Source organism: Macrosteles quadrilineatus, unplaced genomic scaffold (genome assembly GCF_028750875.1).
Source record: "Macrosteles quadrilineatus isolate MER2022 unplaced genomic scaffold, UCM_ALF_1.0 Scaffold_8__2_contigs__length_117827958, whole genome shotgun sequence".
Classification (NCBI taxonomy): Eukaryota; Metazoa; Arthropoda; class Insecta; order Hemiptera; family Cicadellidae; genus Macrosteles; species Macrosteles quadrilineatus.
The window spans coordinates 99,278,542-99,350,630 of record NW_026542601.1 but is presented as its reverse complement, the minus strand read 5'-3'; the positions used below and the strand labels follow the sequence as shown (position 1 = coordinate 99,350,630).

Sequence of the window (72,089 nt, the reverse complement as noted above, 5' to 3'; positions counted from 1 at the left end):
CATTCCCTACCTTGGCTACAAAAGGAGGTGAAACAGTACAATGTGACGTAGTTCCGCAGCCTATACACCACAGTTGCCATACCATTATCTTGACTGATTGTGTTCATTCCCTACCTTGGCTACACTACAGTGAAACAGGATCAATGTGACTTAGTTCCACAGCCTATACACCACAGTTGCCATACCATTATCTTGACTGATTGTGTTCATTCCCTACCTTGGCTACAAAAGGAGATGAAACAGTACAATGTGACTTAGTTCCACAGCCTATACACCACAGTTGCCACACCATTATCTTGACTGATTGTGTTCATTCCCTACCTTGGCTACAAAAGGAGGTGAAACAGTACAATGTGACGTAGTGCCGCAGCCTATACACCACAGTTGCCACACCATTATCTTGACTGATTGTGTTCATTCTCTACCTTGGCTACACTACAGTGAAACAGGATCAATGTGACTTAGTTCCACAGCCTATACACCACAGTTGCCATACCATTATCTTGACTGATTGTGTTCATTCCCTACCTTGGCTACAAAAGGAGGTGAAACAGTACAATGAGACGTAGTGCCGCAGCCTATACACCACAGTTGCCACACCATTATCTTGACTGATTGTGTTCATTCTCTACCTTGGCTACACTACAGTGAAACAGGATCAATGTGACTTAGTTCCACAGCCTATACACCACAGTTGCCATACCATTATCTTGACTGATTGTGTTCATTCCCTACCTTGGCTACAAAAGGAGGTGAAACAGTACAATGTGACGTAGTGCCGCACCCTATACACCACAGTTGCCACACCATTATCTTGACTGATTGTGTTCATTTACTACCTTGGCTACAATACAGTGAAACAAGATCAATGTGTCGTAGTTCCGCAGCCTATACACCACATTTGCCACTCCATTATCTCGACTGATTGTGTTCATTTACTACCTTGGCTACAATACAGTGAAACAAGATCAATGTGACGTAGTTCCGCAGCCTATACACCACAGTTGCCATACCATTATCTTGACTGATTGTGTTCATTCTCTACCTTGGCTACACTACAGTGAAACAGGAGCAATGTGACGTAGTTCCGCAGCCTATACACCACAGTTGCCATACCATTATCTTGACTGATTGTGTTCATTAACTACGTTGGCTGCAATACAGTGAAACAAGATCAATGTGACGCAGTTCCGCAGCCTATACACCACAGTTGCCATACCATTATCTTGACTGATTGTGTTCATTTACTACCTTGGCTACAAACAGTGAAACAAGATCAATGTGACGTAGTTCCGCAGCCTATACACCACAGTTGCCATACCATTATCTTAACTGATTGTGTTCATTCCCTACCTTGGCTACACTACAGTGAAACAAGATCAGTGTGACGTAGTGCCGCAGCCTATACACCACAGTTGCCACACCATTATCTTGACTGATTGTGTTCATTCTCTACCTTGGCTACATTATAGTGAAACAGGATCAATGTGACTTAGTTCCACAGCCTATACACCACAGTTGCCATACCATTATCTTGACTGATTGTGTTCATTCCCTACCTTGGCTACAAAAGGAGGTGAAACAGTACAATGTGACGTAGTGCCGCACCCTATACACCACAGTTGCCACACCATTATCTTGACTGATTATGTTCATTCACTACCTTGGCTACAATAGAGTGAATCAGGATCAATGTGACGTAGTGCCGCAGCCTATACACCACAGTTGCCACACCATTATCTTGACTGATTGTGTTCATTCTCTACCTTGGCTACACTACAGTGAAACAAGATCAATGTGACGTAGTGCCGCAGCCTATATACCACAGTTGCCATACCATTATCTTGACTGATTGTGTTCATTCTCTACCTTGGCTACACTACAGTGAATCAGGATCAATGTGACGTAGTGCCGCAGCCTATACACCACAGTTGCCACACCATTATCTTGACTGATTATGTTCATTCCCTACCTTGGCTACAAAAGGAGGTGAAACAGTACAATGTGACGTAGTGCCGCAGCCTATACACCACAGTTGCCTCACCATTATCTTGACTGATTGTGTTCATTCTCTACCTTGGCTACACTACAGTGAAACAGGATCGATGTGACTTAGTTCCACAGCCTATACACCACAGTTGCCATACCATTATCTTGACTGATTGTGTTCATTCCCTACCTTGGCTACAAAAGGAGGTGAAACAGTACAATGTGACGTAGTGCCGCAGCCTATACACCACAGTTGCCACACCATTATCTTGACTGATTGTGTTCATTCTCTACCTTGGCTACACTACAGTGAAACAGGATCAATGTGACTTAGTTCCACAGCCTATACACCACAGTTGCCATACCATTATCTTGACTGATTGTGTTCATTCCCTACCTTGGCTACAAAAGGAGGTGAAACAGTACAATGTGACTTAGTTCCACAGCCTATACACCACAGTTGCCACACCATTATCTTGACTGATTGTGTTCATTCCCTACCTTGGCTACAAAAGGAGGTGAAACAGTACAATGTGACGTAGTGCCGCAGCCTATACACCACAGTTGCCACACCATTATCTTGACTGATTGTGTTCATTCTCTACCTTGGCTACACTACAGTGAAACAGGATCAATGTGACTTAGTTCCACAGCCTATACACCACAGTTGCCATACCATTATCTTGACTGATTGTGTTCATTCCCTACCTTGGCTACAAAAGGAGGTGAAACAGTACAATGAGACGTAGTGCCGCAGCCTATACACCACAGTTGCCACACCATTATCTTGACTGATTGTGTTCATTCTCTACCTTGGCTACACTACAGTGAAACAGGATCAATGTGACTTAGTTCCACAGCCTATACACCACAGTTGCCACACCATTATCTTGACTGATTGTGTTCATTCTCTACCTTGGCTACACTACAGTGAAACAGGATCAATGTGACTTAGTTCCACAGCCTATACACCACAGTTGCCATACCATTATCTTGACTGATTGTGTTCATTCCCTACCTTGGCTACAAAAGGAGGTGAAACAGTACAATGAGACGTAGTGCCGCAGCCTATACACCACAGTTGCCACACCATTATCTTGACTGATTGTGTTCATTCTCTACCTTGGCTACACTACAGTGAAACAGGATCAATGTGACTTAGTTCCACAGCCTATACACCACAGTTGCCATACCATTATCTTGACTGATTGTGTTCATTCCCTACCTTGGCTACAAAAGGAGGTGAAACAGTACAATGTGACGTAGTGCCGCAGCCTATACACCACAGTTGCCACACCATTATCTTGACTAATTGTGTTCATTCCCTACCTTGGCTACAATAGAGTGAATCAGGATCAATGTGACTTAATTTAAACATTACAGTTTCAATTTTTACATAATTTCGTAAACTATATTTCAACACTGGAATAAGTGATAAACAAAATTATTGTAAAATAATAGCATTGGAGAGATCTTTTCAGACAGGTGCAAAAGTTAAAAGTAAGATGTATACCCCCTCTGTATCTCGGGGATGCTCTCGAGTGCATTATGTCAAAAGTACGATACAATTTCTTTTATAAAGGTACATTACTTAGTTACAAAGTCGTATTAGACAAGTTAAGCTAATTATTAACTTAAAAACACAAAATAAACCTTTTTTTGCTTATTCCATAACGAATTGTACCACGAACATAACCTAAACAAACAAAATATAGTTAAATCCAAGGCTAAACTAAATTTACTTAGGTACAATTTATTTATTATTTTATTCTAACTTACTCCTAATTGACTCCATGTTTAGTATAAAAAAAATCAGATACAACACAAATTTGTTATTTATTTACCACTTAAAAATGTTTACATTTAAAATTTACTTTTTGAGATATGTATTTTAATGCCAATTTAGGTCAATATATTGTATTAGTCATATTATATATCGTAGAATAAAATTTCCATTAAAATAAGTAAATAGCTTCAATATTAAAAGGGAGTTCGTTTATCACAAGTTTAATGACTCACTCAATTAGGTTATGCAGGTAGAATGCATAACCTGTTTATTCATAAACAGATGGTGGCCAACAATTACTTTACAATCAGTTAATTACCTTAAACATTTTGACAGTTGAAACTTAACTATAATCCTAATATTTATTTTAATTTGTCGTCTTATACAATTTGCAAATTATGTTTAGTCCACTGCTTAGTCTGGAATGTATAATAGTAGAAAAATCGAATGATAAAATTAATGGCTTTGATTAATTCAATTTATATTTCAAACCAAAGTGTAATATCTGTAAAAAACACTGCGACAACTATTATTGAACCTTGGATATTTACCGTAAAAACTAAGCAATTGTCTACTCTTGCAACATACATTTCTAAGACCAGTACACCGCTGTGTGCAAGAAGTGGCCAATATCTGCTGATCTTGTTTAGATAAGACCAAGACTCTAATAACAATAATGTTTACGTTATGAGCTAAACCTGTTATGGTTTTATCCAAGACATAAACGTTAATTCAAGATTATATTACTTTTAAACCTCGACAACAAAAAGCTATTCATACATGAACACAATTGTCACTAAAAAAGTTTATAGTTTATGAGTTCTTCTTTGACCAATTGTGCATGTAACTAATTTGCATATTTTAATAATTTCAGATAACCCTTTAAGTAATTTTCTAACTCATTCATATTGTCCTTATATTACCAATGCGAATCTGATCATAGATCACTATTGTTGAAACTAAACCATACATTGTGTTTTTTAAGCATACAAAAGGGCTTTCCACAAAAATCTTTTTGAAAATAATACACCCATATAGAAGAATAGATTTAACAGGTTCCTACTAAATAAAAAATAACCAATCGGTAATTGATATTCATACTCTTGTGTATGAAAACTCATATCTAAACACATTTAAAACCACCATAAGGTCATTTGTACTTAGCCAGTCCATGTTACTCTTAGTTTAATGATACAAGTAATAACTCTGTTGTTTCTGATAATGTATTTATATATTCCATCGTTGTAGGTCGTTGTATACTTACTTACATATAAAACAAAAATTAACAAAATTAAAAAGTGTAGGACTAACAGCTAATGTAGGCCTACTAACTATGCATAAAACAGGGTGGAAATTATTGAATTTAAAATCTCACCCAAAGATCTACCAAATCTGTGCAATGGAAGAAGGCAGAATCCTAATTTCCTTGGAGGGATGACGTCATCCAGTACAGTCGTACAGCTATGTCGTCTTCCCCTCGTCCGTGCGATGAAGCTTAAAGAAACGTAGATCTGTCATTTCCTGAGTGTGACGTCATCATTACAATGTTACCTGCAGTTCTTCTGCTCCGGACATTGTGTCCAAATTTAGCTTGTCTGAAAAAAATACAACTTGGTTTAAGAAATTACTCATAATATATAAGGAAGCGTTATTTAATAACAACAGTGTTCTCTCTTCATGTTGTGGCAGCGTTTTCTGCAAATTCCTATATTTTGATGGAAAACATTTTGGAAGATAGAATGATAATTAAGTCAAAACTTGAAGTTGTGAGAACAAAGTGGCAGACGCCTCAGCCACGGGCTTGTTTTGTTTAAAACCCAAGAGATTGTTGTTACTGCAATTTTCTTCATTATTTTGTTAAAAACTTCTTTGTAGATGAACATTTTGTATGAGTCATATAAGATTGTTGGCTATGTATTTTTGACGAAAAAGAATACATAGTGGACACATGTTTGGAAGGTGTTGACTTCACTAGAAAATATTTAGGCTTTTACTGTTTATATATAAACGATTTGACAAATATATACAGTGTTAGCAAAACGGGAGTGCCAATGGAGACCAGGTCAAGTCCCTTCAAACGCACGCACCCCCACAGGTCTCCATCGGCACTCCCGTTTTGTTCCTGACAAAACCTCACAATTTGGTGACAGTACCATTTCAATTTTTAAATTAACAGTCTGATATTAGTTAAGTTTCAACTCATAATTACTTTGCAATAATAGTACAGCAGTTAATTGTACTACATGTTATGGCAGGATTAATCCATACACCTACTACTCTGTAACTATTGTTGTACGTCTTATCAGCCAGTTGCTCTCGACAATGGCCGCTGATTACACGTATCTTGTTGCCGTGATTACAATCTTCAATAGTAATTAATACACAGTTATTACAATGCGGATATATACAAGTACAATATTATGGAACAAATTATTATACAAACTATTTTCGCACTTTTTACGTAATATGTATTTTAAATAAGCGTAACTTTAATAATATATTCTTTAGTTTTGGTCTTAAGTCTGGATATAGTTTTTACATCCAAGGTTTTCATAAACAATCTTCAATCAGTTTTATTTTACATACACACTTAATAAAATGTGTAGTCCATTTGAATAAAAATCGTTTGCCAAAGTCTATATGTGTTTTACCAAATTTGTAATTAAACATTACACATTAAAAGTACTGTTAATCGTTGTAATTTTTAGTCTAAATGTAATATTACATTTTGCTACAAGTAGGCTACACGTAAAGACAGGCAGAGTATTAAAACCACTATAAGCTTAGACAACATCTTTGATGGAAGGCATCAATGTTAAGAATGTATTTTAATATAAAAATAGTTTTTATCCATGAAGTTAATAAAGTGAAATACTATATAAACCGGGAGAACTTCCCGTTAACGTGCTTATAGTGAAAAGCTGAACAAATCTCATATAATGTTCATTTAAGGTCCGTTTCAGAAGTTTGAAAACAAAATAAATTGTTTAACAAATACACCATACCAATCTATACAGTAAGCACTCAATTGTTTCTAAGTACTAATTTTATTTGTAACGGTTCAGTAATATTCTTTCCTTCTAGATAAGCACCGTAAGTATTTTTTCTTTACTTGTAATTCACTAGACTTCTCAGTTTTATCTTTTATTTAGTATAAATATTGCGATAATTTCTAAAAAAAAATGGCAAATTAGGTTTTCCCTAAAACAAAAGTGTATGCCATAACATGTAAATATTATTACGAAACACGTTAGGTAACGTCTTCCACTGTAATACGATATTCAAATCGCATAAGAAGTAAACCAATTTATTTTCAAGATTACGTTACACTTTGTATTTCTTCTCACCGTCTTATAGTAATAAATTACATTTCGTAAAAAGTCAGTCGAAAAAATACTTTGGTGACGCCTGGCTTGTGTTTAAAACTTGAATAATATTGAGACTACTTAAAACAAAAATTGACATCCAATAAACATTAAATTGACATTATAGGCGGATATTATTTTTTAATCAACTAAACGAAAGCGATTAATCTAGGGTAGTTTTTTTACAAAAAGATTTTCATTACTCTAGTAAAAAAAATGCTTCTTTTGCTCTTTCAAAGATATAATAAATACGATTAAATCCGTCTGCCTTATTACAGTCCATTAAATTGTGATGAAACATCTGAAACTTAGATGTAATAGTACTCTTGTAGGAAATTATACTGCTTTACCACTCGTTACATTAATTGTAGAAAGCTTTCACGTCATTTTAATCATCATTTATCTTAACAATGCCACTTTATACTAATTATTGTGTCTACTACTATTTCTTAAGATACTCTGAATGGTTTATGAAAACTAGAAACCATAAAATTTTTCGTGCCTAATAACAGTGACTTTGTTGTAGTATATAATAATAGTGACATTAATATGCAATGTTGTTAAACACTAAACCACATAGTTGATTAGTTGTTTTTGTGGTTAGTTACTAAGCCATCGTAACCACTAAGCCATTTCGTTGTTAAGTGAAAATCATCTTATAATATTTTTATTTATATTCTAAGAACTGTATTATATTATTCTTTCCTTGTCTTGGGCACACACTGCGGAAAGCAAGAACTTTGAGGAAAACTCTGTTTTTTCTGATGAATGGTTTGAAAAAGTACATAATGTGTCATGACGAAATAGTAGTTTACGCAACTATAGCGTTAACACTATTTACGCGAGTTGCGTACACTACTTTACCAACGACAGTGTATTCAATACTAAAAATCACTACTCATAACTTCTAAGAGAGGTTATGTTTTCGTTTATAACCTCTCATTGCCACTGACAGTGATGCAACAATCATTGTATCAAACACTAATTGCACCAGTCAACAATTAAATTGGCTGAACAGCTGATTAGTTGAATTTCAAATCATTACAACTTTACTTCTCCTCTCTCAATCCTTGAACCTCGTTGGTCCGTTACCCGTGTTGTTTTGAGTAAAACTATGCTGTTATGAAAGTAAACAATGCTGTTTTCTAAGAACAGAACTGAAACGGGAAACGGCTACTAAAAAAACGTGTTTCATTTTTTTTAAGTTACCAACCGCTTTACTAGCAATTCATTTATTCAACAGTTTTAATTTGTATGTCAGCTGTAAAGTTATTAATACTTCTTAATTTGTTATCTACACTTCTCTGTTGGTTTAACTGTTAAAACAAACCTCTTCTTTTTTACTCGAAGTTTTATTTCCATTGATTGTTTTTATTTGCAAGCCAGTTAATAATGAAATATAAGGAATAGTAATAAAATTTCCATATTACGGGTTTTTTCATATGTTACTGGACCCATGCTGCTCCACAGCGTTGAAATAAATATCATATTTATTTAATTGATTATTTAATTATTTATCAAATCGATAAATAATTAAAGTAAGATATTTTATTGAGTAATAGAGTATCTTGAACTGAACTGATTCAAACGTCCATTAGCTCAAATCAAAAGTTTATAGTTTGCTAATTATTTTGAGTAAAAAAAAAGAAATACTGGAGATAATGATTTTAATCATAAAAAAACTTTATAGAAATAATTTTTACGTTGGTTGTACACCTTGCGTTGGCTTGAAACACACCCGATTTGAATAACTAATAGCTAAAATAAAAGCCGATATTTCACTGAAGGTTCTTAGACCAAAATATATAGGATTTCATAATTATAACTGGTGAAATACGTTTTAAATAGAAGTAAGAATTTGAGGTACTTTCCTGGTATCTGGTACCTGCGAAAAAAACGTTTAGGTTAGGTTTGGTTAGGTTAGGTTAGGTTAGGTTCGTTTACTTACAATACTCATGTTATTGATAAACTAACCTAACCTAACCTAACCAAAGTACAACTTCGTCGATCCAGAGTCCGGAGCACATACTCAGACCGTCAAACGCATGTAGGGGTCATTTAGAGTCTTATTTGGCAGAGTTTATGTGGCGCAAGATGGTCGGTGATTGCGATGTTTTCGAAGCACTGTTAGAAGTAATTCGTTACTTCTGGCCACCCGAAACTCAGATGTAATCATTGTTTGTTGTTTTTGTTTCATTAATAAACGCAGGTAAGAAAGATAACATCAGAAAGATAAACGCAGATAACAGAAAAGATTTTTTTCGCAGGTACCAGATAACAGGAAAGTAACGAATTTGAAAATAAAATCAAATTTATGTTTTTGGTCAAGTAATACAGTAGATAAATATATGCCGATGCTTAATGTAAATCTGTTCGCGCATACTTTCAATTTGAAAAACCTCAATCATGAAAATCGGTCGGGTAGAAGAGCCAAACGGACTGGGAATAGAAAATCCAAATTTAACTCCCATAAGAAATACATGAGGAGCAAATTTCGTTAACGTATAAGCTGAGTGGGACTGTTGATTAATATATGCCAATGCTTTATGTAAAATCTGTGCGTGCATACCTTCAATTTGAAACCTTAATCATGAAAATCGGTCGGGTAGAAGAGCCAAATGAACTCTAAGAAAACCCAAATTTTTAATACATAAGATTGTAAATAAACGCAATACTTAGAGTTTTAGGTTTCAATATACATAGGCTAAAGAAGTAACTCTAGCGTCTAACACTGGAAGATCCAAAAGAACCGAGTCCAATATAATTACATTTCACACTAGCTCTGGTGTTAATGAGTTGAAACAAACTTCTGCATTTACCAGGTGAACCAACATAACATTGGATAAACTAACAGAAACATGACTCGTGAAATTGGACTGTTCTGCGGTGAACGGCTCCGTAAATGAGATCCCTGGCATTGGCAGATTTGGCTTTAGGTTCATGGTATGATTAATTTTGTTTCCACTTACCTTACATTACAGCCTTTTAAAATGCTATGGGTTTCCCTCAACTAATTACAAAGAGTTCAGGATTAGGTTTATTGAGTCAAAATAATACGTAAATCAATTAAAATCCATGCATCATGTGCGGTAGGTCATCTTTTGTTAGAACAGGCCTGTGTCTTAAATGTTTCATTGTTTTATGTATTTATTCGTAATTGTGTTCGTGTTTCGTACTGTGTTTATCTTCCAACGATATTAACTACTGATCAACTCTACATATGTACCTAAAGCTGACGATGGTGTTTTAACACCGACACATGTCCTGAATTGACATAGTTTATTGAGCTGTGACGAGACTACGTTAGTAATATTGTCTTACATTACAAAAATCAAGTTTACATATTTTTCCGAAAATGCCTCTTTAGCAAAATATCAAAAATTTTGTTTTTTTGTGTTGTAAATTTATATATCTAGAACAATTAAAGATGTCTTTATGAAACTTAGTTTACAATTTTATCTTGTCATAATGTGTTAAGTAAAAAATAACAAGCGCAAAATATTTTTTGGTTTTAAAATGGCGGTGGTTTTAGATTTTAAACATAAATGACTAAAACGGCTGATTTTATGATTATATACAGAGAAAGATATTATATAGCATATGAAATTCCGTAACAAATGACTTCAATTCCAAAACGATCGAATAGCTGAGATATTACAATTTTTTGCAAAGAATGAATAGTGAAAATAAATATCGTTATTTCTCAGCTATTTATTATTCAATATTTTTGAAATTGTTGTCGTGAAATAGGAAATTGCAAATGCTAAATAAAAGTATACTTAGCAACTTTTCATAAAATAAGCACTTTATGATCAGTAGTTGGTCACTGCAGCAACCATTTTATCAGTACAGTTTACCTTCGTACTGTACCAGCTCACCCCTTGCTTTGTTGGATACGCACGGGCAGTATATGTAGGCGGGCAAGCAGGTTAAAAGCCAGTCATGAGGCTAAAAAGGAACACTTTTTTTCTCTGTTCTTTTTTCATATTTTGGTAAACATTAAGCGAACCAGTGTTTAACGCAATAAATAAATAAGTGATTTCCATTAAGGAGTTATTATATGAGCCACAGTAAGGAACTAAAACTTTACAAGCAACAATATTTTTGTTACATATGTTGATTTTATAGATATAGATATATCAGTTGATAATTATGGCGTTAATTTCTTGACAATAGATCCAATAAAGTGAAATATTTATACATTCTAAATGATTTTGATCTACTAAGCAAACGCATTGATAAATTATATTAGAAAAATTATATTTTAAGAAGAAAGATCCCTTATTAGATATTTCTACTCAATGTGTCTTTTGTTTCTAATATTGACAATAAGTGTCTTTGGTTTAAAACTTTCCCCACGATGAAGGACAATATTACAACGTAAGTCTATTGTATTAGCAGTAGTTGTTCTGTAATGGCTCATAGATAACATAGAAGATTCGATATAACGACCGAAGTTGCTTTTCTCTAAGTAACAACTGTAGTAAGTTAGGATTTTCCCAACACAGATACTTACACAAAAAGTTGCTCTTTTTTTCTCTCAAGGGTAAAGTACTTATAAATACTTTTGTAATTACATTAACTTTGATATTTTTTACTATGTTATTATTTTTTTGTTTGATACTGTTATGTACGTTGAGTTTAAAATTGGTTTTCCATTGTAAATGTGTTCACAGAAGTTTTAAACAACGTAGATTTCAGAAAATATGTATTTCGTATGTACTAAATTACTTTTAAAAAAGTTTTATTTTCTAGGGAATAAGAAAATATCTTGTAATGGACCAGTATTGCAAACTCCTATCCGCTACCAAAAAAAATCTTAATCCATTTGTGGAGCGTTGGTTCTCACAAATAGTTAAGTAGTTTAGTAAGCAGAAAAAGTAAGCATTGATAAACTCTATTTTTAATTAACTTATTTGATATTTGAATAATACCACCCTTTAAATTTATTTTCTTGCTTATTCATAATAATATACTGTATTATAATATTTAGTCTATGGGCTGCGAAAATAATACGTTTCTTTTGCTTGATTTTTTGAAAATAATAGCATTTGACAGTTTTATATTGTTATTAATTTATTACAAAGGAACCTATATTATCGACTGTTCTAATTGTAATAGAAGTCATAAGTTAAAAACTAGTTTTGATAAGAAAAGGTCTCAAGATAAATCACTGTGTCGATACACCAACAAACATTGCAGAATGGCATTATGATTTTGTAATTAATATTAAGTAGTTTTCAACTGGTATTTACTCGTTGTTGTTAAAAATATTCATGAACAAGTATTAAAAAAGTTATTACTCAGAGTTTAACCTTGACGTAAGCTCAAACCATAGTTCAATCTGACTGTTTTAAAACACTCGCTATATGCTGATATATTTATCAATATATCCGGTAATCCAGCTCCTTGGAGGTCACTAATTGTGGATATTTATAGTCGTGCACTGTGGATGCGATACTCCCTGGTGTGGATTAAGGTCCGAACTAGTCAGGATTACGACTATCCGCATGCAGTACTATCCTGATAATTAGACCAATTCGTGAATACCAAGGCAAAAATTTGGTTCGGATTCCACTATAAACTGTAGGTCCCTTAGTTGCCACAGCTGTATGGGCTATTAATTAACAACTGTGTCTAAGGAATATGTCGGCCTTAGTCACTAAGTAGACTGCAAGATCGCGCCACTCATCCTACACTCATCTCTATTCGTACTTGAAAACGTGTTAACAAAGAGTTATTGGTTTTACAACTGGGCGAGTTTCTTGCCTATTTCACCATTTAAATAGGGAATATTTTAACTGAAGAAAAGGCAATTTCGGTTATACAATTGGCTTGGAACTATCCACTCCACACTACTGTAAATAGGAAATTCCATTTACATGCCACATTTGTAGTAATTTACAATATAAAAGTGAGCTGCATTTTCCTTCTAATCTAAAACAGTATACTTAAGTTATAATTATACTAAAAAACGCACTTAAAATCCAGCTTATTGCAAACTAATGCTCTATTTGATGAGAATATAACCTTATTAGTGACACCCTTTGCTTGTATATTGTTTAATCTTTAAGAGAAAGATATTGAAATTAGTAAGTAAATAATGTATATTTGGTATACATTAATGTAAATAATGATTCGAAAGATTGACCACCATAGGGCAACGGTAAGTAGACAACGTTTAATGGTCGATTCTATGTGTATGTACTAGTTGTTGTGAACAATGCATAAGTAGTTTGTTAACAGTTAAAATATACAATCCTGTAAAATGTGTTTGTTTAAACAATAAATCATCGGAAAGAGCAACAGTACCCAATGATGTTGAAACACATCTAGTGAAGCGATATTCACGGTAAACTGCATTATTGAAATTTAAGCCTCAACTCGTCCAAGTTTCTATTTATTTAGCTTAACGAACTATCTGAACTGTTAAAGAATAATTTATTTATTAGACGTGTAATGTATTTAACATAGCTTATTTAAATAAAATTTCCTTTTAACTAATCGACAAGAGTTTAAATGATTCTGAATATATTTGTAATAGTTCCTACGCTCCTATAATCATCAACATGTTTAATGATTTGATCAAATTGTAATATTTTATTTTAATAAACATAGCAATAATATTTTTCAATTTAGATTATCCTAATGTGAAATTAAAAGAGTTTTGTATTGGTACTTTTGTTGGAATTTTTTAGGTTAAAAATGCTAAACACATTAAATAATTTAATAAGAATTTAAATTAATAAGTTGATTACTATTTAGAAAATTTTTCTCAAAATCGATAGCAAATTGACTTATATATTATTATACTTGGATTTCATACTGAAAAATTCATTTAATAAAAAAGACATAGTAGAGCTGCAGTGCAAAACACTAAGAGGAGAAAAACAATAATGATTATCTATCGTTATCTTATTAATAGTGTAATCAAATCTCTTCGAAACTTCAAGTTATAAGTGTTAACATATGTATGTAATCTCCACTGTGTTGTATAAATGGCTAGTGCTATAGTAAGTATCGCATTCATATATTATATATTTCAAATTTATGGTTATATATTTGATTTTCAATCATCATATTGTTAAAAATGTTTCCCCTGATTTATTGTTGCACATGTCTTCCTTAGTAATGCTATGTATGCAATGCAACCAAGAGTTCATACGTTATTTCAAACACAACAGTCAATTAACTTATTAAATTTATTAACGTAAATAGTGTCTGCTTTTAATTTTATCTGATATCGTAGGATGCATTTTGTTCGAAAGAATTAATAAGGGTGGTTGCAAAGAAGGACAAAGCCACAGCCCTATTTTATGGAACAGAAAAACAGAAAATAAACTAATCACACGTTTGGATTGCTCACCTGGTATTTATACTTCTATTATCCCCGTCAATGGCAACACTGATATTTAACTAAATTTAGGTAACTACTTCTACACTCATTTTTCATAAAGTTTTAATACGTATAGTTGTACAAATAGTTCCATACAAAGTATATTCAAGCAAATTACAAATAATACTTTATAATATACTTAGAACTGTGTGTTTTACCTTTCAAAATTATTCGTTTTTACTCATCTTTTTACTTAAAGTGGTTTAGATAAATGTATTTAAGTAATACAATTCGTTGCTTTATGTTGCAACCGTTTTCAACTCCGTGGAGTAATCTTTAAGCGTGCAAGAATATGAGTTGTCACTTCATTTGAAGGTCGTCATAGTTTTTAAAAACGAATAAACACTTCACTGACGTTTATCATTTTAAAAAGACACACAAAATTACTGAAAAGGTGAGCGACACGTACAGGCTGTGAAGTATAGACTACAATCTTTCTATCAGCTTTTCATGCAGTTGCAATAAATGTTGTTGTTACAGAAATTTATTTGAAAAACAACGCAGCCTCTTTATAAATGACAATAGATGTACATAAAATCAAACAAAATGTAATCTATCTATATATTAATAGGCAAGCATGTTTCTTCAAAACCTTTTTTCTCAGCTCATGTGCATCGTAGGGAAAATCTACGCATACCGTTAGAAAGCTATTTTCCTGTAGGTGTGCAGAATCCCTTTATAAATTTAAATAGGCTCAAAGATAAGCGCAAAAAATGAGTTTAAAAATTTGAAAAAAATTACATGGATCTTATGCGTTGCCATGCTAGTGACGAAATAACAATGAAATATAAACAGAAAATCAAAACAAATGGAAGAAACTCCAATCACATGTTTTATTTACAGTATGGGGTGAAACATTAACATAAGTGAGTACATTACGTATTTTTGGTCGACTTTCGACCACTGGACATTACTCGTATTCATAAATTTAAACAACTAACAGACGTGTTCTCCAACGATCTGATCTGCGTCCACTCGGGGCCTCAAGAAACATATACCTACTTCATGACAAAAGTAGAAAATAAATCTCAAAAACTTATCATTAGCTGAACACAGTATAAGCATTGCCAAAGTTGTATAACAGGGATGTAAGCTATATTGGATGGTCTGAATAAGAGGTAATAATGGTTTATCTCTGAGTAGTCCATACATCAAAGAGGTGTCATAACGGATATTAGATTGTCATAAAGTAGATTGTATAGTGTATGTGGTACTGATACGGTGAATATTAAATGAACTCACGTTTAACAGGCCAACTCATGAATCAGAGGTAATTTACTAAAGAAGACATTTTATTTATACGGTTTTTATATGCAAACAAGTTCAGAAGTCAATTGACAACATTTCAATTTCAGTAGTTTAATTAGTCAAATTTACATGTTAACTATAGTGGGATTATTTTGCTATCTTTTTTTGTAGAGGATTGTGATCATGCAAAAATGAGCAAATTCAGAATTTTATGATAGCAAATATATCACTCTTGTATTTTAATACATTGCGGCTAACTTCAACTAATCCAGGTACTTACTCTTATTAATTAGTTACTACATTTTTAAGTTCAAGATATAATTAAGTTATCGTGAAGCTCAAATTTAATATCGGTGTAGTAATAATTATTTTATCTTACTAATATTATAAATCTGAAAGTTTGTGAGTTTGTGTGTATGTTTGTGTGTGTGTTTGTGTGTGTGTTTGTGTGTGTGTTGCTCAATCACGCATAAACTACTGGACGGATTGGGCTGAAATTTGGCATAATGATAGCCCACATTCCCGATTAACATTAAAGCATATTCTTATCTCAAAAACCCTTTCGGGCTCCGCCCCAGTGGCTCTGTAGTTCCCCATGTTAATCTTATGATTTTTCATATTTAAAAGGAATTAATGAATCTTAACAGCTGTTTCAATTAAACAAGTTGGTTCTGTTCTATGATTATTCAATATAGCATAAAAGTTAAAAGGATTACCAACAGGGTGCAGCACTATTAATTTTTTTTAAATATATGACAACAGCTAATTTCCAACCAAAAGGTGAGTGAGCGTAGCGAACGAACTTCAACCTGGAGGCGAGTTAGCGTAGCGAACGAGCTAACCTGAAGGCAAGTGAGCGCAGCAAACGAGCTGCAACCTAAAGGTGAGTGAGCGTAGCGAACGAACTTCAACCAGGACGTGAATGAGCCATGCGAATACTTATGAAGTTAAACGGGGCGAAGCCCGCGGGTACAGCTAGTATGTACATAAATGTACACCAATATTTGTATTTACATTATAATGCATCTCCGTCAACCTATAATCAAATTTCTGTTGACCAAATAATGATGCATTTCATATCGTTCATTTATATTAAAAATATTTGCAGTTTTTTCAAACAATATTGCCATTCCTGAGATAAGCTACGTTTAGTATTCCGCACCGACTTCTGCTCAGGTGTTGTGAATTTCTCTTGCAAACAAGATGACTATAACAGACAGTTTAACCAGGTGGGAATAAGAATAACATTATTGCTTACTTTACATTTATTTTAAGACTGTGTTGTATAAGATGGTGGATGAAAGGCACTCATGGTACCTTTCAAAATTATTTTGAAATGGAACACTTAAGATACTTTAAATAATAAAATCTAGTACTTTCTTTATACACGTTGTGCTGATACACATATTGCACTTGTCACTAAGTCTTAGAGACAACAATGTTTGTGGAACATGGACTAATATAAGAGGTTTTAATATGTTGTACCCCACTCAATTGCAGAACTATTTAATTTGCAAATTTTTCAGTGTTAAATTTTCTATGTATTTTTCTATGATATCAATTTCATATTTAACATAGAAAGACAAACTTCGTGTGCAAGTTCTTCTGTGATTTACCTCCCCCTTATGACATAATCTTATTGCAAGCCACAGATTGAATTTTTAGTTGCAGATACTCGTATTTTGCAATGTTGTATTTACTACTAAATATTATAATTGATTAATTATATTGAATAAAAAATACTTTATGGTTAGGGGTTTCATTGTAGGACTTGATACTTATCAGTTTAACTAGATGATGACTTTATAAATCTAAAGTAACCATAAAACTCTGATCTCTAACTCAGCGTCATAAGGTCGCAACACTGAACAAACATTCAACTGTAATTGATGGTTGCACGTAATATGTGTGTTGCACATAATAATGTAATATTGTGAATAATAATTTTGAGTAATAATTATTACACTAATAAACATATTTTTAAAATATATCGTGTGTTTAGATTTTTTCCTGTTTGGATGGAATTTAAGTTTCACACAGGTTTGAATAGATAATAGTTATTTTTTTTTATGAAATCTAAAACATTTTTGCAAAACCATTTAAATGTAATTTTGTTTACCTTAACACAGTATTTTTTGTCAAATATAGGCTATATAAGTAAAATACAACCGAAGCTGTAGTGGAACCAAATTTAAATTCAACTCTTGGCAAAGAATCCCAGCTATTCTCTGATTAAAAGAACAGAAGATTAACTAGAAGCGTTTAGAGCAAGTCTGGTATTTATATTGCCACTTCTTCCATCACTTGGTGTTGTTAACAACAAAACGTTGAATGTTTTCCTGGTAAAAGTTCAAGGATATCTTTCTAATACATAATAATATTAGAGTTATTATAACGATAACATGTATTACAATCCATAATAACTGAAAGAGGTTGATAATTAAAAAAATACCTTTGTTTATGCACACAAAATCCGTCTCATCGAACTTGAGAGCACGTTTAACTGTCCAGTAGTTTTGTTAAAACTTAAACTACAATAATTTTTAATTTCTTTATTCACAATGCAAGTTTTAGCTTAAAACTATAGTTATTTATGCAACTAGTGAGCAATTGCACTTTGCATTCGAGTTGCAAATTTTTTTTTCCTACAGTTACCATAAAACAAATAAATTGGTAAAGAAACGTAACACATTTTTACACAGAAGTGAACTAATATGACATTAATGATACAACAGCACAACAGCTGACCAGCTGATTTATAGCCAGCGCTGCCAACGTATTTCGCGCGCATACGCCCTTGTCTGCATTTTACGCGCTCACTATTTCGTGTCTTCACGTTGCAAATCTGGAGTGAGACAAAGTAATTAGAGTGAGAGAATCAGTGAGAGAACATGTACATTGTTAGGTAACTGTGGGAAAAATATATTTCCTGCAGAATTCATATTGTAACTGTTAATCAATGACACGGGTTTAACAGATTAATTTATACCGTAACATGACATGTGACCAATGAAATACCATGAGATTTACCAGGAGACACGTATAAATAACCTGCCAGATGTTTTGTAAATTAAGAAAAAAAACTAAATAGTTTTAAACATGCAATCAAGATTAGATCAGACGGAATTTTGTGCATAAATAATCTTTTTTTAAATTCCAACCTCTTACAGTTATTATTGTTGCGGGCTTAGCAGGTTCTTTACAAATAAAACTTGGCGATTTTATAATAACTATTTATTTACACTAATTATTCTATATTTACAGATATTACAATTACCTAACACCTAACTAACCCTATCTAACCTAGCTAAAGCCTATTCTAATTTACAATGATTCTACTTACAGCTAACCTTTTACAGGATTTATCACTACTTCTGTTACAGCACTGTCACTACACTGTCACTAGTGTCACTACACTGTGTATCTACACTGTTACTGCCACTAGCACTAGCACTGGTCACTAACACCGACGGGCGCTTGCCGCGACGATTCTCGGAAGGCTCAACTCAACTCAACTGCCGTGTGCCGGAAGACGGTCCCTTATATAAATTTACCGTGGAACATTCTGGAGACCCCTGGTAGCCTAGACAAAGGCGTTACGCCGTAGAAGTGTAGAAGGTTCTAGGGCCCCTATTGAGGTAGTACGTTGACATGGGTCTATTGTCTATCAGTGGTGCGCTAGGAGAAACCCGTGTAAACAAACAACCCTTTTGAGACGGCGCCTGGCTATTGTTGCGCGGGGCTCCTGACTTGTAACACTACCCCCTCCTTAAGACTGTTCTGTCCCAGAACAGATTTCCCCTGAAGCTTGCGATCTTCTGGTCCACCGGGGGTTCCCCATGGGTTGTATACGCAGACCACAATGTCGATGCCAGTGTCCTCGAAAAGTTCCTGCACCATATTTCTTACAATCTTCCATTCCAATCCGTCATAACCACATCCCAGCCTTGGAATAGCCAGCTTTTTGATTCCAATCCGAAGGAGCTTGTCTCGCAGGTCTTGCAGGCTTTTCTTCAAAGATTCGTAGGACGGCTTCTTGCTAGATGTTTCCTTCGTAACGAGGTAGAACAAATGCTGTCCATTACGCTTCAGGTGAAGGGTTGTGCCAATGGCGGGGCTCTGACGCTCAAGATCTTCGATCCCTCCAAACTTTTTCCTGAAGACTGTGGCTATACCTCGCGACGCTCTCAGGTCTTCTGCTACGCAGTGTGCCAAGGCATATTCCACTGGCAAGGTGAAGAGGTCCTTGTATAACAACCTCAGTCCCTCATTTCCATGTCTCTCAGGCACGACGTCTCTTGGCTCGGTTGAGAGGTTCCGAACTTGTTGGCCGTGATCTCCTTTGTAGGGTGCAAGCCTGTTAAAATGAACTATTTTTGGTTTGCCATTTGGTTGTTTCTTAATCCTGTAGATGACGTCATTTAAACGGGAAATAACTTCATAGGGTCCTTCCCATGAGTTCTGGAGTTTAGGTGAATAACCACGACGCCTTCGGGGATTATGTAGCCACACGAGATCACCAGGTGTGAACCCTCCTTTCTCGGCCTTCACGTCGTACCTCTCCTTCATCCTGTCACTTGCTCCAGATATGTTGCGACGAACTTTCTCATGTATCTCGTCCATCCTCTTCCGCAGATCCGATACGTAGTCCTCGCCAACCACACATTCATCCGGCTTCAATCCATACTGCAGATCGCATGGAAGACGTAGCTCTCGCCCGAAAACTACGTTGGCTGGAGTTTGGCCGGTGGTTTCGTTGACAGAACTCCTATAAGCAAGTAGGAACAGGTGCAGGTATTGGTCCCAGTCCCGCTGATGTTCAGAGACAACCTTTGACAGATATCTTCCCATCGTCCTGTTCATGCGTTCTACCATGCCATCTGACTGTGGATGAAGAGGTGTTGTTCGAGTCTTCCGGATACCAAGAACTTCACACATTCTAGAGAATACCACTGACTCAAAATTTCTTCCTTGGTCAGAATGAAGTTCGAGCGGGACGCCAAATCGGCTAACCAGTTCTTTGATTAATATATCTGCAACTGTTACCGCTTCCTGGTTAGGCAATGCATAGGCCTCTACCCATTTGCTGAAGTAGTCCATTGCAACCAAAATAAATCTATTTCCAGCATCAGACATGGGGAACGGTCCTGCAACGTCAATGGCAATGCGCTCGAACGGGGCACCTACGTTGTATTTCCTCATTGGGGCTTTTCGTTTGTTGACAGGGCCATTTGATGCTGCGCAGGTCACACATCTTCTGCACCAGTCTATGACGTCATCTTTCTGATTAGCCCAGTAGAAGCGCTCCCTTACTTTCACCAGTGTACGATGTACCCCTAGATGGCCTCCAGAAATTCCATCGTGCACTTCCCTTAGCACTTCAGGAACCCTCTTCCTTGGAATTATTATTTGGAGTTTTCGGTGCCCCCCTTCCTCCGATTCGACGACTCGCTTCAAAACTCCTTCTTCCATTAAAATCGAGTTCCACTGCGCCCAGTAGGTCTTGACGTTCTTAGACAATGGAGCAATATCCTGCCACGACGGTCTTCCTTTATTGTCCATCTTCCACTGCATGACGTGTCTTAGGTCTGGGTCTTCCTTCTGGTCCTCTGACAGTTTCTTACTGTCCCATTCGTCGTCAACAGCGGTCACGCGATGAACTGATGCACTTTTGTCTTCCTTGCGTGTGCAGTGCATGCAGGTGTCTCCACATGGTCTTCTTGAAAGTGCATCCGCATTCCTGTGGCTCGGTCCCGCACGATGGACTGATTCGAAGTCATACTCCTGTAACCTTTCCAACCATCTAGCAACCTGCCCTTCTGGAGACTTGAATCTTAGAAGCCATATCAGTGCGGCATGGTCCGTTCTCAAGAGGAACCTTCTTCCATACAAATACTTGTGAAAGTGTTCTATGGACTTCACCACTGCCAGAAGCTCCCTCCTGGTGACACAGTAATTTCGCTCCGGTGCTGACAGTACCTTACTGAAGTATCCGATCACATGTTCTTCTCCATCCTGAAGTTGAGAAAGGACTCCTCCAATGGCGGTATTGCTGGCATCCGTGTCTAGTACGAATTTTCCGTCTGGTCGTGGATAGCTCAATATGGGTGCGCTGCATAATTTGGCCTTCAGCTCTTCAAAAGATTTCTCACAGTCGTTGTCCCAAACAAAGGTTCTCTTGTCTTCGGTCAATTTAGTTAGTGGTTTGGCAATATTAGCAAAACCTTTTACAAATCTTCTGTAGTAAGCGCACAGCCCAAGGAAGCTCCTAACTTGGTGTTTATCCTGAGGTATTGGCCAATCAGTGATAGCTCTGATCTTCTCCGGATCCACAGATACTCCTTTGTCTGATACAACATGGCCGAGGTAATTAACCTGTTTGCGGAACAAGTTGCACTTCTTGGGGTTCAACTTGAGATTAGCCATCCGCAGTCGCATAAAGACATTCTCCAGGTTCTTCAGGTGGTCTTCGAAGGATTTGCCTAGGACGATAATGTCATCCAAGTATACCAGGCATGTTTCCCATGACAATCCCCTGAGGACGTTCTCCATGAGCCTTTCAAAAGTAGCAGGGGCATTGCAAAGTCCAAAAGGAAGCACAGTGAATTGCCAAAGTCCTGTCCCAATAGAGAACGCTGTCTTCTCCTTGTCCTCAGGAGCGAGCCCGACCTGCCAGTAGCCACTTCTGAGGTCTAAGGTTGAGAATATCTGACATCCTCCCAGAGTGTCGAGTGTGTCATCAATCCTAGGTAGAGGGTAGCTGTCTTTCTTGGTGACATTGTTGAGAAGGCGGTAGTCTAAGCAAAATCTTGTTGAGCCGTCTTTCTTTTTCACTAGTACCACAGGTGACACCCAAGGGCTGCTAGAAGGCTCGATGACACCATCCGCTTCCATCTCCTTTATGATTCTCTCGGCTTCGTCACGTTTTGCCAGTGGGAGTCGTCTAGGGGCCTGACGTATGGGTTTTGCATCTCCGGTGTTTATCTTGTGTTGTACTATATTCGTCCTTCCTCTAGGGCCACTTCTGTACTCAAAGACATCTTGCCATCTAGTAATAAAGTCCTTTATTTTTGCACTTTGTTGATGCGTCAGCTCCTGACAGGTGCTCTCCACGAAATCTTCTAGCTCCTTCGGTAATCCATTTGGAGATGGCGGGCATGATTTTAGTTGACGTACCACCGAATTAACAGCCACGCACGTTCCGATCGTTACTCCTCTTTTTATCGTAACAGGAAAACCATTCAAGTTCATCAGTTGCACCGGATTTTCATGTCCTAAGTTAAATAAGGATCTGGCGACAAAGACACCACGTCCAAGCTGGGATTCACTGTCACTTCCTGGCTCCAGAAGAACACTTTGCCCACTAGTCCAATCTCCTTCGACAATAGTTCGGGCGATGACTTGGCTGCGTGCTGGTAGCGTTGTGTCTTCCAGAAGAAGGACGCGTGCAGAGATATCTTTTCCGTGTCGTAGTATGACATCTTCATCTCCGAGAGTCACTAGTCCTCTTGACATGTCCAACTTCAGTCCGTACTTCACCATTATATCGGTTCCCAAAATCACGCCCTCGTCTATGTCGGCAACAAGTGCGCAGTGTTGAAACACGCAGCCACCGATGTGGAAGGTAGCAACCGTCTGCCCATAGACCTGAGCCAGCTGACCTGTAGCTGTACGTAGAGACCACGATGTTGGTGAAATATCTTCCGTCGACACAGTGTTTGGATTCAGGATGGTCATAGTCGCCCCGGTGTCCAGAAGACAGCTTTGGAGACGCCCGTTCACCTTTCCGTCGACGTAGAAACTGCTCGACTGACTTCCCAGTGAAGCAACTTTACCACTTTTCCTCGGGGCTTTCCAATCGCGGGCTGACGGTTGCCCCTTTCCATCAACCCTCCTTAGTTTTCCTGCTTCGGTTCTGATGTGGTCGAAGGACATTTACTCCGGGGATGTCCCATCTGTCCGCAGCTCCAACAGCGTATCTGCCGGCGACGAGTTTTTAGTGCCTCCAGCACTCTCTTTACTAGCTCCTCGATGTCCAGTGGAGTTGTAGGTTCTGCGTCTGCCACGCGGACTCGAGCCTGGCCCCTCACCGACTGTCGCACAGCCTCGAACTCCAGTGCCTGTGTCAGTGCGTCACTCAGGGTCTTTGGTCTGGCGAGCTTCACTGCCTGTTGAGTCTCAGGTTCACGTAGACCGTCTAGGAATTTATCCACCGCCAAACTCTCGTAGACATCATCCGTGACCGATGGATAGGCATTTCTCACCAGGCGAGCAATGTCGGCTTCAAACTCCTGGAGCGACTCGCTGGGCTTCTGGATCCGGTTCCGCAGCTGTGATCGGTAGAGCTGGTCCATATGTCGATGTCCAAAGCGCATGTCCAATCTTCTTACTAATTCTGCGAAATTCTTTCGCTCCGCCATTGGCATAGCATGCAGAACAGCTAATGCATCGCCCCGTAGTGCAAGGCACAGTGCTGAAGCCTTTGTCTCCTCGGTCCACCCATGGACCATAGCCGCTGTCTCGAAGAGAAGCATGTAGTCCTCCCAGGGAGTTTTACCATCGAAATGAGGAACGATGTTCTGAGGGACAGCGGCAGCAATGGTGGACGCTGGCTTGGAGATCGTTTCTGGGGTGTTACCCTGCCGAAGTTCGTCAGTGCTAGCCAATGACGAAGGTGTGAAGCTCCCCGATGCAGCCATCTCCTGCCTAAGCTTATCAACTAACCTATCTTCTAGACTCTTTTCTATACAGTTAACTTTCTCATCGATTTCATTTATCCTACTTTCTAAACTATCAACTTTGCTAGAATATTCACCTAATTTGTTCAGCATTTTTGATTCTACATTTGACATTTTTGTCTCAATGCTAGTTTCTAAGTTTTTGTTATTTTCTGACATCTTTGACTCAATGCTAGCTTCTAAGTTTTTGTTATTTTCTGACATCTTTGACTCAATGCTAGCTTCTAAGTTTTTGTTATTTTCTGACATTTTTGATTCTAATGTTTTGCTATTTTCTGACATTTTTGATTCTAGTGTTTTAGTATTTTCAGACATTTTTGCCTCTAAGTTTTTAAGCATTTTATTGAAATCAGATGTTTCAAATAAAACGTTATCTAGGTCTTCACCTGCATCAATTAAAGCTTGTTTAAGGCGTGCCTGAAGGGCTGATTTAGTTCCACTAGTATCTAGATCTCGTTCTTCTAATTCTCTCCTAAGATCAGCTACTTTTAATTCATCAAGTTTTAGACCTTTGAAAGCCATTTTTATGCAAAACAATTACAATAATTTTACAATAAATGATTTTATCCTTTGTAAACAAATTTACGACACAAATTACTAATATGTAACAAAGACCTTGAATCTTACTAATATCTAACAAAATCCTTAATTCTTTTTTACAAATAAAATCGCCAAAATAATGCCGCTTTCTGACACCAATTGTTGCGGGCTTAGCAGGTTCTTTACAAATAAAACTTGGCGATTTTATAATAACTATTTATTTACACTAATTATTCTATATTTACAGATATTACAATTACCTAACACCTAACTAACCCTATCTAACCTAGCTAAAGCCTATTCTAATTTACAATGATTCTACTTACAGCTAACCTTTTACAGGATTTATCACTACTTCTGTTACAGCACTGTCACTACACTGTCACTAGTGTCACTACACTGTGTATCTACACTGTTACTGCCACTAGCACTAGCACTGGTCACTAACACCGACGGGCGCTTGCCGCGACGATTCTCGGAAGGCTCAACTCAACTCAACTGCCGTGTGCCGGAAGACGGTCCCTTATATAAATTTACCGTGGAACATTCTGGAGACCCCTGGTAGCCTAGACAAAGGCGTTACGCCGTAGAAGTGTAGAAGGTTCTAGGGCCCCTATTGAGGTAGTACGTTGACATGGGTCTATTGTCTATCAGTGGTGCGCTAGGAGAAACCCGTGTAAACAAACAACCCTTTTGAGACGGCGCCTGGCTATTGTTGCGCGGGGCTCCTGACTTGTAACACTATGTATTATACTCTTGATTTCTTTAGAAAAAAATAAAAGTGTTGCTGAAACTTTCACAGTGTTATGTAAAACATAGAAATATTCCAAAACTTATTGCATATACGTGGTCGATATCCAGAATAAGATCAACACGAAAACCATTACCAGTACCCCACATTCATAACATTCTGTACCAGCCACGATGCTTTAATTGATAACTAAGATAACTTAACTTCATTTGATGTTTAAATAGATTAGTAACAATTTACTTATACATATAATTTTATATGGCTACAAAACAGCGTATGCCAATTTCATTGTGTTATTAAGTATGCATAAAGAATGTTTACAAGATTAAATCAAAGTACAAAGTAAAGAGAACTAGGGGAAAACTTCGCTATTTTTTGTGGCTGTCTTGGAACAATATCACTCAAAATATAAATATAAGACTCACAATTAATATAATAATTAAATAGGCTCTTTGTCGTATTCTATAAAACATCGAAATATTCCTAAACTTAATGTAAAATCGTGGTCGATATCCACAATAAGACCAACAAGAAACCATTTCGTAGCCATTCAAAGTACCCAGTACCCCATATTCATAACATACGTACCAGCCACAATGCATTAATTAAAAAATAAGATAACTTATCTCAATTATTTTGATGTTTACAAACTCCATTTATTTAGTTTATTGAAAGGCTACACGTAAGAATATGTACATTGAAAAAATATATATTTTTTTATGTTGACGTGTCGTATAAAAAATTAAAGCTGAACTCATGAGGATTAAGAATTTTCAAACAGAACAAAATATGTTTACTGGTTTTCAAGATACAGGGTATTCTGTAAATATCAATCCATACAAATAGCCGTAATTTTAAAACGGATAAAGATAAAGGAGTTCGGTTTTCACTAATCGTTTAGAGCTTTAAAATTATGCATAACATGACATATGTTTGAGTTTGAAAAAATCTGGGATTCGAACCCATGACCCCCAGTTTCTTGAACACACTGGATTTAAACAATTTTACATCGTTCGTTGGGTATGAAATAGTAGGGAAACGTTTTGTTTAATCTCTGTATGTCGAGCCGTTCGCCTGTAATCTTTTTAGGACACTTAGAAGACTCACCCTGTATTTTCCATGTTTTCCACGGATAGGGAGGAAAAATCGATTTTACACTTCACTTACCTCCTAATATACACTAGTTATGTTTAAGTGATAATTCATATTCACATTGAAATATTTGTGATAAGGAAGTTTTACCAAAAATACAAACTTTGACATAAATATTATTTCTCTGACGGTCTAATATTGACTATGTATAATATATTTAAAATTTGTTTTATTCTACTGTTAGAAGCTTATAAATAAACAAGTATTCTGTTTCATGTATAACTGTTACTAAACTATTAAGTGAACTGTTAATTTGATGTAATGAATACATTTTATTTCGGATGTGTCTTACATCCTTGAAGTAAAATGTAAAACTATCGTTTGGTAAAACCCATAAAAAGCCGTTACAGTAGTTAGTTGATATAGCATTTCATGTTTTTAATCTATTTCAGGTTTGCTTAACATTTCGTTGATCAAACAATAGCAATGCGTTGAACACAGGACATTGTTAACATTGAAAGCCTTCATTTGGTCGGAATAGGGCTGAGTGGACATATCTTACAAGAAGGAATAAATGTATTCAAGTAGCCTAATTCAAATTGCTTTGAGGAAATAGTAAATACTAAAAGTTCAGCGTATTTAATATATAGATATTCTACCTTTAAATTTTCTTTGTTGAAGATAATCTTTGGTGATGGAAATCATTGCGGGCTTTGTCCATCATGCATATGTCCTATATAATGATCCATCCTCTGAAAACGAACGCTCACTCCACTCCAGTTATCGAAACTGAAAACGAACTCACTCTGAAACCGAATGCTCTTGTGTGTATCATGTGTGTTTACTACGAACGGCTGTAATTAATACAAATTAATCATCTGTTTAATTTAAACAGAATCTTTTCATTTTAAGAATAACATTGGGTTTTTTGATAGCCTGTAGGCCAAAACCAGAGGACTTTTATTACAGGAATTTGTGAAAGGGGGCGTCTATACAAAATATACTTCATTTTGACACATCGCTTGTAACGGAAGAGTAGAGTTTCGTAGAAATCACCTTCACGTATTATATATAAGAATAATATTTCATGCATGCTTTTTGAACTTAAGGTCTGTCTCTTTAAAACTCCCGTGACACTCATTAAAGCTTTTTTACTAACATTTCCTCCTCTCAATTCATAAATTTGCTCAAGATTACAATTCATAAACGAGATAGAAGTTTTTAATAAATGGGTTCAATAAATCAAAATATTTGTACATCCTTGTATTTTAATTTTGAATTGTATACCCGAAGGCTTCATGTACATACAAATCAATTAGGGTACGTTAATTTTCTTTGGTACATAATTTAAAAATAATTGCATTTCTTCTATTTGCATGATAAAAACGAAGGCAGTCTATATTGCAATATTGACAAACTGAAGTACTTATGAAACGGATTTTCATTTCTCGACCGACTAATTTTCTCATCCATCATGCAGATTGAGCAGTTTCATAAGTTATATTTCCTTTAACCATCGTCAAAATCAGTGGTTGAAATAATATAAAAAAAACTTTTATTTAGAATTTTCAATTCCCTGTTAAATGATACCGATTTCAAAAAAATTGAATAAAAATAAATGAAATATCATAATTTTTAGTTACAAAATGAGGCATACCTGACTAGCCTTATTCTACTCCATTTTACAAATAATCGTGATATTTTAGCTCTTTTTATTTGATCTTTTTGAAGTTGGCATCATTTGATAGGAAATTAAAAATTCTAAAGAAAGTTTTCATGACATTTTATCATAAAATCATCCATATTGCTAATTAATTTAAGATTAAAGATTTTAAGTAGCAGCCATTTTGTTAATTTACAAGTAAATTACATAATTTAGCTTGAATAATGTTTTAATATAAATTGTTTTGTAAAAAAAAAAAACAAATGGTGGCTAGCGGTTATATGAACTCTTTTGTTTGGATTGATTAGTACTATCAGCCCCTGAAGTTTGTGTCACCCTTTTATGATCCTTGTTAAGAACTAAATCATATACTATGTACAGTTGTTAGGTTTAGCGTTAAATCATAAAACTAACAAATTTATTAATCGAAAATATTGCTTATTGTACAACGGATCACATATTTTTACGACAACAGAATTCTTTGTTGCAATAAAAATTTTCTCTTAGTCTTATGTTGGTAAGTGTACAAGTAAAACAAAACTACCATGTACACAATCAGTGCATCACAGGGTTCCGGCACTGATAGTATTGACATTCCTTAACCATTGACTATAGATATCTAAGTAGTAAGTAGTAGAAGGTGTCCATAACCTTTGGAAACTTTATTTGTCTAATTGAGGGAGAAATGTGGAGTGATAAGGTATGATTACGTGCGAATATTACGGAATGCGCGCGTGTGTTTGCCCAAACGACAGTTTTCTGTTGCTGATTATTTCAATAACATAAATCTACATACCTTTTCAAGGCTCAATTTTTTTTGACGTGCAGTATTGTCCTTTTGTATATAGGTTGAATATATTTTCCTATTATTAGGCCTATTCGGATTAAAAGTTGTTGTTCATAACGATAATTGAATCTCGAATTTACATTACCTCACCATTTTATTGTATAGATAAAGTAATTTATCTATTAGAATTAATATTGATAACACAAAAGTAATGTAGTTAATAGCAATAATATCCAAGGGAGTATGTTTTATCTATGATAATATTTAGTTCACAATTTTACGTACTAAATATATCTATGTATTTGTTATTGTATAGTATTTTCACTCGATGTTTGCGACTCGGTCTCTGCACACAAGCTTTGCTTTGCAGGGACCTAATTTAAGAGTATTTGATGTAAAAAATAATATGTAATGTTTCTTTTTCTGAATAAATAAAAATTGGAAAAAAAATTCACAAACTTTAGCATTGGTTCCTTTAAGGCTATAAAGAATAATGTTGAAGGTACAAAGCTATAACCTAAATGGTGTGTATAAACCTTGTAGATTTATGTATATAGCAGATACATTATCAAGAGCTCCTTTGCGTGTAGTTAGTAAGGAGGAAATAAATGAGTTATTTAATGACATAATTTGTCAAGTTAACATATTTAACTCTAATTTGCCAATACTTAAAACTTATCTTATGTTATTTAAAATAAACTAAAAATGACAGGTGTCTTAGTATAGTATAGTAAAAATGTTCATCAGGGTGGAGAATTGTAAAACATCCTAAGAGTAAAACCTTTCAGTAACATGTATTTTATGGGAAGTAAGCTTGTATAAATAATTTCGTAAAAAGAGAAGATTGTGTTTTTCAAATTTCAATTTATTTTGCTTTACAATGTTGTAGGCTATTGATTTTACTGTGGCAATACAAGTTAAGCTTATTTTTCCTAGAGAAGGGGCTGTTGATAGTGTATCTTGATATTATACTCTAGAACCGATTAAGGAGCTTATCTTTCCCTAAAAGGAACTATTCCGCAAAATGGATGTCGAAGTTTGTAACTCATGTTATTCAATAGTAAAGTTTGAGTTTACTAGTGTATAAAATTTTGTTTCTGTAAAACCAAGAGTCGTCATTGAACACCTGCAGCCATCAACAACCACTGACAAGCAATCATTTGTAATTTATCACCAACTGAATTTGACAGCAAAATTACGAACATTCAGAGATCCAACTGTCTGTAAGCGAATGGCTGTGCTCAGTTTTTCTTTTCCATGGAACTTATATATACTGTAGTTTTTGGATCATGTCTGGTAAGATTTTATCCATATCTTTTTCATAGTTGTAAAAAAATGTTTAATTCGACGAAATTTTCATTTTAAGCGATTTTTCTTAATAGGGAATAAGCTGTAGGTTTTATGATAAGATCTTCACCTCGGCCCGATTTACATTTTCGTTTTCATGTCCCCCGGTTGTCCAAAAATCACCTGTTCAAATTTTTATGGATACTTTATTTCATGCTTTAACTCTAATCTAACAACAATGCTTCAATATACAATCTTTATGGTTTTGGCGAATTTCCTTATGTGGAAGTAATATTACCGTAGGTAGATGTTATATATCTGTAACTATGTTTCTTTACTCAATGTTTAGGGTGTAAATTAATTATATTACAATAAAATGTATGTTGATGATTTATAATTTGCATTTACGCAATTTTTACCCTCATTAACAACAATACGAGTTGGCTTTCTAAAAACACGTTTTCCATTATTTTATTATTGGGCATATTAATTATTTTAAGCATAATGAGATTTTATTTTTACTTACTGTGATATTGAAATACAGTAATGCGTCATAATGAGCTGCTGGTAAATGATTTCTGGCAAAAGTTCAGTAGTTAGAGTTTTCAAATTTATAATTCATAATTTTATAGTTTACTAGACATAAAATGAATATTTAAGATCCCCATGTTATTCCCATAGGATAAAAATATTATAGTTCGCTTTTTTATGGATGTATGTTAGTCAAATTTGTGTGTTGATCAACATACTCCACAAAACAAATGTTGGATCTGAAATTGACGTATATTGTTTCAGATACTTCAGATCTGCGCGTTTGGGAAGTCTGGTAAAGCGGATGTCAAAGGCAACGGTAAAACTGATATTCATTCAATCATTGTTGTTTTAATTAAAACTTACCTTTTAGACCTTAGTATATGAGGGCGATCGCCCAATTCATCTAACTATTCTGGATTTCAGTTGCCAAGCTAATTCCTTAAAAATGCTTAAGTCGTTAAAGAAATTTTACAGTTAAATGCTAATATTTCCTTTTCAACTGATATAGAACATTTAATTTAATTTTGCTAATAATTCAAGGAATATGAAGTTACCGTAGGATTATTGGTTTTTCAACAATATTATAACTAGCTCAGTTAGATAATGCTATCAGTAAGATTTTATAAATGCGCCATTTATATGTCGACCTCACGTTTAAGGCGCACTTAGGCGAGCTCTGCCACTCAGTTGCATGATATCATTGACTTTATATCTTGATATGCACTATGAGAACAGTCTTGTTCCAGCCATCGATGTATAATAACATCGTATAATAACATATATTAACATCGTATAATACATCGATGGTTCCAGCCGCCTGGTGGTAGAGTGTGGCAGGCAGTTTCATATTTTCAAACATTAGTTTCGATACACATTTTTATGTCATCTGATTGCTTTCATTAATTTATTTTATTTTAATTTTGTTATTTAATGATATGTAATGATTGTACATATGATTACTTTAATTAAGTTTTTGAAATATAATGTATGTATACAAATTAACAATTTATTCGTGTTCCTTAAGAGTTCCTCGAAATAAATATATATTTACTTATATTTAAAAGTGGTATTTAGAAAAATAATTACAATAAATTTTTTTTTAATTTTTCTTAGTTTATAAAACAATCTTACTAATTATAGTTTAAAATGGAAAATTTAACTCGGGTGGTGAAATACGTTTTAAATTTGCATTTTTCATAGTTTTCTCGATTTGTTAATACCATTTCTTACTAGTTGTGTGCTAGGCAAGTAGATATAATAGGACAATATGACCCCACTTTCGGCGTTTTAGAGGCACTTTTAGGGCACTTTTTATAGGGGAAAAATGAGAAAAAAATGGAAGAGCTTTTTTTGGCCACTTTTTTCAAAGACCCAGCTCTCGACCTATACACCCCTATATAAATTTTCTACTTTTGTTAATACTAAAAATTACGTCTGGAATATGGCTCATTTTTTGGCCACTTTTTTAAAAGACCTGGATCTCGTCCAATACAAGCCTATATAAATGTTCAAACTCTATTAAAATTTCAAATCCACATCCATTCCCATGTATATTTTCAAAATCATGTGAGGTTTGTGCGTTTGGCTTATGACGTGCTCCCTTGGACATCCTTAGTGGAAATCCATGAGTTCTGGCTACTTGGGAACCCAAGCCATTTGACATACAACGAATCACCTTTTTTCCTAATTATCTTCTCTACCAAATACATGTCCTTATACTTGGTCTTTAACAACTCCTCTGTATAGAAGCCTCCCCTGATTATATTGCCATTTTCATCTTTCAAGATATAAGTCACAGGCTTTGTATTCTTAACTTCTGCTATTGTAAATAGTTCCCCTGTCCAATTTGGAGTATAACCTTTACTAAAAACATGTTTATACTTGGAAATCCTTACGCTATCACCTACCTTATATCTTGGCTTTTTAACTTGCTCTACTTTAGAAGTCAACCTCTCATGTACATATTTACTATTCTTAACATTTACTTGGTTAGGCTTCATTCCTATAGATCTATGCACTTTATTATTATATTTTCGAATTAACTTTGGAAGTAAATCCAACCATTTATAACTCCCCTGAGCACTAAATTCCCTATATAACCAATTCTTTAAAGTTCTCTGAAACCTCTCCACAATTGCAGCCTTAGTTGTAGAAAATGTGTGATAGTGATTAATATTTAATTTTTTCATTAGTTTGCTAAAATATTGATTAAAAAATTCTTTTCCATTGTCAGATTGAATGTTTTTAACCCCCTTTGGTAGAATGGTTTTAATGGCTTCTGTAACCACTAACCCTGTCTTATTCTTTAGTGGAGCAGCATAAGCTTTTTTAGAAAATGTATCTATTAAAGTTAAAATATATTTATTGCCAGAATTTTCTCTAGCATAGTTTTGCATATCAATTAAATCTATTTGTACGGTTTCATTTATACCTAATACTTTGAAAGACCTTCTAATGAAATTCTTTCTTGCAGGTTTATGAAGTTCGTATGCAATTTCATTCATTTTTTATAACATCATCCTTTCCTGTAACTCTAAATACATCACCATTAGCCCCAATCAATAGATTATCTTCCATTCTTTTAAATACATAGTTTTCTGGTATATATGGTCTATTATCTATATACTTAAATCCACTCAAAGATGTGGGGTCAGCAACTAATAAATCAGGATTATATTCCATCAAATTAAATTTTTTTTCTCCATATACAAATTTTGATCCATCATAATGCATAGATTGTGACATTAGACAAATATCATCCAAATGTTCCCCCTCTGGTAGATTTCTTATGAATTGTTTTTTGGCATCCCAACATTTTTCTTTTTTATCAAAAGTTATAGTCTGTTCTTTTATAACACAGTCAGTGTCATCAATGGCAGGTTTAACACGTACTAACCTTTTACTATTAAAACTCCAATAGCCTGCTTCCATTTTTGGAACTTGTGAAACATTCACAGCATCTTTACTATCTGTACCTTCCATCAAATTACTAATTTTCTGTTTCTTCGCATTCCAAACACCATTCTCTGATTCTAAAAATTCATAATTATTATTGTCTTGTACAAATTTACCATCTTCTTTTCGTATTAAAGTCTGTTGTAAAGTGGGCACATCATCTAAACTTTCACCCTTTTCCACATTAGTAATTTTCCGTTTCTTAGCATTCCAAATACCATTCTCTGATTCTAAAAATTCATAATTATTATTGTCTTGTACAAATGTACCACCAGCTGTTCGTATTAAAGTCTGTTGTAAAGTGGGCACATCATCTAAACTTTCACCCTTTTCCACATTAGTAATTTTCCGTTTTTTAGCATTCCAATTTTTATTCTTGGATTCTAAAAACTCATATTTAGTTTTACCTTGTAAGAAGACATCACCTTTTCTAGTTAATGTCTGTCCCAAAGTTGATACATCATCTACAAACTCCCCATCTTTAACATTACCAAGTTTACGGTTTAAACCATTCCAACTATCGTCTTGTAAATTTAAAGTAGGTTCACTACTAGCCCTGGGTTCTGCAGGCTTATTATATGGATTATATAAACGATAAAATTTATCTATAAACATATTTTTATTTAATAAATAATTCCACTTTCTCTCAATTCCTCAATAATGGAATCTATTTCATTATCCACTCCTGAGTTACCGGCTTGGCGACTTAGCCAAAGAAGTCTTAACCTATCTACAAGCTCATTAGGATCATCCCAATAAATATAGTCTATTTTCTTACCAGTCACTTGTCTCAAACCTTCACCAACAGATTTAAAAAGAGGTTTAATTATATTAAGATATTTAGTATGTCTATTACTTGAAATTGGTGCACCATCTTTGTAACTCTTTAAATGTCCATTTGTAGCTTCCAAAATTTCTTTATAATTTTGCAAATCAGCCGGAGTATAATCCTCAGGTTCTTTTAAAGTTAACAATTGCCACAAACCTTTTGTCCCCTTGTAGGTTTTATTTGCAATTGTAACATCATCATTGGCAATATCAACTTCCTTATTTCCAATAAAAAATTTATTTGCTTCTCGTCTAATACCATATGTAGTGTCTGTCATACTACTTTTACTGAGGTAATTTCCTAAATAGTCTGATGCTAAAAGACCAAAATCTAATTTCTGTGGAGTAGATTGTTGTAATGGTTGTAATCTTGGTATTATTGGTATTCTAGATGGAGTCATTGGGAGAATCTCCATTCGAGGCCTCTCTGTTTTGGCGATTTTTTTTAATTCTTGTAATGGCTCTATTAAAGGTTGGAATGTTTGGAACCTCTCTTCAGCCTCTAGAAACTTGCCACGTTTTAAAGCTCTATATTTCTCTCGTATTTGATTTGCAGAGTCAACCAATTCTTGTTGAATGTTTTTCATCTTTTATTTACATTTTATTTATCTCATTTGACAAAGGATTGTACTCAAACACTTTATCATGTATTATCAAACAATATGCAGATGTATTTGCTGGTACATTTTCTGCAGTTTCAATCTCTAATTTAATATCAACAATTCCTTCCTTCACTGTTTCGTTCTGTCTAGAACAGTCTATTACAATTAGTGGATATTTCTTCATAAACTCAGCCCTACTAATCATAGGATCTGGGATAGTATTATAGTAAGTCTCTCTAAACCTCATAAACATCTCATAAGCTTTAGAGACATCTCCATTTTCAAAGTCGAGATTTAAATCACTATAAGGATAATATTCAGAGTTTAGAAATACTTTGAGATTTTTTAACTTACAGTGATCAAATTCATCAGTTCTTTTTCGTGCACTATTATCCCTAGCTGTTTGGAAACCAAATATAATATACCTAGGCTTCTCCAAACTTGAAGATGTCTTTACTGACCATGTATGTCTTGTAGTATTGGGATATGATGGAAGTTCATGCAACTCTAAGCTTCTAAATGCAATTTGCAAATTTTTATTTTGCAGTAACATCTTTTGTAATTGTAACTTCTCCCCATCTGATGGTATTACATGTGGCATCACCCATTGAATTGAGTTAAGTGTAATTTTAGGAATCATATCAGCAGTACCACTGGCTGGAGCACTAGTGGTTGTTAATATACAATTCAAATCATTTTTGGATCTTTTTAACACCAATTCTTGTTTGACATTTACTAATACCTTATTAAAATCCTCAAATACACCCATTAACAGTTCTAATGGCAAACAAGTACTAAACTTGCCACTTTTATGGAACTCTTTTAAATTCGTGTCAGAATCAAATGCCACATTTGACAATTTAGTAGTTTTATTGTAAGAGCTCAATATTTTCATAAGACTAGAAATTCCTGGGTTTCTTACAATGTCTATTTCTTTACCTGCGACTTCATATCTAATTTCATCAAATAAGAATGCAAATGCATTATTTATAAAATGACCTTTATCATGATTTTCAATTTCTCCCTTAATATACAGATAACTCCTACACGGGAGAGTTAGCAAATCTTGATTATTAATACATATTCGAATTTCATCGGAATTATTTATTGCCAAAGTGTTGTGGGGAACATAGGAGTGATTTGTAATTTTAACCACACTATCGTCGAATTGGGATTTCCCTGTAACGTCTAGAAAATCTTCCATTTTTATTAATAGAAAATTTTAACTTTAGTCCTATTGATCGTAGGAACCTAGCATTTTGTACACTTATAGATAAATTCTTATAAATTCTCATATCTTTTTTATATGACAAGTAATTGTAGTTTCTTCTCCATTAAAGTCAATTGCCTTGTCATGCTGATCGGCAAATGTAATACTGACAACATCTAAACTTCTCTTATTTACAGGAAAATATATAATATTTCTTGGAACTTCAATAATTTTGTAGCCAGGAGGAGCTTCTGGATAAAAGCTATGTATGGTGTGTGATTTGTTTCCGTTTAAATAGGACCCGTTTGCAATATTACATTTTACTCTAATCACATTTACATTATTAATGTTTATTTTATTTGTAGATTCAAACTGAACACCAGGAGTAGAAACACCTTTAAATCCCAATAAAACAGACCCTAAACATGGTTTTGTAAAATCAAACACGTGGCTAGAAAGTAATGTCGCTTTCATAGTTTTATTATTAGCTGTAAGGAAAAAGTCTGGGATTTGCTTTTGAATTTCCTTTGCAAGCTCAACCACCTCATATGTTCCTTCAGAAATTTCTATTGTAACTGGAGCTTTGTGGTCATAATAGAAAACATCATCACCTTCTTCAATGGTTAATTTGTTGCCTTTAAGTTGATTTAATTTTGGAATAAGCCCTTTGAATAAAAGTTTGACTTTAGTATTAATTAATGCTTCTCCATTCTTATGTATTATAACTTTAAGTTTACCATCTAATAACTGGTTTAAATCATCAACTAAGATCTCTCCCTTTGGTAATGTTTTTTTCTCTACTTTGTAATATGTTAAAGTATTAAGTGGTTTTTTTACATTAAATATAGAATTATAACTTTGAAAATCTACTAATCCAATTACATAATCATCATTTAATTCTATGGGAGGAAAGAACACTGACTTTAGCTCTGGCTCTGTACCCGAAAATGTTATAGTAAATGAATCCATTTTTATAAACAAAAATTTTTTATGAATGATAAACATAAAATTCCACAAATAGAACTATTTAAATCTTGTATTTGATCGGTTGTATAGAATATTTTATGTCCCTCAAAATATTTAATTACTTCTTTTGGAGGTTGGATTCCAAATGGGTCAAAATAAATTACAATATCTTTATTTTTACGATATGCTGTCCAATGTGTGCCAGATGAACTGTCTAAATTAACTATTCCGCACTCTTTTACTTTTGGTGTTAGATTTTTTAGCTCGTTTTTTAGGTACACCCCCCGGAAGTGAGGCACGTCTTTTGCGGCCTCTAACAGCTGGTAGTTGTCCATCTTTTTTATTAAATTTTAATCCCATTCCCATTTTTGCTTTTGCCTTCATCAAATTTGTCACCGCATAAGCTGCAGCTCTTTCAGCAAGATTTGCGTCATTTGCCGTTACTCTAGTCCAAGCTAAGTCTGCTAATCTCATGTCTGCTTTGTTCCGAGCAGCGGTATCGGGATTATTCATGTAGAATATGTCATGCTCTTTACAATAAGAGTCTAGCTTATTTTTTGGAGGTACATTTTTGGCTAAATTTTGACGTATATTCGTTCCAGGTCCACAGTACCGATATGATGGTATGTGAAGTGGAAATGGAAGATTATTTATAAGAGTATTCAATAACCCTCGACCCCTGTAAGGCTTTAAGAATAAACCTTTGCCCTTTTTACATGTTTTCTTATTATTTTTCACCATTTTTATTATATAAAAAATGTCTTTTATTCAACAAAAACATAAATTTAAAATAGTACATACTAAGGAAAATATACCAAAGAAGTTGGGTCTATTTCCTACCAATATTCGATGTGTTATTTGTGGTCCAAGTGGAAGTGGGAAGACGGTTGTAATTTACAATTTAATTGTGAAAAAGGAAGGATTAAAATTTACAAACTTATATTTAATATCTAAATCTTTAGAACAAGAAAAATATAAAAAAATAATTGAAATATTTAGTTTGTGTGATGAAGTGAAATTACACACGTTTACTGACTGTGAAATCACACCAAATGATGTAAAATCACAGTCAGTTGTTGTATTTGATGACATAAATAGTCAAAATATTACACAATTTTTTTCAATGGGTCGACATAAAAATATTAACTGTTTTTACTTGTGTCAATCTTACAGCAAAGTACATAAACATTTACGTGATAATGTAAATTTCCTAATATTATTTAAACAAGATGATTTAAATTTAAAACATGTATATAACAATCATGTTGGTAATGACTTTTCATTTAACCAATTTAGAAATCTCTGTCATCAATGTTGGGATAAAACTAAATATGGCTTTTTTGTAATAGACAAAGAAAGGTCAAAGAATAATGGCAAATATAGATTTATGTTTGATCAATTTTATAATGACCAAGCGCAAGAGTATTGATGCCATCTTCCAGAATAAACCTCTTGTCATCGTCAAACGATAGTACTTTCTTATTCATAGTTAAGGTTTGAAGATGATGATTTGTAGATTTAATTCTTGTCACATTCTCATAATAATCTTGCCCAGTTGCAAGACAGTTTAAATAATGTTGATGTCTGAGGAGATGTTTAACTGTAGCACCATCAGCTCCTTTAGCTTTTTTGACCTCTAAAGCTTGCTTGTCTTCTTCATATAACCATTTTAGAGGAATATAAGAATATAACTTTGGTCTTAAACCACAATATTCATACATAATATGACCATCTAATTCGTCTTTAAACTTGCCAGTGACTTTTTTATTTTTATCAGAGTATAAGAAATGGTCTTTACTATATCCAGAGGTATCAAAAAAGTGCAAGTCACATTCTATTTCCTTGTAAAAGTCCTCTGTAACTATAGAATACATTAAAGAATCTGTATCTGTCATAAGAAATCTTTTGTTCTTAAATTTTGACATATAATTATAGTGGAAATCATACATTATTACTTTACTGATATCTAAAATGGTCATTCCTAAATATATCGGCTTATTAAACTTTACAACTAATTTATTTAAATGTATAGCATGTAAATTGTTATCGAACTTTTTGCTACAGTCGAACCTTGGATTAGTGACATATTTAGTTAATAGTGACTCATCCTTGAGATATATATCACGAAACTTGCGTTGGTTCATAATTGTTCGACCAAAGAGACTATTATTTAACAATTTGTAAAAGTCTTTTTCAAAATCATTTTTAGCACATTTGCGTTTTTCAATATTAAAATTAATATAGGGCGCAAGCCATTTAGACTGTCTAAATTTTAAAATTCTATGGTATTTTGTAACAATCAAACCCAATTCTTCATATTTTTGTAATGCTTTATAATGTAAAATATATTTAGTTTTGTCATTTAAATTAGGTATTAATTTGCCATTCATTTTCTCAGGTGCTAATGGATAGTCATTATGTAAATCATGTAAGCTTTTATCATATTTTAAATCAACTTCTAAAATGTATCCAAACTCATCATTTTGATTGTTTTTGTATATTTTGTAGTCTATCTCATTCGTCCAACGAAATCCATCCACGGGTAGTGTCTCACACATAGCTGTGGAGTATAGCGAGTTACAATCTAAATATACTAAATACACACTCTCTTGTTTGGGGTCATAATGTTCACCCATATATCTATTATTGGCTTTAGCGTAACGTGTGGAAATCATACTGACTCCTCCTCTGATTGCACTTTCTATGAACAAATGCATGTCAATATCTTGAAATAATTGTAATTTTATGCCAGTCATTCTAAGACAGGCTTCCCATGTTAGTCCTGGAAGTGAATACATGTGTACGGGGTCAAGTTTGTAATCCTTTAAACACAGGTCTCTAAATGTCTCAAACACATCAGCCAGTAGCAATACATCTGTTTTAAGATATAAATCATGATATTCTTGTAAATTATGTATATTAAAATGGGTCCAGATATGTTTTGCATGTTCATATTCGATGGGAGAGATATGTTCTTTAGTTAAAGTACTGTAAAATTTTTCAATTGGAGGTAGAGACTCTGCAAACTTATCTGGTCCTGTCATATATTCATAGGGAAATACACCTTTGCGTTGTAGTAGTGGATTGTCTATAAATCTAAATGTATTTAAATTGGAAGCTAATTTGTATAATGGAAGGGACAGAAAGTTATAGGAATCTAAAAATACTAAATCATCAACAGAGAATGAAATGTACTTTTCCATATCTTTGGCTATGCAATTTAATTTACGATTATATTTTCCCAAGTGTTGCATTATTAAATGTCCATCGTAATTTTTCAAGTTATGGAAGAATACTGGTATTTTCTTTGTTACTTTATAGTTTAAATTACAATCATTGTGGGCAGCTCCACGGTATTGGCCATTTGAATGACAATGTTCTCGTACCCTATCAAAATATAGAGGCTTTTCACAAATATGACAATGTGTTGAGTTTTGGAAAGATGCCTCTTGCTCAGGAGTCATTACAAGGGGAATATATATCGCCATTTGACTTTTAATAAAATCATAAGTCTCAAATAATCTTTCAAAAAACACATCCATAACATTTGCACCACTATATAACTCTTCAGAAATAATCTTAGAATCTTTTACTACGACAAATGCAAATCCCGATGGAATATGTATATTGGAGTTTATAAAGCACTCAAAATCAGCATAAATCACAAATGGGGCTTTAAGTTGATATTTATAATTTTTAAATTGTAATGTATCTTGTTTAGACATTTCCACTCTTTGTGCATCAAAGTTCTTACAATATGTTATATGACATTCTAATTTATCTTTGGTGTAAAAATGTTGTAAACAAAACTTGCAAAAATACTTCTTGTGGTCTTGTTTCGTAGACCGTAGCATTAACCTATCAAAATCACGAATTAAACAGTAATGTGATTTACGACCTTGTAGTAATAATAATAGATCTATGTGAGCATTACTATTCAGTTTGGTTCTTCTTAATGGATATATAAATTTTTGGTCTTCAACTCCAAATACATTAACACTTATATTATTTTGTCTTTCAAATTTATCTATATCAGATATTTTAACAGGATACTTTATGTTTGTCATATTTAACTGATTTTCATAGGGTGCATATTTCGATACCCTTTCAGCATGTTTAGCATTCCTTGGATGTAAAGCTGCTAAAATTGACCAAAGGAAGCATTTATTATCAGCATTCTTTATATTTAAAACTGCTTTTGTCAATTTAATACTTTTTGGTGTGGGGATATATGACTTTGGAGTTAGGGGCTTATACTTGTAAACGTGCAACTGCCAATATTTAGTATGGTCATAAATCCATCCACTGCCTTCGGCTTGATATTTGTGTATGGAAGCATCAATCTTTAAAAGAGCATTTTCAATTTGAGGCTTTAAATCTCTCTTCTCAATGGTTAAGGTAGTAAGGCTTCTAAAATCTGCAATACATTCTTTCTCATTAACTAATTTTCCGTTTTGATCTATTGTATATTTTATAAATTTGATTCTCCTTACTAAAGTCCATTTTATCGGTAGAGGACAAGACTGAAGAGTACTTTTAAGTTCAGTTTTAATCGATTCACCAACAAATTTAATCATTGTATATGGACATTTGTTACAAGAATTGATGTGTCTTTTAAAATGACCAACAACATTTCTTTTACAGAAATTACAAGTCTTATGAGTTTGTAATATATGAGATTTTAGAGCTATGTTATTATCACAGATTATATCACAAACTTTGCACAGTTTCACCTTCATTTTATGTATTACCTTGTAGTGGCGAATCAGGTTGCTTTTTTTGGAGAGCGATGCAAAACAATGTTGACATGTGGTCTTCATTTTTATATATGAAATTAAAAAATAGTTTGGCATCTTCTATATAGTAGAAATTACATTTTGACAATTTCAATTAATGAGAAATAATAATTTGAATTAGAATTTTATATTTTAATATTCAAAACAATTTCATACAATAAGATTTGGCAATTGTAATTTTCTAAATCAAAACTAAATCCAAAATCTTAAATAAAAAATACTTTTTAGCAATTCAGATTGCTGAGTCTACATATATACAGAGTGAGTGTTACCTATTTTAAAGGGGACTTGACAAAATTATATAGTATAATTCAGCTAAGTTTTTAAATAATAACTTGTACACACTTTAGACTCAAAGTCCCCCGGTGCATAAAATTTGGCTATGTTTTTAAATAATAACTTGTGCACACTTTTGACTCAAAGTCCCCCCGTGAGTGAGTTTGGCTAAGTTTTTAAATAATAACTTGTGCACACTTTTGACTCAAAGTTCCCCCCGTGAGTAAATTTGGCTAAGTTTTAAAAAAATAACGTGTACAAACTTTTGACTCAAAGTTCCCCCGTGAGTGAATTTGGCTAAGTTTTAAAAAATAACTTGTATATATTTTTGACTCACTTAAAAATAGTATTAACAAAATAAGTTACTTTTTTGGATAGAGAAGCAGCACACAGTTGACATGTAACTAAAAAAACTAAGTTAGCATGTTCTATATGGTGGAAATTACATTTTAGACAATTTCAATTAATGGGAAATAATAATTTAAATCAAAATTTTAAATTTTAATATTCAAAACAATTTAATACAATAAGATTTGGCAATTGTAATTTTCTAAATCAAAACTAAATCCAAAATCTTAAATAAAAATACTTTTTAGCAATTCAGAATACTGAGTCTACATATATACAGAGTGAGTGTTAGTTATAGAGAAGACTATGTTACCTATGTTAAAAGGGACTTGACAAAATTATATAGTGAGTATAATTCGGCTAAGTTTTTTAATAATAACTTGTACACATTTTGACTCAAAGTTCCCCAGTGCGTGAAGTTTGGCTAAGTTTTTAAATAATAACTTGTGCAAACTTTTGACTCAAAGTCCCCCTCATGAGTAAATTTGGCTAAGTTTTTTAAAATAGACTTATATACATTTTAAGTTCCTTAGTGACTGTTCAAAATACTCTAAGTGTTTAAAAATAGATTTATATACATTTTTATAAGTTCCTTAGTGACTCAATTCGGCTAAGTTTTTAAAAATGGACTCGGGAAATTAGCTACACTCCTAAGTTAAAAGAAATACAGAGTATGAGTAGCCTACAAGCATCAATTACGTCACCAATTGATCCCATGACCCGACACGCGACAACATATTACATTAGTCTAGCTTAGATGTCAAAGACTTACCATAACAAGAAGATCCAGGTGGAAGAGTTAGTGATGATTCCGTAGAATGCCCCCCTTATATACCACAAAATTGTCTAAATTAATTTAGAACTTAACAATGGAAATTGAACAAACTGAAATTGAACAATTGAATAATTGAGGTCAATCAATCAAACATATTTGGCAATTGTCTAAACCTGCCCCAGACAGACTGGCGCCAGACAGGCAGAGAATGTTGACAATTGGTTTTGATTAGGGTCATTAGGTTACACTCACAGTCATTCATTTGAGTCAGGCATAGTTTACGCATAGCCATAAGCATGCCCGAGTTCACGCACAAACCTCACATGATTTTGAAAATATACATGGGAATGGATGTGGATTTGAAATTTTAATAGAGTTTGAACATTTATATAGGCTTGTATTGGACGAGATCCAGGTCTTTTAAAAAAGTGGCCAAAAAATGAGCCATATTCCAGACGTAATTTTTAGTATTAACAAAAGTAGAAAATTTATATAGGGGTGTATAGGTCGAGAGCTGGGTCTTTGAAAAAAGTGGCCAAAAAAAGCTCTTCCATTTTTTTCTCATTTTTCCCCTATAAAAAGTGCCCTAAAAGTGCCTCTAAAACGCCGAAAGTGGGGTCATATTGTCCTATTATATCTACTTAGGCAGGTGATTTTAAGTTAAGAAAAAATGCAAAGCCGCTCTAACTTTTTTTACACCAACATCTGTTACAAACATAAAAAGTAAAACAATTTCTTGGCAATCAAATTCTTGATTTTTTAATATCATATTGAACTATATTTGATCTGTTTACCCAAAGAAACTTCGAGTAAAAAGTGTAAACGTTCAACAATCATTGCGTCTTCTGACGCAGACGTGCGTTTATAATTCTTACTCGTTTATTTTATTTCTCTATAACAAAAATGTTCAAATACACATACAGTACTCCTCATGATTTGAGTTTTAATTTATGAATAGTATTATACATAATACACAATATAAGTATGGCAAAAAATAAAAACAAGGACAACGAATTAAAAAAAAAAAAAAAAAAAACCTTTGAACGTACTATTGGTTCATAGCTATGACTTTCCTCTTAATAGTTTCCTAATATTACGGGCATGATGTAGTCTAATTTTTAAATAGTTAATTGATATTTCTGTACCAAATCTCCCAGTAACCCATACAACGTAGTATGAGAGGGGGGCGGGAGAGTAGTGCTACCTCCCCCTTCCCAGTACGCTGGCTTCAACGAAACTACAGCGTGTCCTCTCCTTAATGTTTAATCCTCCTAGGTCCAGTCTTGCTATTGGCTACCACCAACTATGCAGACTCTCGTGGCCCCTAGTATAGTTGGTCTGCGATTCTTCACCGCCTGGTCCAAATCACAAATGAACAAAAAACTCAAAAGATCTGTTTTTTTTCAGATGGAACACATAATTCTCCGTCCAAAATTTATGGTTCTTGTGTAACTTAATTATATAAACAACATTAAATTTGTCTGCAACATCAATTAACTAATTACAATTTTTAAATATATATAATACTGAACTACTGGTACTGATACTGCTGATACTGTGTTCAGTGTGATAAGTAAACAATTGAAAGATAGTTCAAAGGTTTGAACACTATTCCACATTATATGAAAAACGTACTGTCATTTCTCTTGATGTAGTTCCTGCCCTTAGGAGTGTTTATACAAGAACTGGTATTTCTCGGGAAGGTTTAACATCAATAATTTTCATTCAAGTTTGCGGTTGTGTGCGGATTATGGCTTTCCCAAAAGTCCTGATCTTTCTAAGCTTTATACTGGATATTATTTCAATAATTTCATGCACTGTATTTTGCTTTGTTTTGTAATGTTATGTATGTAATGGGAGAAAATAAATACTCTAAATAATTATTATTATATTTCAGTTCTCTTCCAACCTAAACGGCAAGTAATGAAATTACCTGGCATTTTATTCCAATCCATCGCTGAGTTCACCAAAGATGATACGAAAGATTTAACGCAACATGAAATAAAATTGGTGCAAGACAAAAAATTGCTTCTTAAATGCGTAGAAGATCACAATGAAGCTAAGGTATACATATTATTCAGTCCGGAAGATCACTTGGTAGACAGGTTGAAACTACTTCGTACTAAAGATTTTTGCAAATCGGTGAATGAGAACATTGCTGTTGTTGAACAGCCGAAACAGACTGAGGGAGACGGAAATGATAAGTTAACATTCACCGTGTCGTACAACGTCAATAGGGAGAAAGACCAGTGCCTCAAACGACCCTACACTCTCTCAACTTTTCTTTACTATGCCGAATGGCAAAGAGGGGAGTTAGAACTGACGGATTGCAAGGGGAAAACTTTGCAGGTAAGTTTAAACATTATACGTAATATGGAAAAAATGAAGCTTAACAACTGGCCAAATTATATAGGTCGTGGTTAGAAATTATTGGTAGAGTTATGTTTTTATTCAAAGAAATAAATTTTCCTAGTTTTTCACAGCAGACTATTTATTTTCTGTCAAAAATGTAAGCTTTGGCCACCTTTTTAAAATTGTAAATATATTTTATATTTAAAATCTATATTATGAGCAGGCTGTTTATTTGTGTTTTATGCACAAGGGGTGTACACTTTAAGTAAGAATTTATTTAGAAAGAAGCCGTTACTTATGTATAAGGGAGTATGTAAGAGAGAATAAGACCAACTCCGTATAATAGATGTTTACATGTTATTACAAAACATAATATATTACGGTACTCTGACCAAAGATTGTCATTAAAGTTTTACTTTTTTTCAGGCTTTTCCCGCTTATCAATATGCGGGTAAGTATTTACAACAAGAATTACAATTCCTATAGTCACTACCTCTAGATTTATATATTGTCTACAACTGTTGTTGGAATATTAATGAGTTAGTCTATATTGTGTGTTATAGTTATTTGATACATTATTTTTTCTCATACATTTTCCTTGTTTTTTAGACTATTTTTTATCATCGGGATCGTTTCAAATCATGGATTTTAACAAATATATGGATTCTGTTGGTGAACCATCCATTCACTCTTTTAATGGTGTACCACACTTGAAACTCAGGTGCCAGACATACACCAAGAAAAGCAAGAGTGGCCCGATTGAAGATTCCACAGAAGCAATAGGATATATTATATACGAGGATGAAAGGGATGTGATAATAGAAAAGTTACGTCTAGACTCATGTGATGCCGGAGTTAATGGAATGTACATCAATACAAAACGCAGAACCTATAGGCCCACAAGAGAATTTGCGCTTGTGTTTAAAACCACAGACGGAAATTGCTATAAGAGCTACCATGATTATTATAACTATTACGCTGAACGTGAAGATAAAGTGGAAGTTCGTCGATACGCTCCTGACCGAGTCAATTGTCCGAATGATTGGACAAATGAAGCTGCCTTGGATGTGAAGCCACCATTGTACATACGAGTACATAGAGTATTGAGGTTTAATTCCCTTGCCAGATATGAAGGTTCTGGAGATTCCATATTGTGGTAATAATCCACAATATGTAATCCAATATATTGTGGTAAGTAATCCACAAAATAAACTACTTTTTGACTTATTAATGACTTATTTAACCTTAGGACCTAAATGAGAAATTCTCTTGGGACAATCTGTTGGTAGTTCATTCCTTACGACAATCTATGGTAGTTTACGCGTCATTAAATAATCGTAAAGAGCTATACTAAAATCTGTTCTCAAATGAATGGTTAACATTTTAAGGATTTATATATGCTTGCATCCAAGGAATAATTCATAAGTAATAATTTTCGGAATCACATATGACCTGAACCACATGGGCACTCTATTGGAGCATACTACGAGTAAAAAACCCACCTCCAATTAAACATTTTTCGTGATTTTTTTTGGGAATTACCACAAAGGACATTCCACTTGTGGTTTGTACCATCAAGGGTGAAATTAAGTTAGTTGCTGAAAATAGTGCATGTGATTATTTGTTACATTATTAATTCTTTAATACTTTATTCTAAAATGGTGACCATACGAAGGTAGGTATTTTAAGGCAAGTGCGAATGGAGATGAGTGTAGGGTGAGTGGCACGATCTTGTAGTCTTGTTAGTGACTACGGCCAACATGTTCCTTAGACACAGTTGTTAATTAATTAATAACCCATACGTTCAATGGCAACTAAGGCACCTACAGTTTATAGTGGAATCCGAACCACATTTTTGTCTTGTAATTAACGAATTTGTCTAATTATCAGGATAGTACTTCGAATAGTCGTAGTACTCGCTGTGCGGACGTTAATCCACACCAGGAAGCATCGCATCCACAGTGCATGCATATAAATATTCACAATTCGTGACCTCCTAGTAGCTGGATTACAGGATGACGTAACAGTCTGTAATGGGTATAACAATCGATTATGTTCCTTAACAACATTTGACCTAGAATAATCACTACATCAAGCAAATCCACCCTAAAACTTCAAACTCACTCAGAAGTCCCATTTTAGGAAAAGAATGCTCGATTAGCTTTCTGTAAGCTACAATGCTCTTTACAATTTTGAGTGAATTATTTATCTGGCCACCGAGTTGCAAGAGAAGCATCTCCGAATAATCAACCCTTTAGTATAATACAGAGTAAGGTTGGCAAACACATATAATGATTTTCCAACAATATCCCATACAATTTTAGAACTACCTTAGTTTTAGGCTAAAACTATTTAATAAATTCATGCTGGGCTCTGTCCCTTAGAAAAATCTTGCTCATAAAATATTTAACTATTATCTTGGTATTTTTAACAGTGTCCTTACTTATTGCCAAGAAGGTAGGTTGGTTATAAAAAAATATAAATAATATAATGGTTGCATATGCTTATAACAAGCCATCTACAACAGTATACAAGCAACTACTAAATACAGTACAAAATAGAAGACAATTTGAAGGAATATCATTGGCATATAATAAACCTAACTTGTTTTGATGAGCAATACATAAATATATATCTATAAAATATTTAGGTAAAATACATATATTTTGTAAAAAATATATTTTACATATATTTTGAAAAAATAAAAATATATAAATACACAATTAATTATGATTTTTAATAGATCTATTCAATGAAAACAAAACATTAATATTATTAAATACTGTCCAAAATACGTAATAATTATAAATAGTAGGAAACCCCCGCGGCTCAACGAGCCACATAATAAGAACAACGTCGTTGAAGAAAACTTGGGGATACAATTTGAATAATTGTGGTAAAAATAAGTTATTAAATAGCTCGATAGCATTGACCTTTATCATCCAACATTCCGGCTATTTTATATAAATAATTCTCCCAATCCTAACATGTGGTTGACGAGTTATTTAGCTGCATACAATCCATATATCTATTTATTTAAATATTAAATAACTAGACCAATTCATTAATCACAAGGCAAAACTGTGGTTCGGATTCCACTATAAACTTTAGTTTCCTTATTTGCCATTGGCTGTATGGTCTTTTAACAGTTCGGTCTAAGGAACATGTTGGCCTTAGTCAGTAACAAGACTACAAGATTGCGCTACTCATCTCCATTAATTCATACATGGCTAAAAATACCTTCAAACGTACCTTCGTATAGTCGCCATTTCTGTTGAAAGTATTTAAGTATTAAAGTATTGATAGGTTTGCAAACGCAAAATGTTTTAACGATTGGCCCTTATGCATTACCAAAAGAATTGATTTGATTACTCAGATAGGACTGTTGCAATATGGCAATAGCATACATGGTTAATATATAGGTTTTAAGGATAAAGTTCACTGCTAACAGAAGGTTTCAAGCCTATTATAAAGTGATGTTTTTGTTTTCATTTGTCAAATTAGGAAGAAACTTTGCTCATCCTGTACGAGAACAAAAACAAAGTTTTCATTCACAAACAAAGGAATTCCTTCCAAACAATATCCAAATATACTCGCCAAATTAGTTAACTACTTTGGTATTGAAACTTCAGATTGGACTACATTTTAAAATATTTTAGGTCTAAATACTGTTTTAAAGTCTTGTGAATAATAAGTAATATCTTCACGTTTTTAAAAATGTACTTGACCATTAAAAAATTTTATTAAGTTTTTAACGTACTGAATAATCATTGGATTTCATTTGTTTAGTTCATTCGATGTAGATTTATTGCATCAATAAATAGGTTCAGGGAAATTAAGTTGTGTATCCTTCGTGGACGTAAGATTGAGAATTTGCTTTCCATCATACTACACAGAAACAGGTACTTTTCCATCCTTATCGATAGGCTGGAAAGTTGCCCTTTGCCGTGCCTATACATGGAAAAGAGGTGTAATATCACTTAGTCAGCTGATAAAATAACAGCTAATTGCAAGGTCCTATTTCATTTTATGAAATAAAAAATATTATAATTTATGTATAATCCTAAATAAATTGTGTTTTGAGTTTATAATGTAATACTTTGCTGTGTAGTATGATGTAAAGTATCGTACGTTACTAGCTTTACCGTACTCGCACGGAAATATTTGTTATAACTGTCGTGCTCACACGGTAAAACACTACTTACCGGGCTAGTAACGTCATATACTATACCACCAGCGTATTAGAGAGATTTGATCGTCATCTAATTTAAAAAGGCCACTTTTGGATTAACACTATACAATGTATATTATGAAATTTTAGATTACAAAGCTCGAGTTTTTACATTGTACTGCCATATACTGTGCAGAATATTTGTATTGCTCATAGGCATTTGGTCATTCCTTCTTGGCGAGCTGTTATCATCCAATACTCCTTGTAGCTATTACATAAATAATCTTCCCAATTCTAAAATGTGTTTGACGAGTTATTAAGTTACATACAATCTATCTATCTAATCTATCCATCTATTTATTTATGTGTTTAATGGACTGCATGAATGTTGTGATAATTGTTTAAAAGTGGGCATGCAACCAATCCCCATGTCCAAGATGTCATTGCATGGTCGTGGCACTTAGACTTTCCATCACGAGAGAACTCCCTCGGGACCCTGCCATAGTGGCCCTCAAATTCCCCATATTTTTATTATAGAGAAAAGATTTGTAGCATTAAGATCAGATGAATCATCATTTGAAAGTTATAATTTAATAAAACCGCTGTTAAATTTTAAATTATAATTTAAGAAAACATGTGTAGTAAACATGATTGTTTAAAATAACTCCCGTAATACTTGGCAATAGCTCGATTTTGAGCATTAGGTGTACTAATTTGAAATTATCAGTAATACAATTGCTTAAGAGATACGCCAGTCTTGAATGACAGACTGTACTAAGCAGATGAGTCCTAAGCATTTCTTTAACTCCTTATTACACTAGCCTACATTATTTAAAAAAGAATATAAGCAACTTTGAGAGCAGTATCCTCATATATTGTTGTGATCATAAGTTTCAAATTATGGTTTTTTGAGTGATGAGTTATTTCTTGACGGTCAACCAATCTCACGTTCTTTAATGTTTAAGGGCCTTGGCGTCGTGCTTTCTCCAAATTTAAACTCCCAAGAACATGTAAATTATATCTGCAAGGGAGCTAATTCTGCCCTATGTTTCATTATAAGGAACAGCCGCAACATGTTCTCTGTTGATGAATTGAGGATCCTCCTCATCCATCTAGTCAGGCTTTTACTAGATTTTCGTCACCTGTTTAGAGCCCTTACCTGATTGAGCAAATCGAGTCATGAGAACGTGCAGAGCCGTTTCATTCGTCTGGCTGGTGTGCTGCTGGGTCTCGACTACCACACTGTTCCAATCCCTGATATACAACTTCAGTTGAACTTGATGCCACTACAAGCACGACTTCCATGGGAACGAGCTGGCATAGTGGTTAGAGCGTGGGACTTCAGTCCGTGAGGTCCCGGGTTCGATCCCCGCCAAGTCGTCAATTTATTTTATCTAAGTGATAATGCCGCAACCCCTAGGTCTAGCCTGAAGTAATGTGAAAAACAATCCCAGGCTCGTGCCTAGCGTCATAGGACAAAAAAACTACATGCACGACGTGAAATCAACGACCTGTCCCTGAGGAAGCTGATTAATTCTGAAATTGATGACCCTGATCTACTTTTCAAGTTGAGGACTTCCGCACATCTCTTCACCTGCGCCAAACCCATCTGTTCGCTAGATGTCAGTTCTCGAACCAGTTCATGTTCCACAGCACTTTTCCTCGTATTCAACTCTTGGCTAACAACATACCGGATGACATCAAATTGTTCTACACGAGTGGTGAGTCCTTAAAAGAAATTGTTGGACCGTAAGGTGCTACATTGATTTGTCGCTGTTGTTTCCAAGTTACAAGTTAAATCTTTCTAATTTATTTTATTATTACTATTGTTATTCATTATTGTTATTATTTATTATCAAGGTTATTTATTATTATTGCTATTCATTATAGACTATACAGATATGTTCTTTGTTAACTATTTATACATACTAGGTGAACCCGTCCGATTTCGCACGAATAATAAATTAGGATATTATAACAACGTCGTTAGAAGTTGCGTCGTTGTATTGACGTTGGTCTTGAGCTCGATCGTTGGCTATATGCATTCTAAGCTATTTTTGCTGTTCAGTAAAGTATTTTGTAGGACGGAGCTTATCATGCTGAAAACTTGCGCGAATGGATTAATATCAACCAAATGATGAGTCAAAATGTGCATGAGTTCAGTGCTGCAAGAGACATTAGCTTTGTTTAGCATTCTTCCTTGAACAGCGGCTTCGATGTCCGTAGATATAAATTTGGGCATATGTAGGATGCTCCCCTTCTGACGGTTGAAAAGTGCTAATTGAGTGATAGATTGTGTCGTGCACCTTATACTTATAAGGCCCTCCACCGTTATGTTCTTCAATTTTACCTCGAGTGCTGACCATTGCGAGCGCAGAGTTGTACGATCTAATGTTCTCTTTGTAGTTTCTGTTCAAATGATTTGCTCCATTTAAGTAGGCTCTGGATATAATAGATTTCTCGGTATGGTGGTAGATTCACTTTTCCTTTATGGCAGCAGGATGAAAATCCTTTGCCTCGTCCTCTTTGTTCTTCTTTAAAATGTAGCGCAGCACATTTCTGACAATTTAATGTCCAGCAATATTTCTTTTTCTACAGTTACCTAACAATGTACATGTTCTCTCACTGATTTGAGAAAGCAAAGTGGCCAATTCGCTCATCAGTGAGACAATGTTAACATTGTCTCACTCTAATTACTTTGTCTTACTCCAGATTTGCAACGTGAAGGCACGAAATAGTGAGCGCGTAACATGCAGGCAACGTCGTATGCGCGCGAAATACGTTGGCAGCACTAGCTGTAAATCAGCTGGTCAGCTGTTGTACTGTTGTATTTGTCACTTCACATTAAATGTTATATTAAAAGTTCACTTCTGTGTAAAAATAGGTTATGTTTCTTCACCAATTTATTTGTTTTATGGCAACTGTAGGAAAAGTATAATGTGCAACTCGAGTTCAAAGTACAATTGCCTCACTCAAGAAACCATTCCTCACTCGCCTACGGCTCGTGAGTAAGGATTTCTCACGAGTGAGTCAATTGCTCACTTTTCTCACTAAGTGCACAAATAACTATTGTCGTCGGGTCCTTGGCACGTTTAAACGAAAATATAATGTAAAACCTTTCTCTATATAGGTAACATTTCTTTTCCGGGTATCTAATTATAAAAAAAATGCAAACTGTTTACATTTCAAAATCAAACAAAACAGCTGGGATTTTTTTTTAGTAATGTATTGCAGTTTCAGAATATAATAACATTCAAATCAATCACAATGTTATCCTTATGGAAGGAACTTTGAGGGCACCCCACGCCCTTAAAATGATATATTTCGAAAATCTAACAATACATCTAACAATCTAACAATAATTATAGTCAGTTTTGAAAATTTTGCCCTTAGGGGTAGTGGGGGTTAGGGATAGCTCAAAAATTTCAAATAGCAAGTATAGTCGAGTTTGGTATCATTTTACAGGCCTTGACGAAACATAAACATTAACATAAAGAAAATAGAAATCGGACCATTTATAACAAAATGGCATTTATAATAAAAATGATTAAGACAATGGTAATTAAAAGTAATTTTGAACTGCCATTTTGTTATAATGATCTGATTTCTATTTTCTTAATGTTCATTTTTATGTTTCGTCAAGACCTGTAAAATGATACCAAACTCGACTATACTTGCTATTTGAAATTTTTGAGCTACCCCTAACCCCCACTACCCCTAAGGGCACAAATTTCCAAAATGACCATAATTATTGTAGCCCTTCATATCCAAACAAGTTGCCGCAAACCGATTTCAAATATCTCAAATAGTTAAAAAGTAAAAGTGGGTGCAAGTTAATTTTCAGCCACCCTCATGGTTATTTGGATTTGAAACGTTTTAGGGCGCCATTTTGTTATTAGTGGGCCAATTTTAGTTTTCTTTATATCAGTTTTCATGTTTCCTCAAGACCTGTAAAATGATACCAAATTCGACTATACTTGTCATTTGAAAATTTTGAGCTACCCCCTACCCCCACTACCCAAGGGCAAAATTTTCAAAATTGGCCATAATTATTGTAGCCCCTCATATCTAAGAAGGTTGCCGCAAACAGATTTCAAATATCTCAAATGGTTGAAAAGTTAAGGGGGGGGGGGGTGCAAGTTACTTTTCAGCCACCCTGTATAATATGTGGGGTTAAATCTTAAAACAAAAAAAAGCCTTATTGTTCACAAAGTTTCATGTCGCGTATTAAATATATAGATTGGTCTATTTTAGTCTACACTCGCTCAGTTTTATTTGGTTGTCAGGTTACTTATTAATTAAATAATTAAGACAAAGTTCCATTGCACGTTTGGCTTGACACTTAGTCATCTTGAAAATGAGTGGTTTAATGTAAAAATTATTACTTTCCTTTTGTTTAGACCGTTGGTAAAAAAAAAAAAAAAAAAAAAAACTCATCACTTTAATACCGTCTAAACCGAATTACCAGCTTAATAACTTCTGGATCAGCATTGTACTTGTAATTAAATTTACTGAAAGCACACGAAAATAAGTCTTATAAAATCTAATTAATATTACTTAGCAACAACAACTCATAGGTGGAGTTCCGGTCCCTATATTGAAACTTAAAGATAAAATCCTTAAACATATTTTCTTTACAAAGTTTACATTATATGTGACATCCTGTAGCGGTAAGCTGTTAAAACAAAGAACATCAATCAAAACCAAGTTATTCTAGGGCAAGCTGACATAGAAGTGCGTCAGCCGTCCTGGATCGCTCAAGATTGCATTGAAGGATTCTTATCTTCGTGGGAGGGCTTTCGCTTGTTGTAGTGCAGATTTAAATGCACTGCACTGTCCAGACCCAGCTATATGCTTCAAGCGTTTTTCAGCGAGCCCATTTTCTTTGCAAAGAAAACAGGACTCGACTTGGCAGTCCTTACGGATGTGACCGACCTCCCCGCACCGAAGGCAGTTCTTGCTTCGGTCGGGTCCCTTGCAGTTTCGGGAGGAATGGCCGAAACAGAGGCATTTAAAACACCTCTTTACTTCCACTCTCCGTCTGAGCCTGCAGTTGACCCAGCCGACTCTCAGATGTTGGAGTGCCAGCACCTTATTGGCATGTGCGTCTGCCATTTCGGCGACCGCCATCCGCTGCTGGCTCCTATTCGGTTTTGTGAGCCACACCTTCAGGAAAGCCGTTTGCCCACCAAGCTCGGGGATAGCTTTCTTCAGGGCTTCCACAACATCAGCCTCCGTCGACACACAATCAATGTCTCGAACCTCGACTGATGTCTTTGGCTCAAGAGAACGGACGGTGCCCTGGCCTTCGACAGCTACCTTCAGTTCGGCAGTAAAGCTATCTTGGCTTCAAGCGGTTGAAAAATTCTAATTAACCATACATATTAACTTAGTGAACCTTTCATCAAGTTGAATTACTGACTTGCCTATTTACTTCGAGCATATGTATTAATAAATAGAGTATTACATATTAATAGCATTTGCATTAATAGTATTTATGTATTTAACAGTAAAAATAACATAGTTTTACTGATTCAAATAGTTCATTATAATTTGACATGGTCATAAAACCTTAATTTTGTATTGCTATTTTTATAAAAGAGAACTAAAATTTAAACTTAACTATTCTAAAAATGTAGCACAAAATATTTCTAATAATTGGGTTGGTTAGGTTATTCAGCTATTCAATGAAAAAATCATCTATAGTAATACAAATGAGCTCCGTAGTATAGTTTAATTTTATTATCAAATAGTTCAATGAAATAGATGGAAGTTTTTTTTTTACTCTTAATGCTTTTCTTTGTGTTCCAAACCAATCTTCTTAATTTGTTTGTACAAAAAATATCTGTAGCTGATCAAGAATCTGTTATTCCTTTATGATGTTATCATCAGATCATGATTTTCTATTTTTATTCAGTGTATATCATCGTTAGAAATGAACTGTCCCACTTATAAACCTTTGCTAGCCGATGAATTGTAAATGCAATGTTTAAGTCTAGCAAATGTACTATCCCTAGGTAAAATGCCATCATCTATTTCTTCGATGTTTTTATAAAATAAACAAAATAATCTATGAAATAAAAAATATCATTATACATGATGTATTACATATGTTATACAAATTTCTTTTAGTTTCGGGCTATTTTAGCTATTTCCGTGTAGAAAAGTAGTGTTATATACGTTTATCGTGCACTTAGTCAGCTGATGAAATAACATCTAATTGCAAGGGCCTATTTCATTTTCTGAAATAAAAAATATTATGATTGATGTATAATCCTAAATAAATTGTGTTTTGATTTTAAAATGTAATATTTTTCTGTGTTGTATGATGTAAAGTATCGTAGGCTACGTTACTAGCTTTACCGTACTCGCACGGAAATCCCGCGCGAGGCGTGCTCACACGGTAAAACACTACTTACCGGGCTAGTAACGTGATATACTATACCCCAGCGTATTGGAGAGATTTGATCGTCATCTAATTAAAAAAGGCCACTTTTGGTTTAACACTATACAATGTATAACGTAGAATTGCCATCACGAGAGAACTCCCTCGGGACTCTGCCCTAGTGGCTCTTAAAGTCCCCATATTTTCCTTATAGAGAAAACATGTATAACATTAGATCAGATGGATAATTAATTGTACGTTGATATTGTACCATATTCTGATAATTTGTACCATAATGTTACAATAGTTTGACACTCATACCATCATGTAACCATAATTTCTGTTTAGGTTGGCAATATGCAAAATCAGGCGATATTTCTAATAAAACAGCTCATGGCTATTTCCCGTGACGTCATATCACGCCACCATCACACCACCTTTCCGAACAAGCCTAAATCCCCTCTCCTCACGTCAGTCCACACCATGTATTAGTCCCGTCAACACCGTATACCCTTTGCGGCCCTCTGAGCCCTTTTAAAATGTAACAAGTTTATTTATTTCAACGCCCCATCCCTGACCCCAAAACGTACAGTACGATGACGACGTATCGTACAACTGGCGACGAGGAACACGGAATATTATCGCGTTTTAAAACTTAAATTCGCGAACAAAGTGACAGTGCAAGTGAACAAAGTTACAGTGTAAGTGAACAAAGTGACAGTGCAAGTGAACAAAGTGACAAGTGAACGTGAAGAAACGGCCGACGAACGTCAAACAACCGCGAATATTGACTCAGACTCATATTCTTGGCGGAAACGTTTTCGTGAGTGTAGAAAGGTACACCTAACATAACGTTATTCTTTGTTTTATGGACGTAATATTAGACTACGGACAGTTAAATAAGTGTAAAAAAGGCACTTATGCCGTTGACTGAAAGTTATTTCGAACAATTCGGACAGTTAGCGGAAACGTATTTTTCAACAAACATGGCAACAATTGGTAATATCGGTCCTTTTGACAGCGCCGAAGAAACTTGGCAATCGTATACAGAGCGATTTGAACTTTTTGTAGACTGCAACGGGATTAATGCCACAAAGAAAGCGAGCACACTACTAACGGTAATGGGAGTCAGGACGTATAAATTGTTAAAGGACTTAATCACACCTGATAAACCTTCGTCCAAGACGTACGAGGAAACTGTAGACACGGTCGGTAAACATTTACACCCGAAACCGTCGTTTATTACAGAACGTTTTAAATTCAGCCGCAGACATCAGTTAGAACACGAAACAGTGAGTGATTATATCGTACAACTTAAGCAGCTATCGCAACATTGTGAGTTTGGGGACAAGCTTCCAGACCATCTACGCGACAGACTGGTATCAGGCCTCAAGAACCACCACATCCAGAGACGACTGCTGGGGGAGGATAACCTGACCTACGACAAGGCAGTACAGCTGGCAACGTCAATGGAGTTCGCCGAGAAAGGAGCAGCCCAGATGACGCTTAATCCAGGAGGACGACTTCAGCGCCTCAGCCAGACGACAAGGACAGCACCAAGCGGAAGCGGGGGAAAATTCGCAGCCAACAGAGGTTCGGCAACGTCACAGCCCCGGGAGTGCAACTGCTGTGGAAAGAACAATCACAATACTCTGCAATGTCGGTATCGTGAGTACAATTGCAATTTCTGTAAGAAGAAAGGACATATTGAAAAAGCTTGTAGATCTAAGAGTAGAAGTGCAAATAGGCCCCATTTTAGTAAACAGTATAATGATGTATCTAAGACTAATGGACAGTCTAGGGGAGGAGATAAGTCGTATTTTAATTCAAAGTACAGTAATGCTAATGCTAGGCAACATTATGTAACAGAAAATGTCCCTAAACAAAGTGTAGACGAAGACACGGTATATGACATATCTAACTTATTTCAGGTACAGGGAGTAGAAGTTAGGAAAAAAGTAGAACCAATTAGAGTGCAATTAGAGGTAGAGAGCAAAAAGATCCTATTTGAAATTGATACCGGAGCTTGTGTGTCAGTTATATCTGAAAAAGATTACAAAGTAAAGTTAAGTCACGTAAAGTTACTACCAACAAGCTTAGTTCTTAGTTCGTACACACACGAAAAGATCGTACCTATCGGTAAACTATGTGTAAATGTAAAACATGAAGGTATTTGTAAACAATTAGAACTGTATGTTGTCCCTAACGGTGCAAACCCATTGTTAGGTAGGGATTGGATGAAAGCACTGCAGCTAGTTGTTAAGTATCAAAAATAGTAGTAAAGTAAACAATGTTCAATCAGCTGTGGATGACAGCTCAGTTGGTACACCTGTCAGCTGTTCTGCTAGCAGAATGGTCGACACTAGCGCGCCGACTGAGGTGGCCGACACCGCAGTTACCAATGTAAACAAACAAACAAATGTCACAGTACATCAGCAGGGCAAGCAGCTAGTTAAACAGTTGTATGAGGAATTCCCTGATGTTTTCACAGACAAGCTAGGTTGTTTTAAGGGAGAACCAGTCAAACTTAAACTAAAACCTAATGCAACCCCTAAATATCATAAGCCAAGGACCTTACCTTTCACACTTAAAAATAAAGTAGAAGCAGAACTAGCACGTTTAGAAGCTGAGAGTATTATTTCACCAGTAAATTCAAGCCAATGGGCTACCCCTGTAGTACCAGTTTTGAAAACAAATGGTCAGTTAAGATTGTGTGGAGACTATAAAGTAACGCTAAATCCTTTCTTAGAGATAGACAGACACCCTTTACCTAAGATTGAAGAATTGTTCTCCAGTTTGCAAAATGGAGACAGGTTTTCTAAAATAGATTTGTCACAAGCGTATCAACAACTAAGACTAGATGATGAAAGTAAAAAGTTATGTACAATTAGTACCCATAAGGGCTTGTTTGAGTACAATAGATTATGTTATGGCATATCATCTGCTCCTGGTATTTTTCAGCGCACAATGGAGCAAACCTTACAAGGAATACCAGGTGTAGCGGTATTTCTAGATGACATTCTTGTAACAGGACAAAATGACTCTGAACATATTAGTAAATTAAAGTTAGTTTGTAAACGACTACAAGACAATGGTTTCACAGTCAGTAAAAGTGAATGTAAATTTTTCTGTGAAAGTTTAGAGTATCTACGGTTTGTCATAAGCAAACGAGGGTTGGAAACTTCACAAGACAAGGTCAAAGCCATTGTAAACGCCCCAGAACCAAAAGATGTCACCCAATTAAAAGCATTTTTAGGCTTAGTTAACTACTACGCTCGTTTCATACCTAGAATCTCAACCATACTTACCCCTATGTATATGTTATTGAGGAAAGACACTGAATTTGTATGGAATTTAGCGTGTAAGAAAGCTTTTGAAGAAGTTAAGCAAAAGCTAGTATCAGCCCAAGTACTAGCTCATTTTGACCCTAAGTTAAAGTTAACGTTAGCATGTGACGCTAGTGCCTATGGTATAGGTGCAGTTCTAAGTCAAATTCAAACAGATGGTACTGAAAGACCTATTGCATTTACAAGTAGAGTGTTAAATGATACTGAAAAGCAGTATTCACAGATTGACAAAGAAGCTCTTAGTATAGTGTATGGAGTAAAAAAATTCAACCAGTACTTGTATGGTAACCATTTTTTGTTAAAAACAGACCACAAACCGCTTGTAGCTATTTTTGGACCTAAACAAGGTTTACCTGCATTTGCAGCTAGTAGGTTCCAACGCTACGCATTGTTTTTATCAGGTTATCAGTACGACATTTCTTATGTTAAATCCGAATGTAACGGAAATGCTGATGGTCTATCACGTTTACCAGTAAGTAATCCTGTAAACGATGAAATCAATGACAATGATTTAAATGTAAATATTGTAGGGACCTATTTACAGTGTTTAATTGAGAGTGAACTTCCTCTAAGTTATGTAGAAGTAAAACGAGAGTCAGCACTAGATCCTATACTAAATAGAGTAATAGGTTATGTTAGATTTGGATGGCCAAATGACGTAAATGAGAGGGATCCTATGTTAAATCCATTTTTTGTGCGACAGTCACAATTAACTTTTGAACAAGGACTCCTAATGTGGGGTTACAGGATCGTCATCCCAAGCAAGTTTAGAACACATATTTTACAAGAATTACACAATGGCCATGTAGGGATAGTAAGAATGAAGGCGTTGGCAAGATCCTATGTTTGGTGGCCAAATATCGATTTAGATATTGAACAAATTGCTGGTAATTGCACATCATGCTTGAAGGAACGTGTAACTCCGCCCAAGTCGATTTTGCACACTTGGAATGTACCGGATAAGGCGTGGTCCCGGATTCATATTGATTTTTTCGGACCTTTTCAATCACAGTTATTTTTAGTAATTAAAGATGCTTATTCAAAGTGGCCGGAAGTGTTACCCGTTCCATCAACGCAAGCAAAACACACAATATCTCATCTTAGAGAATTGTTTGCTAGATTTGGCTTAGTAGATCACATTGTCAGTGACAATGGACCACCTTTCACAAGTACAGAATTCCAAACATTTTTGCGAAAAAATTGAATCAAACACACATTTTCTCCACCATACAACCCAAAGACTAATGGCTTAGCCGAGCATGCTGTAAGAACAGTAAAACACAAACTTAGAATAGCACTACAAGACACTTCTGATTTGAACTTAACCTTATTAAATTTTTTGTTTACATACAGAAATACAGTACATTCCACAACCAATCAAACACCAGCAGAGTTAATGTTAGGCAGATCTCTGAAATCAAGGTTAGACTTAATTAGACCTAATGTGAAGGATGTCATTAGTAGTAATCAAAACAGACAAGTTTCAGCTTATGGTGGTGTCACAACACGTAGATTATTTGTTAATCAACCTGTGTTAGCTAAAGATTATAGGGGAAGGGAGAGATGGATAGAGGCTACAGTTATTGAAAAACTGGGTCCTGTAACTTATTTAGTTGAACTAGAATCAGGCGTTCAGTGGAAGCGTCACATAGACCAGTTGGTAGCTTTACAGTCTAAGCTAGGGCAGCAGTCAGATTTAGTAGTAGAATTTCCCAAAAACGATCTGACAACGTCGCTTCCAGACAGACAAACGGCAACATTGCAAAATTCGCCAGACTGCACACTGACAGGGAACAGTAGCGAAGGTATGCGAGCTCTTCCGGGCACAGTCGGGCAGAAAACTCCGATATTGACTAGGTCACCTGACGCAAACCAAAACATTGAAAGAGCGGGGTCATTGGCTTCGCCTCCAAATGTAAACAAATCGCCAAATGTAAACAGACAGACGCCTACTAGACGCTTTCCTGTACGGGAGCGCAAACCTGTAATAAGATTAGACCTTTAATTAAATACCCGGACATGACTTGTATATAGATTTATTTATTATATATCCTTATCAATGATTTTCAAATGTGTATTTATTGAATTGTGTGTACTATTATGTGTGTTATCAATATTTAATATCATCAAGGTTCAATATTTAATGCTATTAAGGTTTATGATTTCAAGTGTGTGTTTCATTTACTTGTGTTTTTAATGTGTGATATTATCTCAATATTTTGACCATATATACATAATATATATTTAGAACTGATGATTGATTGATTCTCATTCTCATTTAAATGATTGGCAAAGAAAAATAATAATAAATTAATAAGATACTCTGGTATTGTTATTTGTGATTGTAAGTTTTCAAGATTATAGTAACCGATAGCATCACAAAACTTAAGAGGGGAGGATTGTACCATATTCTGATAATTTGTACCATAATGTTACAATAGTTTGACACTCATACCATCATGTAACCATAATTTCTGTTTAGGTTGGCAATATGCAAAATCAGGCGATATTTCTAATAAAACAGCTCATGGCTATTTCCCGTGACGTCATATCACGCCACCATCACACCACCTTTCCGGACAAGCCTAAATCCCCTCTCCTCACGTCAGTCCACACCATGTATTAGTCCCGTCAACACCGTATACCCTTTGCGGCCCTCTGAGCCCTTTTAAAATGTAACAAGTTTATTTATTTCAACGCCCCATCCCTGACCCCAAAACGTACAGTACGATGACGACGTATCGTACAGATATTTAATAAAACAGCTGTTAAAATTTCCAATATATTTTAAGAAAACATGTATAGTAAACAAATTTGTTTTAAAATAACTCCCGTAATACTTGGAAATTGCTCGATTTTGAGCATTAGGTATACTAATTTGAAATTATCAGTAATACAATTGCTTAAGAGATATGCCAGTCTTGAATGACGGACTGTACTTTTCTTAAGCATTTCTTGAACTACTTATTACACTACATTATTTGAAAAAGAATATAAGCAACTTTGAGAGCAGTATACTCATACATTGTTGTGATCATAAGTTTCAAATTATGGTTTTTTGAGTGATGAGTTATTACTTGACGGTCAACCCCTCTCACGTTTTTTAATGTTTAAGGACCTTGGCGTCGTGCTTTCTCCAAATTTAAACTCTCAAGAACATGTAAATTATATCTGCAAGAGAGCTAATTCTGCCTTATGTATTATTATAAGGAACAGCCGCAACATGTTCTCTGTTGATGAATTGAGGATCCTCCTCATCCATCTAGTCAGGCTTTTACTTACTAGAGTTTTCTTCACCTGTTTAGAGCCCTTACCTGATTGAGCAAATCGAGTCATGAGAACGTGCAGAGCCGTTTCATTCGTCTGGCTGGTGTGCTGCTGGGTTTAGACTACCAATCCCAATCTACAACTTCAGTTGAACTTGATGCCACTACATGCACGACTTACATGGGAGGGAGCTGGCGGAGTGGTTAGAGCGCGGGACTTCAGTCCGTGAGGTCCCGGGTTCGATCCCCGCCAAGTCACCAATGGATTTCATCTAAGTGATAATGCCGCAACCCCTAGGTCTAGCCTGAAGTAATGTGAAAAACAATTCCAGGCTCGTGCCTAGCGTCCTAGGACAAAAAAAAAAAAAATAAAAAAATAAAAAAAATACATGCACGACGTGGAATCAATGACCTGTCCCTGAGGAAGCTGATTAATTCTGAAATTGATGCGCCCGATCTACTTTTCAAGTTGAGGACTTCCGCACATCTCTTCACCTGATCCAAATTTATCTGTTCGATAGACGTCAGTTCTATACCCAGTTCATGTTCCACAGTACTTTTCCTCGTATTCAACTCTTGGCCAACAACATACTGGATAACATCGACCTCTTCTGCACGACCACTCGTTCATATCTTAAGAAATTTTTTTAAGGGTTCACCACTGAATCCTTAAAAAATGTCTTGGTCTGGAAGGCGCTACATTGATTTGTTACGTTGTTAAGTTACAAGTTAAATTTGTCTAATTTATTTTATTTACTACTATTAATATTTATTACTAGCAGAGTGGGTGTCCTTCGTACGGGGTTGCCATATAAGTATAAAATGTTTATTGCAGTTATGCTCAAGCTTTCTGTTTGCAATGGGGAAGGACACAGTTTGATACATTTGCTTCTTTGAATTTAAGGTATACTATAGTATTACACATCTACCATAGCCATAATGTTCTACTAATAAAAATAAATTATTAAAAATTCGCAAAATATCACAAATTATTCATGAAATTAAAAACATAAACATAACTGTAATCAATCCTTCATTGACAGTTCTCATTGCGTATCAAAATATTTTTTTTATGCTTATTTCAAACTATATTTATTAGCTGTTTTCATAAATGCAAAAACAAAAATAATTTAATGCTTTTTGCATATCATAGAACAAACCTTTTTATTTGAAACAGCCGACTAAATTCTTTAATTCCCTTTAAATATGAATACTTATAAGGTTAACACGGGGAACTTCAGAGCCACTGGGGCGGAGCCCAAAAGGAATTTTGAGATAAGAATATGCCTATATGTTAATCGGGAATGTAAGCTATCATCATGCCAAATGTCAGCCCAATCCGTCCAGTAGTTAATGCCTTATTGAACTTCAAACAAAAAAATAAAAATAAAACAAAAATTCACATTTAATATTAGTAAGATTATTGATATTTATTATTATTGTTATTTATTATTATTGCTATTCATTATGGACAGTACAGATATATTCTTTGTTAACTATTTATACATATTTGTCTATTGTTAGTCTACACTCGCTCAGTTTTAGTTGGTTGTCAGGTTACTTATTAATTAATTAATTAAGACAAAGTTCCATTGCACGTTTGGCTTGACACTTAGTCATCTTGAAAATGAGTGTTTTAATGTAAAAATTATTATTATTCGTTCTTTGAACAGCATTAGTTGAAATAAGACACAGTTTTGGACTACTGACGGAGGTAAGCCTTTATACGTAAAAATTATTACTTTCCTTTTGTTTAGACCGTTGGTAGAAAAAAAACTCACAATTTTAATACCGTCTCAACCGAGTTACCAGCTTAATAACTTCTGGATCAGCATTGTACTTGTAATTAAATTTACTGAAAGCACACCAAAATTAGTCTTATAAAGTCTAATAAATATTACTTAACAACAACAACAACTCATAAGTGGAGTTCCGGTCCCTATGTTTAAACTTAAGGATAAAATCCTTAAACATATTTTCTGTACAAAGTTCACATTATATGTGACATCCTGTAGCGGTAAGCTGTTAAAACAAAGAACACCAATCAAAGCCAAGTTATTTATATTAGAGTTTGCGAAGAAACTCTTCTTGGTTTCAAGAAACTTACAAAAATAAAACCAGAGTAAAGTATCTTACCCAAAGTTTTGTTAAATGTAGGAAACACAGCCACGAATGCTGTTTGTAACTAGAAATATTGTGGTTGCCCAAACTAAGTTTAGTAACAAAAATAAATATCTCACATTTTAAACTAAAAGCTTTTTTGCAACTGAAGATACTATAGTGATTCATTAGCCCAATACAGGATACTTTATAGTTTTTGAAACTCTTAATTTTAGTTTTAGGAAACTTTATAATTTTTCAACTAGTTGATCATACTGTATGGTAAAACTTCAAAAGTGATATTTTGGCTTAATCTTCTTAATAAAGCTATCTTGGCTTCAAGCGGTTGAAAAATTCTAATTAACCATACATATTAACTTAGTGAACCTTTCATCAAGGTGAATTAACTGACTTGCCTGTTTACTTTGAGCATATGTATTAATAAATAGAGTATTACATATTAATAGCATTTGCATTAATAGTATTTAATGTATTTAGCAGTAAAAATAATGAAATTTTACTGATTCAAATATTTCATTATAATTTGACATGTTCATAAAACCCCAATTTTGTATTGCTATGTTTATAAAAGAGAACTAAAATTTAAACTTAACTATTCTAAAAATGTTGCACAAAATATTTCTAATAATTGGGTTGGTTAGGTTATTCAGCTATTCAATGAAAAAAAAACAACTTCTCTAGTAATATAAATGAGCTCCTTAGTATAATTTAATTTTATTAACAAATAGTTCAATGAAATAGATTGAAGTTTTTTTTACTCTTAATGCTTTCCTTTGTGTTCCAAACCAATCTTTTTAATTGCTTTGCACAAAAAATATCTGTAGCTGATCAAGACTCTGTTACTCCTTTATGATGTTATCATCAGATAATGATTTTTTTTAAATTAGTGTATATCATCGTTAGAAATGAACTGCCCCACTTATAAACTTTTGTTAACCTATGAATTGTAAATGCAATGTTTAAGTCTAGCAAATGTATCATCCCTAGGTAAAATGCCATCATCTATTTCTTTTAATATTCGATGTTTTTATAAAATGAACAAAATAATCTATGAAATAAAAAATATCATTATACATGATGTATTACATATGTTATACTAATTTTTTTAAGTTTCACGCTATTTTATTAGAGCCTGTTTACTTAGTAAATAGAGTTTTAATTCATTTTTAGATGAAAATAAATATAGTTTATTTTACCTTATAGTCAAATTTCTTGATTGTAGTTTTAATTTTATTTATATATAATTTTATTAGTGTAGTTTATTGATACTGGGCTGCATACATAACCATAAAGCACTAATTTAAAATTTTTTCTATATTTGATTATTTTGTCGATCAATGGGAAAGTATATTTTTTATTTATTACAATTAACTCTTGACCAACTGTCTATATATTTGGATTGCACTAGTATTGTAAAAGTATACATATTTGTTTGTACGAAGGAGTATTTTTGTGTTTTAAACTAACTTAATGTGAACCAGCTAATTAATACCTGTTATAAAATACTAATAATTGCTTATCATGGTAAAATTATACAAAAATTCATTTGGTATTATATTATGTTAGGGAACCGCCAACTATTATAACAATTTTAAATATATCCATGTAATATTTTTTGGAAACTATCTTTTTGGATGGATGATATTATATCGTGTAATTATATGTATTTAACTAAACAACAGCGTAAAATTATAAATATTTCAATTTATTTAATTAAATTTAGCACTGTTGTTTTAATTTAGGAGCAATTTATTACTAGTTAGTATAGACTTTAATGAAATGCTATTTTTTGAAAATAAAACGTTATTTTTATTATTTGATTTTATTATGTGTGAAATACTTATCATCTAACTCTTTGGACAGAGGAGGGTTGAGGATCCCCAGGTTATCTCAGTGGTAATTAAAATGTAATCCTCATCAGTATCAAATCTGGTCCCCAACACATGCAGTGCTTCCTTGTAATCTCTTGTGTATTTTGTTTTATTACTCTGAGGTGTAACAGAGTAGCGTGTGTACGTGCAATAATTTACTTGATGACATTATTATGCCACCTGAAAATCCCTTAATTAAGCGCAACTGACATTTTTAAGAAAATAGATAAACTTTGGTATTTCTATTGACACTGCATTCATTTATTTTTCATAACATAACTTAAGAGGCGGTTCACGAGTACGGGGTTTCGTGGCCCGCGGTTATCGTTGATCTCGACCAATTTTAACCGACGGCCAAAAAATGGGTTCACGACATAGAGCGTTAGCCGAGATCAAGCTTAGCCGAGACCAACGCTGGCCGTCGATCAAGAGCAGGGATTAACGGGGAATTTTCGTTGGGAGGTTGGCAACAGCCGTCAGCCACCTGCCGCGCCGCTGCTCGCGGTCGACGAGCCCCAAAACAAGAGGATGACATTGCGTCATAATGATTGGTTCATAAATTATTATAATTAAACAGAGTATTTACTGATATCGTATAAAAGGTTGTGGACTTGCACTTGAATTCATTATATACTAAAGTTTAAGGTTACTCAATTTATCATTGAATTATGAATAATACACTTTTACTGAATACATTGAATCGGGAAAATGCAATTATGTTTTAAAAAAAGTTTATACAAATCTTGGTAATGTTTGCAATAAAATTCGATTACCAATTATGTTCAAAAATAAGACATACTTTATCAGGTTTGCAGTTGTATCCAAACGTTCAAATTATTTAATAAAATGACTGCTCATTTCAAAGATTTATGAATATCTTTTATGTATCAGTAATTTGTATAAAAATAAATTTCTAGCAAAACTGGCTATTATAGGAGCAGAGATGCCTTCATACGTATACAGTAATAAACGTAAATATAAAATGGCAAACCTACAATAACATTTTATGACACCAAGATCTTTTAAATCGGTTCACAATTGGGGCTACAAACAGCACAGGCCTAAGAACTAAGCCCCTAAGAACATTTGCGCGCGCCAGACGGGCAGAGCGCAGCCCTAAGCATGAGAAAACAGGTTATAATTAAAAAAAAATATTTTGTTGTAATACAACGTTTTGTATATTTAACTATATAATTTATCTTTTACCTCAGCAAATTGAAGCAATTTATTGTAAATCCCGATATGACAAATATTAAGACATTATCAGATGAAAAGGTCTTTCTTTAACAAATCTTAAATCATAAACATAATAATATAAACATATAGTTTAAAACATACGAAATAAAATTTGGATACTTAAATAAAATGACCTATGTTTTATATGAATTTTATGGCGGAACAAAAATTGAACTAATTTTATACAATAAAAAATCTTAGACAAACCTAAAAGTGTGTGATGGAACAATTTTTATTTTGATATTATGATATTATTCAGCTGAAATAAAAGGATTCAAAATTGCTAAAATAAATATAAAGATTTTACAAAATAAGATTCGATTGCAATTTAAATTTATATGAATATGTTAAGCTATTAGTTATATTTTTACTTAGTAATAATTAATCAAAATGCCTCAACAGTTACTTTTTACGATGTTTTGCATGTTTTCGGCTATCAGTAGTAAAAAAATTAAAAAAATAAATATCATGTTGAGGGTAATGAAATTGTTCGGAATTTAATGCCGAATCCGAATACAACATTCTTTTTGCTAACAAAAAAACAATAAACGAGCAAATGAGATAATCCCGACATGATGTCACCTTAACCCTGCCCCCTAGCAGGGTTAAGTTGAAGACCAAAACCATTGTTATTTACGCTCGAGATTATCCAGTTTGCGCTAGACTATGACTCGTGAACCCGACATTTGGCCCGGGGTTTTCTCTAATTGAACCCGTGAAGCCGACTTTTTGCGCTCGGGTTTATCCCTGTCATAATTGGGTGAAGTTTATCTGTCTGCGCTCGAGCGTGGGTAACCTCGTACTCGTGAAGCCGATTTACAAGCCGCGGCGCAAAAAACCGGCTATAACTGGATTTTGCGCTCGAACTAAGGATAACCCGTGACTCGTGAACCGCCTCTAAGTGTTATACACCCACCAAAACTGCCAATTAGGTGGTACACTTTAATTTAGAATAAATCATATTTAGCTGGTAGCAGGCGTGAGATAAATTAAAAAAAAATAGGGCAAAATACATATAATCGTCAGATTTTCAAAATTGCATACAGACTCACATAATAATGATAATTATAATGACTTCTTATTATTTCTTATTATATAACTTTTCTTGTTTTCTTCTCTTGTTAAAATACATTAAAAATGATTTGAAAATTTACTTTACATAACAATCCAAAAAATGATTTCTACAAGTCCTATATACAATTAATTCTCTGAAATCTTATTAGAAAACAATATTAATTCTACTTACAATATCCACAGCAACCACTTTTATCCAGACCACCATTTCCAGTAAAACTTAACTGACAAAACTTGAATTCCGTATCATCAAGAACTATCGACCTACAAAGTAAAATACTGGACACTATTTCTTATTCTGCCTCACCAATTATTAAATATATTATTTTGTTTTAGTCATTTCATGGATTATTTATTTACCTTGGTAGAGTGTACAAGAAATAAATTAGTTCATCTTCTCATTATTTTTTGTATTAAAATTAAAACTATTTTCAAATAATCTTTTGAGCTCAGCATACGTGTTGAGTGGTTATAGTACTTATTGGATTTCAAAAGGTCATAAGCTCAATTCTGAGACATTTAGTATTTGAAACTTGACCCATGATGACTCATAACCATGTTGTTGTTGGGTTTCAAGTAATATAGCTAAATAAACCTGGGTCAGGCATTTTATCTAAGGTTACGGATTTCATCCTACTCTGCATGTATTAATATAATAGTCATGAGGGCTAAGAGCGTATTAAAATCATTGATTTATATCTATGACAACAACCTAGGTACCGTACTAGTTCGCAAATTGCTACCTTCAAAATTTTTGAATTAATACACATTCTAAAAAATATAAAATACATATGACTTTTGTTAAAATAAGAACAAACTATAGAACATTTAAATTTAAACTATTACTTTTGTATCTCCTTTGGTAACGGGTGAAGGCCAGCAGGGTCCAGTTGATCTTTGGCAAAACTTGTGAAGAGCTCCTGTGCATCTACGTTACATTTGGTAGCCACTTTCTTAAATCCAGCTTTAAGGCCAAACATGAACTTTGAGTCTTCTGGTGTTTCCATCAACTTGATAAGTCTTTGCTTTAATTCCTCCGGATCAAGATTTATTTTAAGCGCTAATTCATCAAGTATTCTGATGAACTCTTTAAACTTAATTGTATTTGATAGTATTTTAAACCTGAAAGGGAACGTTTTATATTTTCTGCACATTCTACTATAACAATCCACGATTTCTGAAGGTGGGATTTGAAGTTTTTCACTCACTTTAATCCTTAAAAACCAATCGATCAAATCTTCTAATGTTCCAAACCACTTCTTTTTTCCATCAGTTTTTATCATGTTTTGTTTGAAGTGTTTCTCCAAAGTTCTGTCAGTGGTAAACATTGTTGAATTTCAAACACTGTGATGTTATAATCCTACGGATGATTTTATTATATATTGATTCATCCATTTTAGTATCCATGGCGATTGAGGTAATGTAAATTGACTGTATCGAAACATATTTTTAATCCAGATTTCCCCTTAAAATAAAGGGAAGATTTATCAAAAATACTAAGGTATTTGTGTTTTTCTAGGGCAAATACAAAGTAGAGATTGATTGGTTTAAAGTTTAATAACAGTTTTAGTGATTTACAAAAGTTTAACCTAAATCAGATATAAGGATGGATAGTTTATTTAGCTCTGCATATGGGGACAAAATAGAGCATGGGGATGGCTTAATTTAAAACAGGTTGTATGTTTATCATAAATTAGTAAGAAGGTGTATAAAAAATTAACTTAAAAATACCTATACATCCTTAAAAGAGGAACGACAAAGTCAATAGAAATCAACAAATCTATTTAAAATCAAACATAAGGTGACGTTTCTGGTGAAAACGAATTACTAAAAAGAGGCTGACTAAAACTTTAAATTAACTCTACGCACTCTCTTACAAATGACATAATACTAGCAATAATTTGTAGTAAATTGCAGTATTTGGGTATAGGATTTAGTTGGTAAAAGATATTTTATATTGTTTATAAAAGTGTATATTTATTACAATGAATTTTAAATATCCATTGCGATTCATTTTCAAAATTCATATAATTAATTTATATAACTAACTTATCAAGATCAAAATCAAACAATTAATTGAAATTGTTGATGTTTGTCAATAACTAATGTGCACAATAAATTATAGATCAAACGATAACATTTACTCTTCACATGTATCAATTAATGAATGCAATGTTCCACTACCACTGTTTATCAGATTAAAATCTACAGGAAATCGCCATAAGATTAGTGCATATTTGATAAGCAAAGACATAACTCACTGCCAAGGTTTGCATAGCTAGACTAGTTAGCACGCTTTAGAGGCTGCAGCTTAGAGGTAACTTTGGCATTCAA

The 72,089-nt window shown here is 34.1% G+C and overlaps 1 protein-coding gene across 1 annotated transcript; it reads left to right on the top strand.

Moving 5' to 3' along the window:
• Window positions 1-57,961: 57,961 nt before the first annotated feature.
• Window positions 57,962-62,731, top strand: LOC129000601 (uncharacterized). The gene is made up of 2 exons (XM_054427563.1): window positions 57,962-58,508; window positions 62,670-62,731. Exons 1-2 carry the CDS (start codon window positions 57,962-57,964, stop codon window positions 62,729-62,731), a joined length of 609 nt encoding a protein of 202 aa, XP_054283538.1.
• Window positions 62,732-72,089: the final 9,358 nt, after the last annotated feature.

Bases quoted from the DNA above. Each gene is read 5' to 3' on its own strand.
- LOC129000601 (XM_054427563.1), top strand. From the start codon at position 57,962: ATGGGAGTCAGGACGTATAAATTGTTAAAGGACTTAATCACACCTGAT. The intron at 58,509-62,669 runs GTGAGTACAATT...ATTTCTGTTTAG, and splicing joins TACTCTGCAATGTCGGTATC to GTTGGCAATATGCAAAATCA.